This window comes from Antennarius striatus, chromosome 11 (assembly GCF_040054535.1).
Source record: "Antennarius striatus isolate MH-2024 chromosome 11, ASM4005453v1, whole genome shotgun sequence".
Taxonomy (NCBI): Eukaryota; Metazoa; Chordata; class Actinopteri; order Lophiiformes; family Antennariidae; genus Antennarius; species Antennarius striatus.
Window position 1 is genome coordinate 20108779 of NC_090786.1, and position 51924 is coordinate 20160702.

Here is a 51924-nt window from a genome sequence, read left to right on the forward strand (position 1 = left end):
CAGCTACAAAAATACAAAGAATAGAGAAGATGAGGTCTCCATGTAAATAAGACTAAATCATAATTTGATTTGAGTAAACTTGTCAGTGTAAAACAGATCCCACTCTAACATTACAAAGTTTGATGATGACTAAGGAAATCATGATTCATTCTGCAAGACGCCGGTTCTACATTTACTCACAATTGAGAGGTTCTTCCACTAAAAGAATGCATGAACTTAAAAGTTAATTTTGCTCATGTGGGAAAGGGAATGGAAATAATTTTCAGACAGACACAAACATCTTCATAGGCGGGAATATAAACATGAAAATATGAAGATAAACATGAACATAAAGTTAGATTAGATGAGAAACTCCAGGACAGTCATGAGATTTTAGTGTGGGTGGAACTCTTTTACTGTTTACTAGTTTCAAGATTAATATTTAATTTTCTTTTTTTTTAAACCACGTGGTCCCGCTGCGTGTTTCCATTGGCTATCCCCCACACCTGTCAGCTCCTATTGGTCGGATCGTCTGCCCCTCACCTGCCGGGGGTCACCTCAGGCCAGTTGACAGCTGCGGGTCTGTCTGTCTGTCTGTCTGTCTGTCTGTCTGTCTGTCTGTCTGCCGGACGCGGACCGGGAGTCGCGGGAATGGCGGGACGCGTGTTTCTGCGGACTTGCGCAGCTTTGCGGCTGAGAGGCGGCGCGGCTGTCAGACCCCTGGCCACAGGAGGTAAGGGGCCCCCACCGACACCACAGAGCCGCAGTACTGACACGACCAACCACCGACGGCTGTGAATGTTGGGCGCTGGAATAAAAATGTTAGAACTCCATCTGGAGCGACGCCTGTTGCGTGACGTCATCTGACCTCGGCTTTATTTGGTGTAAAGATGGTAAATAGGAATGTTTTCTTCTTAGTAATAAAACTACATTTATGCTCTTGTTTTAAATGCTACATTGTCATGTGACAGAAAATGGTTGTATGTAAAAAAAAACCATTTGATTCCCAACTGAAGGTCATTTGGACTTTAATTCTAAGCAGGCCTTTGACAGAGACACCCCCCCCCCCCAGGCTGTCTGGTCTGCTGGCCTGAAGCCCGGGTGCTCATAGGGGACACACAGGGTGTTTCAGGCTGCTGAAGCTGTGAGCGTCTCCTACTAAACCATATGCGTCAAACTCAAGGCCCGGGGGCCAAATGTGGCCCGCCACATAATTTTTTGTGGCCCGCGAGACCATAAAAGGCCAGAGTGTCTAAAAATAAATAGGTCAAAAGTGTGCTTTGATCAAAAACTACATTTCCCACAATGCATTTTGAAAGAAGCTACTGTCCTAACTTGTGTTTGATTTTATTTTTCTTTATTCATTGATAGTTTGATCCTTGATTGATGGAGTTCTGTGGGTTTAATAACCTGACAAATAAAAAGATTTATGTTAGAACAGAGAAACATTTTTTTCTGAGCAACTGTAATGTTTGTAACTTGAATAAGTTATAAATTCAGTTATTTAACATTAAACAGTAGTTACCTTAATTTTAAACAACATTGAGTTACATTTATTGGTTACATCTGACCTTTTGAGGACAGACGTTATGCTGATGTGACCCCCGGTGAAAATGAGTTTGACCCCCCTGCTCTAAACGCTGCTGTTCTTCTCAGGAATTCCGACAGACGAGGATCAGGCCACCGGACTGGAGAGACGAGCCCTGCAGGCGCTGAAGCAGGGACAGGTAGTCCAGTCAACACCTGGGGATAACCCAGCTGAACCCTCACACCTTCTCACTCACTTCACACCCCCCCCCCCTTTAGGACCCCTACAACATGCTGAAGCCCAAGCAGTACGCCGGCACCAAGGAGGAGCCTCACATTGTTCCCTGCGTGGGAACCAAGAGGATGGTGGGCTGTGTGTGTAAGTGGCAGCAGAATCCAGCTGTGTGTGTGTGTGTGTGTGTGTGTGTGTGTGTGTTCGTGACAAACCGAGTGACCCATCAGGTGGTTTCCTGCAGGTGAGGAAGACAACACCGCTGTGGTGTGGTTCTGGCTCCACGAGGGAGAAGCCCAGCGCTGTCCCTCCTGTGGATCCCACTATAAGCTGGTCCACTATGAGCTGACCCACTAGAGGATCAACAGTTCTGATCTGTCTTTGCCCCCCCCCCTCTTCAGGGCCATATTACTCCACTGTGTGCATATCGTGTAATATGAGGTTATCATTAAAATGTAGAAATGGTAAGTCTTTTTAGTCTTGTGATTTAATATGCTGTCAGAGTGACCCTTTGCCTACCACCTGAACACATCACATGAACAGGGACATTTTTTAACATCTACAATTGTTTTCCGTCAAAATTACTTTAAGCTGCAGTTCCAAAAAAAGGCAATAACACTGCAATGACCACCAAACGACAAATAATTAAGGTGACCATCCGTACAAATACATGAAACAAACCATTTATGTGGCTGTGCTGATTTTATTTCTACAGCCAAAGAAAATCCACACAGAATGTGAGCAAACGTTTAACTCTTCCCTCAATCAGATGTCACAACGGATTATGAAGAGTTGATCTACAGCGTATGGAGTGAAGCTAATCATCCTGGGGTGGGGGACGGGGGGGTCGGACACGACACCATGAACTTAGTCCAGCAGCGTTTAGCAGCTCAGTGGAGATGAAGGTGTTCATGTCGCTGTGTGTTTCTGGTCCAGTAGTTTTCATTATGCTCATCATATTCAAACATAAATAAGAGCGAATTAACAAGAACTAATTGAGTCCAATACTTTTATGGCATGGGAAAAATGAATAATGGAACTTAAGATTTACATGAGTCTAAAAATGCAACTCTCAGTCTTATGTAGTGGTGAGTGTCTGCAGCTTCTTCAAACAGTTCAATTTCCAGAACCAATTCCAAAGCGTTTGGCCATGTGGCCGTCAGCGCTAGTCTGGGCAGAGATTACCACCGCTGTGTGTTTTTAGGCCAGATTAAAGCCCTGATTGTGATCTATAGCCTGTAGCAGCTTCTCCTGGAGCGTTTCCAGACTCGTGTACTTGGGCAGGTCCAGTAGATTGAAGCAGGTGTGGGCAACAGGTAAGTAGTGTTCCCCCCCACAGGTGGGCTGGATCACGAGCTTCAGGCTTTTCATGCCCAGGATGGGAATGCGGTCACTTCCTGTGAGAAACACTAAAGACAAGAGACAAAAAACCCTTCTGGAGAAATTGTTGGATGTGGAACATCTGACAATGAGCTGCAATGTTGGGCTGGAGAAAAAAATATCAAAGACATGTGAAGACTTTAGGTTTGTTGAAAAGCTGTTGCTGAATTAAAGTTTTTAATTTGAAATTTAGATCAATTGTGAAGAATTTAAATGATTGCAAATCAATGTGAGAATCACAGAAAAATTCTATATTCAGTAAATTATCTAGGGGTGTACTGAAGGCCTTTTATCTTGAACGCTGGGTAAAATACTGACGCATTTGTTATCATTTAAAAGGGGAGGCGTCCACAGACGACCGGGTCAAATATTTTTCAGAAATGTTTTGAGAAATATGACAATTAAAAACACCCCATTTCTAATTGAGCTGAATATTTCCAATCCCCAGTGAGCCCCACCTTGGGATGTAGGCCTTGGTAGAGTGTCAGAGGTCAGAGGTCAAATGTGAACCAAACGCGGTCCCTGATAGTTTTAGTTTTAAGTCAAACAGGTGGGCAAGCACTTACACAAAAACTGTTTCTTCTTCTCTAGAGGGAGATTGTGGAAAACCTCCCAGAAGAGCTTGATAGTGGGGTGGTCCGTCCAGTACTCCCCTTTGTATTCAGTAGTCTGAAGGGTGGAGACAACACAGTTACTTCAGGCTCTGACAAAATTTGAGATGATTAATATTTACTTTTATTCATTTGCTTGTAAAGCATAATTTCTAGATTCAGGGTTAACAACAAACCTGAAATTATTTTAGGACAGAATTATTTCTTTTCACAGAAACAGTGATATTTTGTGACACCTACAGTTGTACCTTGAGATACGAGTTTAATCCGTTCTGTGACTGAGTTCATAAATCAAATGATCCCAATTTAAAATAACTAAAATCATTTAAATCTGTTGAAGCCTTGTAGCAGCAGCTCTACTTTACATCATTCAGTCCTGCTTTGAAGACAACCCATGAAAATGCTCTTTTAAGGTTGTATTACAAATCTTTTTGTGGAGTGACGTGTCTCCAATGAATGAAACAAGACCTTTTGGAGCTCCATCCAGTCGTAGTTGTTGTTGCCAATCACCATGGCCTGTAGTTCATTTGGCTGGAACAGCTCCAGAACCTTTCCACCACACACTTTGTGAAAGCCGGCATAGAAGCACTCAAACAGCGGGGCCACGGAGGTGTTGAAAATGTAGTCGACGTAAGCGCAGACAAATTCCTGCCTAGAGGAAGAAAGAGGGAGTTAACGTAAAGTCAAATGATTTTTTTTTACATTTCACATTTAAAGTAATATACAATAACAATAAAATGTTGATATTTACAAAATTACAAGAGTGAAGAAGGACCTGTGGAAGTTTTCCTCTAGCGTAGAAATAAGCAATTTAAAACAAACTATGAGATGCACGCAGTTAACAAATCAGGAGACTTTGAGATGTGGACAGATTATTCCCACTGACTGATAGAGGGAACATTTTCAAAGTCTCAGACTCATACTATGATATTTACTAACAGTAAATCAAACCCTTTTTAGAAGTTAACATGAAGTTATGCCAAAAATTAACTTTTAACACGTTTTTAGGATGAAGAAATTCTATCACTTTAAATTATGGATGTGCAATTTGGAAGTAAAAAAAACTGCCATTGCAACATTTTTAATTTATGCAATATAGGTAATGACAAAATTCCAGATTTTCACCACATGATTTGAATAAATTAATTTGAAAATAATATTTTTTTGTGTGGATCTGGCATTTAAAATGAAGAAGATTGGTAATAACTATAAAACAATTCCATTAAACTAATTATTAAATTATTGTAATGTCTAATTCTTATTTAGAATTTCCTTGTCTGACTTTTACAATTGTTAATTTATTCACATTCTGAAATTATTTTAATGTTTTATAACGGTATGAGTATTGTTTTTACAGGGATATACAATTTCTTTGCTTTCACACACACACAAAAAATCAATCAAATGATTAGACACAAAGTGCATCTGCGTTTTGACTGGTAAACATCCCATATTTTATTCAGTACAGCAGCAGCTCTGTATAATCTACGCCTCCACATATTAAAATAGACACACGATTTTCTTGTCGTTGCTTTGTAGGAAAGTAAACACGCTCAAACGTACCTGTTTGATTTATTGACAGTGATATCTTTGCCGTTAGGTACTAGTTCCAAAACCTCTGTCGCGCCATAGTTGTCCTCTGTGATCTGGATTAAATACAAACTATAATAGTTATATGTTACTACAATGACAAACAGCTGTCACAACTGTTTATTACACAATAACTATAGGACACTTGTTGAAAATAATTTTACCGTGAAATTCAAGCAGAATGTTTCCTCAAAATCATCTTCTGTGTAATCCAGTAACATCTGCAGACTCCTGGTTGAGATGGAGACAGGAATACACACTTTTAAGATTACGATTAAAGATCAAATCAATTTTGTTAATCACCGACGGGAAATTATTAGGATTAGGATATGTTCAACATTTATCCTCCTGTTACTATTTGTCCTCTGTGGTGACTGATCCTTGGTCTGACCTTCCCACATCAGGCGTGAGCTCCTTCAGGTCATCCAGCGCCGGCTTCCTCTTCAGGAGCTTCTTGTAAAGGGCCACAGGAAAGTGGAGCTCCACTATGGTGAGATTGTAGATGGCCAAACCGCAGATGACCCCAATGAGGTTGAACAAGTCATGATCCTCAAAAGTCTGCAAGACACCACCAATGATGATCATTAAACATTTAATACACGTGTCAAAATCAAGGCCCGGGGGACAAATATTTCCGGCCACACATTTTTTCTGTGCAACTGTAATGTTTGTAAGTTAAATAATGAATTCAGAGTAATTTAACATTAAAGATTAGTTACATTTATTTTACATTACATTTATTAGTTACATCTGGCCCTTTGAGGACACCCGTTATGCTGATGTGGTCCTGGGTGAGTGAGTTTGACACCCATGATTTAATAGAAGACAGGCCTGATGTTTCTTTGCTTTGATTTACTCACAGCAGAACCTCGAAATAAGAGTTTAATCCGTTCCATGACTGGACTCACAAGTCAAACAGGTTGAAGGTTGAATTTGAATGAAGCTTCTTGGATAAAAGATGAAACATCTTTGAATCCTAAACAGAAGTCCAGCTTCACACCCAACCTTCAACGACTGAAGCGAGTAACTCGAGTACCTTGTTTGAGAACCAGATGAGCCGGGACTCTTCGTAGTAGCGAAACATTCCGTATTTAGGATCCAGTAGTTCTTTCATGATCAGCAGGAAGAACTCCTTTCTCACGCCTCCTGCGTCGACGGCTTCTTCTCCAACAAAAATCACCTGCCATCAACGTGGCACACGTTTACAACAGCACACGGTCACACATCTCAACAAAAATGGCACCAAAATTCTTTTAGTATAACCTGCATGCAGGAAACGTATCGCTACGAAAGTGATAAATCTATCATCTATCAATCAAATGATTCACAATTTAAAAAGGCCTGGGGGGCCAAAATGTGGCCCGCCACATCATTTTATGTGGCCCACCAGACCATAAAAGGTCAGAGTGTCTAAAAAGTGTGCTTTAACCAAAACTACATTTCCCACAATGCAGTAATTCAGCCCATTTAACATTGACAAAACCATTTTGGAACAATGTTAATGTCCCAACTTATGATTGATGTTATTTATTTATTTTATTATTTATTTTATTCACTTGGATAGTTTGATCCTTGATTGATGGAGTTCTGCGAGTTATTTTCATTACCCGACAAATTAAAAGGATTTATGTTATAACAGAGAAACAAGCAAAAAAAATTTATGAACAACTGTAATGTTTACAACTTGAATACGTAATAAATTCAGATTATTTATGATTAAAAGTACAGCTTTTTCCACACTAGAAGGCCCACATGATGATAAGGCCCACCTTCAATGAATGGCCTTTTTAAAAAAAATAAAAAATTCATACATGAAGTGCACTGGATTATAAAGCGCACTAGATTATACTGATTACTGACAAACTTGCGTATCCGGTTTAATAAAAAAGGAGCCGGAGGCTGAACCAGTCTGGATGAGCGATAATCACACAGGAAACAGCTGGCGGGCTGAATCACAGTGATCGATTTGTTCGATCGGCAGAAGTTGAAACCAAGTTGTGTGAACGCAGCACATTTGAACATTTTATGGGATGTATGGTCAGCACATCCAATGCTGACTCCTGTTTAAGCCACTTAAACAGGAGTCCTGTCTTTTTAAGCAGATAAAATGCTTCTCTGCTGAGCTTTTGGCAGCTTCTTCAGAACGCTTTGTCACCACAGGGAGAGTCACGTTCGTTAAAAAAGCTTCTGAATCCTGGGTTTGGCTACGAGGACGAGTTCAAACATGAACCTAACTGTATCGTCTGTCAGCACTACCAGGTGAAACAGCAGCTTTTACCTTGAGTGGTTTCTTGTAGTCGACATTCTTGGACTTCCTGAGGACTTCCATGGTGTCTCCCACAATGTTGTCCCTCCTAACGATGACGATGAGGCACGGGTTGACCGACTCCACCGCTGGCATGAACATCGAACTGAAGTTTTGCATCTGCGCCTGGTCCACTGCCATCTACCAGTAAGACGAGGGAACAATGAATGAACGATTCTTCTGCTCATCTGTCTCACTTCAAAATGTGAGTTCTGTTCATCGGTGGTGGTTCTGCTTCGTCACAGTTTGACAGATCAGAACATTCTGTTCAGTTTAATGCTCGTCTTCATGTGAACGAATGGTTTCAACTGTTACTCTGGTCCCCAAATCATTTTCTTTATCCCACGTCTGTCACTCATTATTTTGGACATGAACTCTGACCTGCATCTTTTACCTGCATCTGTATGACCGCATCGGTTTGAAGCAGGGTGGTCTTTGCTTGGGCGTCAAATACGAAGGGATACCTGCACAGAGTCACCACACTATCATGACCCTGAGGATGAGGAGGGATAAACAAATGATTCATACAAAAACGCCTGAACAGACTAATAGAATAAAGTGATCTGTGCGAATGGAATGAACAGCAGACCCACCGACGGATACATCTGCCTCTGAATCCAGGTGACGTAGTCGTTTCTGATGTCGATCAGGTCGTCCAGCTCGTGGATGTAGAATTTATCGTACTGAATGATGTGTCCTGATCTCTCACTGACCTGATGAAGCAGCAGAAACCGTCATCAACGTCTCTTAAAGATGTTCTACACGGCTGGTTCATTTCTTACCGTGTGCAGGACCTCCAGGAGGCGCAGAGACGTGTCGAGGAAACAGCTAAAAATCCTCTGCTCCACTGAAGGAATCCCCACTTTACGCATCTGAAGCAGATACACAACCACCTCCTTGTACAACTCAACCAGCCGCTGGAAAACACTGGGCTCAAATCCAGACCACCAGTACCCTGAAGCAAAAAAAAAAAAAAAATCATGTTACACTAAACTATGAAAAGTTTAAAGCTGTTGTAAAACTGTTGTATCATGTGTGTTATAGAGGATTACAGTATTTTTCGCACTATAAAGTGCACTGGATTATAAAGTGCACTGGATTATAAAGTGCACTGGATTATAAAGCGCACTGGATTATAAGGCGCACTGTGGGCTTTTGAGAAAATTACTGGATTTTAGGTGCGCCTTATAGTGCGGACAATACTGTAAATGAATAAAACAAAACGTGGTCATCCTACCGAGCACCTTCAGCGGAGGCTCTTTCAAGCTGATGAGTGATTTGGCAAACGGGATGGAGATGGTCACATAATTATTTTGGTCGCTGAATAGCGGGCACTCCGGCAGAGTGAGGTACAACCTCAGAGCCTCGATGTCTGGAGGGGAGTTACTCAACCTAGGGAGAAGGTTCTTCTCCAGACTGGCAGCAATCTGAGGGAAACGATGAAATCAAGGTTAAAGCCCCTCGCCCAATTAATAATATCACATCACTGCCTGCATTTGAACAGCTTCTAAATCATATGCTACCTAATTCTAGATTATAATTCTTTATTATTCTACATGAAATATCATTTGTTTGATTATTGACAATTATATCTGACAGCTCATCAAATCAAAAATTTCTCAAAATGTCAGAATATTCCATGAGATCGATCTAAAAACAAGTTAAACTCCTGAGCAGTATGTTCATTCATGCCCCTCAGTCCGCGGTCGGGGCTTCTTTGTATGAATTACTGCATCAGCGTCACGGAGGTGATCGTCCTGTGTTCTGCTGAGGAGTTCTGGAGGGCTGCAGCCACCAGTGCTGCTTGTGAACTTTTCCCTGCCCTTCCAGTCGCCTCTCCATGAATATTTTTTGGTAAAACACTCACAGCACCTCAGAATCTCGAGTCGTGAAACCAGCCGTCACTTCGACACTTTTCAACTGAATCCAGAACAAACAGGGAAGTGGAGGAACCAGCCGTACTTTCTAGGTTAACCAGCTGGACTTTTTGGCGACCACTGACCTGCTGAGCGATCTCCGGGCGATCTTGCTGAACAACTCTGTGAAACAGGAGACGTGCCATGTTCATGTCTACCCCTGAACACTTGACGCTGGTACTGTAGTGATCTGGATGACTGTAAAAGAAGCAGACAGTTCATATGAGCACGTGTTCTATACAACGCTTTAGAGTCAAGCTGCACACTCAAACGATGACTAGGAAGACATAAACATATAATCAATTCTGGGAGGACGCCTGATAAAATTTATTTATGACATCTAAAATATTTTTGTTATTACGATATTTTTTGTCCCTGTTGTTTTTGTTTAAAAATAAATTAAAAATAAATAAATCTAATGAAATAATCCCAACAAAAACACAAAAAAAATTTTTTTTACATTTTTTTAAATAAAAAAAAAGGCTTTTAATTCCCATAAATGTGCTTCATGTGATTACCTTGTTGACAGGAAAGATCCATTGAGGCAGCTTGCTGAGGAGAACACGAGGTCAATCTCACTAAAGGAATCATAAGAGAGAGATCAACAACTGTGATCACAATTCACACCAACCTCCAGAAAAAACTTTAAAGCAACATCTCGAGTTAACCACATTATAACTCATTAATCACTCCATGCTTCTTCTTAAACTTTTTTTGAAACTGAGTTGTACACAGTCCTTCATTAATGAGAATAAAGTTTTAAATCACTGTGGTGTTAAATGGACGTCATGTCCACCCACCCCATCAGAACTGAACTCAAACACAAATAACAATAAAGAACACGAGTTCAGCGAAGGTTCTTGTGAAAACAGGACTTTACTTGAAGATTTCTTGTGGAAGTCTTCCAGGTGAATGATTCAACCACTTTTGTATGAGGTTCTCATTAACGGTGCAAATCCTGTACAGATCTTGTATCCTCACGTCATCTATTCTCTGAACATTCTACAAAAAAAATAAAAAATTATAGTTAAGAATGTGCAGTAAAAATCTCTCCATGAAAATATAACCTTATGTAAACTAAAGTTAGAGAGCACAAAGCAGAGAATTGTCCTTGAACAGCAGCATTAAACTTCCTTCCTGACCAGTTTCAGAGGACAATTCATTTATTTCAGTTTGATTCAAACGTCGCTTCTCGGGTTTGAACTTTAGAGAGTACAGCTGATGCACAGCTGAAATCAAACACCACCTTTACAAGTGAATTCTGTGCTTTGTACTGGATACAACAATAATGTGGGGGGGGGGGTGATCTGTGATGCTCCTTCTTTTGTGTGGATGTAACCCGATATCAACTCGACATGATGTTAAAGCTCCTGTGGTCTGAGTGCGGATAAAGAAACCTCAGTGACACGGTTCGATGTGCAGAAGAACCCCCCCCCCCATTCATGAACACTCACACTGGCAGTGAGGCAATAGTGAGCAAAGCTCTGGTCTCCCCCAGCATAGATCCTCTTGACACAATACCCCTGCTCTGAGTCTGCAATGTCAAACAACAACAGTCAGAAAGGAACGGGGGGGGGGGGTCATTAAACAACGGGACAGTCGAGCTCCATGGAAACGAGGTTGAGCGTGTCCTACCTGTGTCCATCATATCGGAGGTGACTATGAAGGGGCCTTTGATGGGGGTGGGGCTTTTCCTGTTGCACGTGGAACGAGTCCCCAGCTGCCCGTTCCCACCGAGCCCAAAAGAGTACATCTTTCCAGAGGAGGGGGTGAACGCCAGCGTGTGCTGCCTGATGTGGGACAGAAACCAGATGGTTGGAGGTCACTGAGGATTCAGTACAAATGAACAATGAAGGTTACCATCTAATGTGTCAGAGACTGCAGCATCCTGCCACACCCCCGGATTCAACATGTGATGTGTTTTTTTCATTCATCTTTCTATCTGCAACCGTTGTGAAGACATGTGGTGGACGAACACACGAACACGGACGATTACGATGCATCACCGCTTTGCTGGATGTAATGAACAAAAACAGTTCCCACAAATGTCGGAGCCAGAGAGAGTGACAGGACGCCTCACCTTCCACACGCGATCTGCGTGACGACGCTCCCCATCAGCTCAAACACTTTCCTCGGGTTGATTTCGTGGTTTGTACAGTTGTGTCCGAGCTGCCCGTACCCCCCCGCTCCGAATGTAAAAACACCTCCTTCCTATAAAATCAGCGACACCACTTGTTATGACGTCCCCAAGGACAAGAGAAGGGGGGCAGGGCTGAAACACTGACGCACACGGGAGAGCCTGTCCAGACCGGGGGCTGAATCCAAAAGACAGCTGGGACCTAAACGTCCCCCGATTGACCTACACACACGTTAAATTCTACTATGATCACAAAAAACAGATTCAAATCAGCCACAAACTAGAGAACTTAACTTGGTTAACGCAGCGGTGTGATCTTCTCCACAGGAGATGTGAATCACCCTCTGTGATCGGAGGGACTTCAGCAGGGTGGGGGCAGCGCGATCTAAAAGAACCAAACACAACCTCGTGACGGTTCGTCCGATCGCACATCGGCGCAGGTTCGCACCACCCACCATTGCTGTCGTTGAGACCCAGCTGCCCGAACTTGTTGCGCCCCCAGCCGAACACCGCCCCTGAGAGAGTGAGGGCGAAACTGTGAGCGCCTCCCGCTGAGAGCTGGGCAAACGGAATGCCGTGCAGCGACTGGACCATCTGAGGCGTGGGAATGTTGTGTCTGGTTATCCCCAGCCCCAGTTGTCCGTATTTATTCTGGCCCCAAGAGAAGACTTGGCCTCCTGGGAGAAAAAGACGGAACACAAGAATGTCGACACACCTGAGGAGACGAACGAAGGGACGGACGTGACGGATCCGACAACACTCACCTCTTGAAAGTGCGTGAGAATGCCAATAACCACAGGCTACCTGAGCGATCGGTACATCGGACAAACCCTTGATATTCCTGCCGTTTAACAGGGAGACGTTAGATCGTGTCATCGTGTGGACGTCAACACGTTTCACATTTACACGCTGACACTTTTTTTTTACACGTTTCACTCTCATACTGGTGCAGAACAAAAATGAAAATCAGTGTGAAGACATTACCGAGGCACGCGAACACATTCTTCAACGTTATTGAGACCCAGCTGTCCGTCTGAGCCGAGACCCCAGGAGAAGACCTGACCTTTGTCGTTCAGAGCCAGGGTGTGGGACGCTCCGCACGACACCCCAACTATGACCTGCGCGTCCAAGGCGGCGACATGTTCTGACACAAAACGAGACACGACAGAGCGATCACTCATTTCACAGACAAATAAATAAACACACACAAAAAGAAAAACCCCCCCAATCACCTGGTTTCTTCCTGGACTTCTCGTGGCCCAGCTGTCCCAGGTCGTTGCATCCACAGGTGTAGACCGTCCCATCCTCCAGCAGGAAGGCTGCGTGTCTGTGTCCACACCCCAGCTCACACACCGTCTTCCCGTGGAAGAATTCACATTTCCTCGGCTCCACCACTATCTCCTCATCAATCCCCCCCAAGCCTAACTGTCCGTAGGAAGCGTTTCCCCAGCACAACATGGTCACACCTCCGTGGGGCGACACACGCCAGCAGGATCCCCGCCCCTGTGAGGACACACCTGGAATCATGAAACCTTTCAAAAAGCCATAGTTGTGTTTTAAAGGGGGACTCCAGCCGGTGTCACCTAGCAAGGTAGCCCCACCAGGCGTGGACTACCCCACGTGATTACCGCCGGGGTAAAAACATGGAGGTGCAGACAGATTAAATACTGCATGAGGGATTGAAAGCGATGCAGCTGCAGAGACAAACAAACGCTATTTTAAATACAGGTAACATGGGAACAAATTAGCCAAGTGGGCTACAGTTAAAATAAAGGCTGGCAGATGAGACAAGTTAGCGGAAATCACCAGCGCTCCACTTCCGGTTCTTTGGAATTTCAAATTAAAAGCGAATTGACATTTATTGTTCCAAATAAATGTATCGCCGCTAATATTTGTATTGAATGGGATTTATCCTACATAAGCGAGCTGGATAAAATGGTCGCCAACGTAGAATTTATTAATGAGTGTGGTGTTTGTTTTTTGTTTTCTTTAATTTAAACGACTTATTCAAACAGGAAGTTGGACCGAATGGAGGCGGATACTGACAGCCGGCCCCGTCGCTTGACTGGACTCCACCATACTGGTCAGGACTGATGCAACTGAACCATGATTGTTTGACATCACCTACCAAAAATGTGTTAATCTAGCGTTACAAACGTAAAATAATGACTTAAGGAAACAATTATAAAAAGCGACCGAACGTGGTTATTATGAACCCACTATTGTAGACAGCGCTATGATGCGAACAAGCCGAAATTAGTCACAACATTAAGTATTGAACTGGGGTTGAGTTCCTGTGAAGATAATAAACGCAGAGGAAGAACGAGTAAACATTTCAGATTGTCCACACGACTTCACGTTAACTTGTTTAGAGGCTAAATCTTACCAAACCCCGGAGTAACAGTTTTGACGTCGCTGTCTTCCAGGGTTTCACCTGCTAACAGGTCCGAGTCTCATGGCCACACATCGCAGTTCATAATAGGATTTAAATCACAGCAGTTGGGTCAGGTTCTTAATGTTCTTACTTGCACTGACTCCACAGCAGTCTGTGAACAACTGCTCTACGGCACCGAGGCTCCCGCTAGACAAGTTACCTGTGATACACCTGTACATCCGGTCTGAATAAGCGCTTCAACTCGTCCGGTATAACTACAGAGACCAGGGGGGAAAAAACAAGAGTAACTATAATTTCTTTTTTAACCACTTACCAAAATTACCTCCATTTAAAAATTTAATTCATTTAAAAGTTATGGCGACGATAACCCGTTTCACAAATACTTTTAATTTGAAGGCAGAACCGATAAACAGGAAGTATTTTTTGTATTCATAATTTCACTTGATGGAGGCGGAGAAATGTCGCGACTCTTCCACAGTTTTCTCGACGGGGCGCTCAGGCGCATGCGCTCTCTGTAGACGTGTGGATGTGTAGGATGTGCTGTATGTGCGTTACTTCACCCCAACATGTCACGATGCATAGAAACATTGCTCTGTACTGTATACAGCATAGCCAGCTACATAAAAATGTAATTAGAGGTGTTTTAATCCCTTGAGGCGATGCAGAAGTGATAAATATAATTTCCACTAAGCAGTTAAATTATTTTTGTTTGTTGAATATGGAACTATTGATCGAAGATCAGAGCATGGACCAAAAGAGAAAGCCATTAGATTTGGGTAGTGAGATCAGAATTTGGATTCTATTTATTTATTTTTTCTAAAGGATTATTCCCTCAAGTCGAACAAGGGTACCTGCCAGACTGTTGATTCTAATTTCATGGGTAATGCATTAAAATCCTCTGAGTTTTTCAACGAAATCATCATAAGATCTACCAACCAAACCAAATCCAGATTGGATCCAAATAACATTGTGGATCAGGCGATCCAGACTCATAAGGTCCACAGTAAATGCACTAATTTCAGAAAACCTAACGCTACTGACCGACAGAGAAGAATAAACTGTCTGAAGAAAGACCACCTTGTAAGGAGCCTTTTTGGCAAACAGTGCCCTACAAGTCATGTCATGCTTCATCAGACTTTACGCATGAACTAATCATGATATGGTTCATGATATATTTCATATATTTACAGGCCTTTAAATCTTTTTTTGTTTGTTTTCCACAGGAAAGTGGATTTATATGGTGAACCTCTCCACAGCATATATCCAAATCGATGTCCACCACTCTGGACTGAAGAGAAGAACGAGAACAGGTCATATATATGTGGATTTGTCTTCATTTGTGATTTTCAGATTGGACAATCTTTACATTGTGTGAAACAGGGTGTTGTGATTGATTGAACAATTTTTTTTTTCCCTGTGGTGGAATTTATACAAAAGTAAATCACTAATTTTTAATGTTCACGTTCATTTTTTCGCCTATGCTACTTATTCATCGTGTTCATGAACATGTTATAGATTATAAATCGGGGTCAGAGTTCAGATAATTTCTTAGAGAACATATTTACTTGTTAATGAATGTGAACTGTAATGGACATGAGAATAAGGTTGATTAAAATCTCTTTACATAGTTCTGACAACATTCTGGTACAGAAATTGTTATTTCATTTCTTCATCTTCATCATTCATGTAGCACTGAAAATGAGTGAGGCCTCCAGCCAGACGACATTTCACATTCACTGTTAGTAACTCAAGTGTTTTTTAATGATCTGCTGTGAGTGCGAAGATGGGGCGTCACAATGGCTCTATGTCGCCCCCTGGAGTTCTACAGATAAACTGTCCCAGTTAGTGGTAGTAGTAAGTAACTTTATTAAACCCTTTAGGAGGATTTTTTAACTTAATTAATCCCTTTAGAATTTCCACCAGGGAAATTGCGATCTCTGTTACGCTACACACAGCACAGTAAGCACACAAAAAGCACACAGAATATGTATTTAACTTCAATCAGGTCCATGTAGGGGACTGGCATCTCCATGACCACAATCAGCTCATCATGGAGGTTGTACCGGTCTAATACGGGCACGACTCAACGACCCTCTGACCTGGTCAACAGTGAGGAGTTCAGAGACATGGCAGAAGACTTCAACATTGAGACAAGAACGACAGCAGGATGCAGCCCTTGGAGCAACGGGGACCAGTCTGTTGTTCACAACAGATCAGTTGAGAACAGAGGGTGACCCACCTGACGCGAAACGTGTCTGTCATCATCTGACACCACACCTGTTGAACTGTTCAGATTACTGAAATCACCCAAATGTTTTAAGAGGAGTGATGAGATGAAGAGGAGGAGGAACCTGTTCCCAGAACAGACCCAGGAGAGAGAACCTTGAAGTAAAGGCCGGAAAACCTGGTCCTGGAGGACGGCTGACCTCGAGGCCTTTCGGCGTATTCGTTGATCTTGAACTAGGACAATTTCTTTTCGAAGTTGAATAAACAGGACAAAACCAAGTAAAGTTGCAAAAACATAAAGTACTTTATTTGCAGAAATTTCTGGGCACAGAGACCCAACAGGAAAGAAACTCCAAGCTGTGTGCAAAGAGCCATAATACACATACAATATTTATACCCTTTCTAGTAGGTGTTCACATGGGATGACCTAACTCTCATCCTATCAGAAGATGCCACCACAAGGTTTTCTCCACATCACAAGATTAATACAAGAACAACAATAACAGGCATTAGGAACTTTAACAAAATATGCCACCTGGAACCAGAAGTCAACCATTCCCATGAAAAGGGGTTAGACATACCATCTCGAGCAGCAGCATCACGCAAGTTTTCCAATCCTTTCAGTCGGGGCTCAATGGATTCATGAACTTCATCAGGAATATAAGTACAACAGGTTTGATTGATAAGGACACATACTCCACCTTGAGATACGGTTAAAAGATCAAGGACAATACGATGCTGTAGCAACATTACTCTCATGGCATCTATTTCCCGGTTGTACCCTTGGATTACACCAAGTCACGTTTACAAATGAATTGAATCTATAGTCAATGGTCTCAATTCTCAAGGCTAATTTACCAATCCCAGTTGCAGGAAATAAAGAGTGGACAATATGATCTCCTACATTCCAGTATCTGTATTCTGCAGGGACATTACTACCCCACGTCAGATCATAGAGAGCAAATGTAGGTGGTATAAATGTTAGAACATCCCAGCGATAACGCCCATGATGTTGATAAGCCACAGAGGGTTGATGGACAATTACAGTATGATCTGACACCCATATGGGTCCACTGTGAGGGCAGAGTGTTATAGGCTTGTCTCCCACACAACCACATGATGTCCGGTAAAGGTGGTAGGACACATCGCACATCCCATGGTAGCAAGGAGAAAACCTGGTTACAATATCGGTGATCAAGTCTACCAACAGGTGTATGACCCGTCGTGCTGTTCAAACACACTGAATGATTCGTCCTCTGAAGATGCACACGATAACCATTGGACGTGCCTGTTACGTTATATGCCAGGGGACGGATCGAACAGGTATTAAAAGACTGCAGAACATCATCTAATCTTTCTAAGATGTCAGTAGCAGCAGCACAGGGTCCCATAAGAGACTGCTGCACTGCACACCTGGCTGCCTCAGGAGTCATACGGACTCCATGTAAAGGGGCTGGCTGGAGGAATGTGGCATAAAAGAACAAACATAACAATTCGATCGGTTTAATGATTTTGCTGCGCCATATGCATAATGGTACCAAATGTTGTGATCAAGGCAATGTCTGTCAAGTTGTGATGACCAAAGGTTAATATCAGACATCTTATTATGTAAATAGCGATTTTTGGGCAATGCCTTAAATGGTTCAGAGAAAAAACCTACAATCCAATACAAGGATGATACTACCACAATACATCCAACAGTTGTTTTAATTATTGTTCCCATCTTACTGACGATATGAGAGGGAGGTCTTGCACCTTTTCCTCTGGGTTGGACTGGTCCGGAACGCTGATTGAGGGCGTTGCTCTTGATCGCTGCTCCGTGACCGCTGGGGTCTCTTCAGGAACTTGGGTCAGTCACCTGGGTGACTGCCTGAACCCGGGATGGAGACACAGGAATGGATTATAGCCTGTGCTACCTCCAACCCACCACACGCTGTCCTCAGTTGGAGCCGATGCTCGACGTCCTCACTTGGGACCCATGTTCGGTGGTCGTCACCACCTTTAGCAGCATTCTGGTTGTGAAGAAGGGAGAGCGACTCCCTTTGAGGTCTTTGCAGGCCTGGTGGACGTCAGATGAAACCAGGTGTCCCCCATTACCTAGCAAACTGACTGCAGTTCCCGTTCGCTCAGTGACTTGATAGGGACCTGTCCACCTAGGTTCAGACCAATTCCTTTTGAATACCCTCAGCCATACACATTCACACACATTCACACATTTCGGGGGCTACTCATGCTGACCTGTCAAGTGAGAAAAATTGATGGTTAGTTCTTGGAGACCTTTTGGGCCTTGGATCGTTGGGTCAGGTTCCAGTGGAGCTGTTGGAGCCAGAAAAGGTCTGTTAGTGTGAGCCTCAAATGGAGTCCAGCCTGTGGAGGAATTCAATGAAATGCGGACATTCATTAGGGCTACTGGTAGGGCTTGTAGCCAATTCATCGAGGTGGAGGCCAAAGCCTTGGCCATCTTTTCCTTGATGTTTTTGTTCGTTCTCTCAACCTTTCCCTGAGACTGTGGATGGTACACGGAACCAAAAGTGTGTTTCAAACCCAACATTTGTTCAACCTGTTGAAGATGTTTGTTTTTGAAATTAGTTCCATTATCAGATCAAATTTTCCTCGGAAACCCATAAGTCGGAATATAATGATTCACAAGATGTTTCACAACAGAAGCAGCTGTTTCTGCTTTGCAGGGATAAGCTTCTGGCCACCCTGAAAATGAGTCCACTATCACCAACAGATAGCGGTAACCTGACACCGACTTAATCATGTCAGTAAAATCCATTGAAATCACCTGACCAGGCACTGTTACTTCCTGATCCTGCACCCCTGGAGGTGGTTTGGTCATTGGCAGACAGTTATGTCTGTTGCAAACACTGCAGTCCTGCAGTTCACTTTTAACTATTGTTCTCATGAACGGATGCCACCAGTCACGGAGTCGTCTCAGTGTTTCATCCGTGCCTACGTGGCATGGTCCATGGGCTTCTTGAATTAAAGTTTTCAATTGTTTTTGAGGCGGAACTGGCTTACCTTCTTTTCTCTAAATTCATCTTTTATCTTTCTCACCCCCTTTGGACCTCCACACACTCCTTTCTTCTGGACTTGCTTTTACCTGCCACTGTCGGATCATTTCATTCGTTATGTGACTTTCAAGTTCTGCATTACTCACCGAGAGTTGAAGTGCTGGCCGATATCCTGCCACCTTTTTAGCTGCTGCATCTGCAGCATCATTTCCTTGTGCCCCAAAATCCTTTTTCTTTGAATGTCCTTGACATTTGATTACTGCTACTTCTTTCGGTAGCATTAACATTTCCTGGAGATACATTACGTCATCCAGGTGCTTGATTGGACTACCGGAAGAAGAAGAAGAGAGTATACTTTATTTATCCCGCAAGGGAAATTACATTGTCACTTAGGTTAGTATAGCATACAGCCCCCCTGAACACAACACACAAGGGGGCCTATAGGCATGCAGTTAGTACATACAGGTACACATCCAACTACACACATCAGGAGGCAGAGTGACGGGCAGCGGCTTCTGTAACGCGCCCCAAATTGAGCAGCTTGTAGGGGGGACGGCGCCTCGCTCAAAGGCGCCTCGCTCAAGGGCGCCTCGGCAGTGGCTAGGAGGTGAGCCGACACCTCCCACCGTCGACTCACACTCAGTTGGATGTTCTGGCGGGAGCACCTGATTGCGGGGCATACCTGTCTTCAAGACGATTGCTCTACCGCTGAGCCACTGCCGCCCCGTGCTGTCTGGAAATCATTTCTTTGCCATTCTCTTAGAGCGGTATGTACAACAAGATGACCATAAGCTGAATCAGTGAAGATATTTACAGCTCATCCAGCAGCATGCTTTAACGCTTCTGCTACTGCGACTATTTCAGCTCTTTGTGCTGGCTGTGGTCCGTCAAGTCTTTCTGCTTTGAATTCTGTGAAATTGTCATCTTGGTATTAGACAACAGCATAGCCTGATTGCAGGCCGTCAATACCTTTGAAACAACATCCATCTGTGAACAGTGTCAAGTCAGGGTCTGTCAGTGGTTGCTCGTACAAGTCTTCTCTTGGTTTTCTGTCTTTCTGAATTCTTTCTGTACAGTGATGTGGTTCTCCTTCAATCAGTCCTTCTGCCATGTTGATTCCACTGTGGACAAAGTGTGGTGATGTGTGGTTGAGTGAGGACTGCTTCAATTTTCCTTTGTCGTCCACCTGTCATGGTGAAGAGTTGACTTGTGATGTACTGAACAGTGTCATGTCGAGTTCTGATTGTCAATGGATGATGTAGCACCATATGTGCAGTTTTCTGAACTATTCTAGCGAGGGCTGATGCCAAAGACGAACATAGAATTTGACGTTTTTCATAGTTGTCCAATGGAGTTGAAACATACATGCAAACAATCCGTTCTCCACTATCCCCCTTCTGAAAAAGCACAGCAGAAAGGCTGGATGCTTTTTCAGCAACATCCAGAAACAACATCCGATCATATCTGGGGATAGCGAGTGAGGCTGCAGACGAAAGGCAGAATTTGAGGTGTGAGAAGGCTGCTTCAGCAGCAGGTGTCCAGTCCAATGTGGCAGTAAGGTTTCGCATGCCAACAAGGTTGACCATAGCACAAAGAGGTTGTGTGCAGTCAGAGAAATCAGGAATGTGATGACGAGAGTAATTGCAAAGACCAAGGAATGCCAGCATCTGCTTGACATTGAGTGGTTGGGAGAGTGCAGAATGTCTTCTTTGTGAGAAGGCGAGAGGCCTGTTCCCAGCCGGGAAACACAACGGCCTAAGTTTAGCCTTAGAAACTTTCAGTCAACCTCATGCAGCCGCAGGAGGAGGGAATGTGTGGCAGTCAGACAGGCTTGTTCCGAGGGAGCAGCCAGAAGGAGGTCATCAACATATTGAACCAAAAGAACACCAGGGGGAAGAGACAATGGAGTAAGGAGGTCTCTCAAACAGGCATTGAAAAGTTCAGGTGACAGGACAAAGCCTTGAGGCAATCGATCATAAGAGTATCTCTTGTTGTTCCAGGTGAAAGCAAAACAAGGTCTCATCGACGGATGGAGCGGAATGCTGAAGAAAGCATTTGCAAGATCAATCACCGTGAAATAAGTGTGAGAAGGAGACGATTGAGACAGTGCAGCATGTGGATTTGGAACCGGAAGAGTGGGAGTGGTGACAGCAGCATTAATAGCTCTCAAATCATGAACCATCCTAAATTTTCCCGTGTCCTTCTTGTCAACAGGCAGGATGGGAGTATTAAAAGGAGAATGTGGTATTTCGACAATGACACCAGCCTTTATCAGCCCGTCAAGGGTGTCCGTGATTCCCAATCGACCTTGTTCCTTGGTCGGATACTGTGGTATCCAAATAGGACCTGGGGTCATGTCAAATGTTACAGGGGCAACATTGCAAAGGCCCACATCTGTAGAACCTTGGGTCCAAAGTCCGGGAGGAAGTGATGCCAAAAGATCAATAGCAGCATCACTATCGGTGGTTTCTCTGCCATGGTGTCTGTCCAAAAGTCGGTGTTCAAGAATAGAGGGAATCAAAAGGTCCGGAGAGCTGTTGCGATATGCATCAAGCGATGGTGAAAACCACAAATCAGAATGAAGAGTCGAGATCCAATCAGAGGCCTCCACGCAAGCTTTGACGAAAAGGCCCAAGTCTTTCTGTGTATGTTTGGGAGAGACAGCCAAAGAGATATGGGGAATGCAAGGAGGCACGGATGGATCAGGAGGATCTGCCAACTGATACCATTCCAGCTGTTCCGGCGTCAAAGAGACGGGCAACACCCTGGCCACCGACAAAAAGATCATGAACCTTTAGTTCCCAAAGAGAGCCATCCACCTCTCAGAAGGCTTCCTGGAATACAGAGTCATCATGTCTGTCATAGTACAAGGTGCAATGCAACAAGTCAGAAACCATGTCATAGGGGCGGAGGTTACGAACCCAGGGTGACCAAAGCGACCATAACTTCTCAACATCAGTCCATGGTTTGAAGTCAATATCCACCAGTGCCGAGTAGATGTCAGCAGAGGCACACAAAATGGCCTCAGGCAGGAAAACTGGTAATATTGAGGCAGAGTCAGTAGCAATGATCCAATGAGTGGTAGAGCCGTCAGGAAATGTGACCAAAAGCCCATCCGCAGAACACTTGACGAGCGGACACAATTTCATCAGCAGATCTTGGCCCAGCAAGTTAGCTGGACTAGTAGGAGCCAAAATAAACGAATGTGAAAGTCTTTGGTTGTTAACATCAACAACAATTGACGAAGTCATATGCAGGGAAATTTCTTCACCCTTGAACCCAACAAGTGGTATCACGTTGTCAGTGACATAGGCGCCAGGAGGAAGCTGTTGGAGAGTTGAGAAATGAGCTCCAGTATCAACCATAAAGGGAATGGACACTCCTCCTACCGTCATGGTGATCATAGGCTCCTGCATGCCTATGTCTCTGGGTTCAGGGCATCTTCATTGCGGATACTGTCCACTAGGGGGCAGGCACTGCTGGTTTGGTACCTGCTGTCCACTGTGGCGGAGGGCTTGTCGAGGGTGGGGACCTCTGGGCTGCCATCTTGATTGTTGTTGGTTGGCAGGTCCACCACGAGGGGGAATGCTTCGTCCACGACCATGCCCTTGGTTGAAAAATCCGCCTCTGTGGGGGCAATCACATGCCCAATGACCTGAATTGCCACAGAAAAAACAGACTCCATATTGGTCGATCACCCCACCCCAAGACTGGCCATGGACATCACCATGTCCGGATTGGCAGACAGAGGACTTGCTGCAGGGCAGGAGGAATGCTCCTCTTGTGCTTTGATACCCTGCAACTGCATGTTAGTCAATTGTGAGACTGCGGTTTTTTGTTTTTCTACCTTTGACTCTTTGTCTTTAGCATGTCTCCTCAGGTGATGTTTGAGGTGAGCAAGTCATCTGTCAATGTCGGCCTCGCCCATGTCAGGATTCGCTTCCATGGCAGACACGACTGTTTTGGGAACACCCTTCAAAATGGCTGAGCGGAAGACCTGTGAGTGAAATGGACTCGCATGTGAGGGAAAACCTGTTTTGAGGTTATATTCAGTTTTGGCCTGATTAACAAAATCAGCTGCTTCTTCCTCAGCTTTAGGAATGAACACCAAGTCAAAGACAATGCACCCTGGCAGAGGAAAATGCATGGTCAAACCTCTCTCAATGAGGCCGAAGTCTTCTCCTTCCAGAGGATGCTCTTTCGGAAGGTCATTCAATCTGGTGTCCCGCAATATTTGAGCTAACATAGCCTGTGGACAAGTTTTAGTCAAAATTATCTGCATGTCACCACTGCACAAATCATGACCAATCGCATCACGCTGCACTGCTGCAAGCCAGTTCTGTCCTCCAGCGGAAATTGCTGGAAGACCTGAAATGAGAAAATTAAGATCTCCAGGAGGGAAAGGTCTATAGACTCGACCTATAGAGCAACCTGAAACGGGGTCGATTTTCTGGACCCACAGAGCCTGGATGTTGGTTTGAGAACGGGTGGTTGGTCTAGCCATCACCGGTGCAGGAGGTGAAGCTGGGGCTGGTTCTGTAGAACAAGAGGGTAGAGCATTCAGGGCAAGCGTACTCACTTGGAGGCGGAGTTCGGCCAGTTCCTGTCTCATTTGTTGTGATTCTAATTGTTGAGCTTGATCGTGACGTCTGCAGGACTCGTCGAGTTGATATTGGAAGTGACATTTGGCTTCACGCTGCACTTCTTCAACTTTCTGCCTCAGCTCCTCTCTGAGCTTTGGGGAGGCGTCACCGCGACGTCTGAGTTCCAGCTTGAACTTGTCCAATTTCATGATCAATTCATCAAGAGGACCACAGGAGGCGTCCGAGGCCAGGATCTCATCGAATTCATCCTTTAGGGCTTTGTTAGCCCGTTCTGTTCCTGCAGCAGGAAGTCTGACAGTTTCTGAATATTCTGGTTTACCTGCAGGTGGTGCTGTCGGCAGTGAGTTCAGGTTTGTCTGATCCATGTGGAGAGGTGGCCTCCAGAGTTCTGCATAAGGACTCGGCACAAAAGGATTAGTTTTAGAAAACAGAGAAGTTGTTTTTTCCTCCGGGTACGGAGGCAGGTCAGGACGTTTGGCTACAGCACACTGTTCTGATTCCTTCTTTCGACTGCCTTTCACCGCTCCTCCCATAGCCAGTAATCTGGCATGTGATTTAACAGTTTCAACCTTCTCGTGCGACTCTCTAGCTTTCCTGCCTGGAATGCTAAATTTGTAGGTTGTTGAGGTTTTTGTTGCCAGCTCCGCCAGGTTTTTAATACATGATTTTTCAGTCTCTTTCATAAGAAAGACGAGGGATTTTTTCGAAGTGTGGGAAGGAAACCATCCTTTTCGGCAGCATTCGTTCACCCATTCATTCACATCAGTCTCCGTCTTACTGCGGACTTTTGTGGGCAGTCCTTGGGATGCCACTATGAGTGCCATTTTAACTTGGTCTTCAAGAGGTATACCATTTGGATCGTCTGGAATATCATTCCAATTAAAACATTCATTCTCTCAATCGAATTCACCTTCCATTGTGAACTCTTAAGGCCGTTTATTTAATTTGAATTCTCACGAAGAGGTTTGGAATTTAGCGTCAGAAGTACGACCACTCCTGGTATCTGTGTTCAGTAGTTTTAAATAGAGAAAATTATATCATCGGGTAGCACGCCCACTCCCGGTATTCACTATCACAGCGCGCAGGTTAGCTTTTACCGCTTAACCTCTCAGTCACCTCCGTAATGGAAGAATTTCCAACGTTTTGCCTGTAGATGGCTTTAATACTGGGATCTACGTGTCAATAGACCAGTGCAACCCGCACCAACTCTTAGAGTGACCGTTAATTTAAAACAGTGGGTATAAACGTCTCAACCCCACTGAGTACCACGACCTGCCAGAAAAAATGTACTTGTAGTGGCCAGCATGGACGCCGCCGTGATGTAAAATATTACTGTCCGAAAACGCTGTCACTGCGTATAATCTTTAACACGACACAATTCAACACATCTGTTTTAAGGAGTTTAAGAACTTCACTTGTTGTCTGAATGTTAAACGATTTAAACGGGATCAAATTGAAGTTGGTGGATCTTAACCGTACTTCAACAGACAGAGACAAATCAGTGTGAGGACAAAATTCCTCTTACCTTATTTGGGTACCCTTGGATGTTGTCTCCGTCGGTCAAAAGTCCAGTCAAGATCACGTCGGGGTCACCAACTGAAGGAAAGGCCGGAAAACCTGGTCCTGGAGGACGGCTGACCTCGAGGCCTTTCGGCGTATTCGTTGATCTTGAACTAGGACAATTTCTTTTCAAAGTTAAATAAACAGGACAAAACCAAGTAAAGTTGCAAAAACATAAAGTGCTTTATTTGCAGAAATTACTGGGCACAGAGACCAACAGGAAAGAAACTCCAAGCTGTGTGCAAAGAGCCATAATACACATACAATATTTATACCCTTTCTAGTAGGTGTTCACATGGGATGACCTAACTCTTATCCTATCAGAAGATGCCACCACAAGGTTTTCTCCATTTTCCACATTGTGGCAAATAGTTCATGTTCTAGGGAGACTCGCTTGACTGTCTCCCATCTACAGAATCCACTCAAGGTCATAATGGGTGCTTCACATAATTCTTCAGTCAGAGGTCATATTTAGATAAGTTGTAAGTCTTAGTGTTGTCTGCAAAGTAAAGATGGTTTATTGGGCATACTAAATAAGGTGGTGTTTTTACGATAGTAAATTATAAGTTGTAACTCAAAGTAGTGAAATTGGTTTGTTAACATATACAGGTGTATGTATATCATCAACCTCCCTGTCTCATTTCAGACCTGAAAGCTCCTCCTCAGGGATTACAACTCCCACAACAACAGAGGTCAGATCAGAGAGAAGACTGGATCTGGTTCTTCAGGAGTGTGGGGGATGGAGGTACAGCGGGGACATGTCAACTCATCTGTTCTATCTCAGTCTCTGTAATATGTAGAACTGTAGTAGATCACACACACACGCCCACATGCACACACACACACACACACACACACACACACACACACACACACACACACACACACACACACACACACACACACACACACACACACAGTAGCCTAATAACCCATAGTTTGTAACTGTAGATATGTGTGGTGTTGTGTGAGGTATTGATTAGATCAACACAGCAGCTATTGGTAGGTGGTACTGATGTCATCTGTGAAACCTACATTTATCGTAGTATATTTAAACTAACGGGAAACCGTGGAAATTCCACGATAAGACAATAATATCAGACTTCATACCAAACATATGAAAAGAATAAATACTACCTTGTTCTATGGAGCTAAAGCTACACTGCTAACATGGAGATCTCCAGCTAAACAATAGCCAACTGATGCTTGCCGAGCTTTTGCTGCAACACAACGTGAGACACGGTGATGTCATGTATGCTAGCGCATATTCCTACTAGATTACTTTACTACCTGAACAGTGATTTCTACATTTTATAAGAACAATAAAATGTAGAAATTATTACATCATCAAGTTTTTGATAATGTAACTTTCCAGAGTTGGAAACATCCTGTTGCGAGCGTTGGACACCAGGAACCAAAACCAGCAGGACGTCCGTTACGGTGCCAACACCATCCTGACCTCCATTGAGTCTGTAACCTGGTGGAGAGACTTTTCAAAATCATCTGTACAGAATGTGATGACAGTATGGGATTCAGCTCGTCTTCATCAGAGGAGCATTAACAAACTCAACAGAGTCTGCAGCAGAAACACAACTGGATGGTCTGATGATGTTTCCTTGTTGTTTTGGCCATAAATTGGTTGTTGATTACGTACATGAGCAAGGCTGGAAGGAAACTTAATAAACATGCAAAGCAAAGCTTTGATTTCATCCTTTTTGTTTAGTTTTGACTATTTTTTTGGACGACGGTATGACATTATTTAGAAACATTGTCACCCCCTGCTGTTCGCAAATGGACGAAGCAGTCACTGTGTAAAAGGCCATGCTTGGTGTATACCCCACATTCATTGGCTCTGGCTCAGTAGTACCTTACTATTTGTGATGCAGTCCTTTCCTCTCTTTCAGTTGGAGTTTCACTCAGAAATCATTGTTTTCTGTGTCGTTTCTGCTGTTTGGACTCTGCTCAAAATTTTTTTTTTTTTAATTTTTTAAATTTTATATACTGTTTTGATCCCCGAAGGGAAATTAAAACATGAACATTGTTGGAACAGTTATGACATTCTAAAATTATGTTAACTGGGAAGTCCATGTATAGTTATTTCTTCTCCTAACATAGCCATATTGTTCACGTGATTCCATCTGGCAGATGCGCCGTGGTTGGGCGCCGTGATTGACAGGTAGTGGGTGGAGTTCGTGACAGTGTGACAGCGTGAAACTTTTTAAGTGAGTTAATTCATATATATAGGTGGGGATGAATGTAATAGCCCGTATTCATCACTTTGAAACCAGATATTGTGCTTAATCTGGGTTTTCTGCACCTCTTTGTCTAATGTAGGACTTGATGTAGGATCAGGAAAAATACTCTATAGACATCTTTGCAGATAGACCGGATTGATCATTGATAGAGATGAAAACAGAATATATACAGGGTGTAATGGAGGAGTCTTACTCATAATATCAAGTGAAACTATATTTCCATACAGACTTTCCTATTACGTATGTTTGATATGGGTAGCTGGAGAGGTAAGGATTAAATTTATGGGTAACAACACTTATAATTACAAAACAAAAACTAAACAATTAACAAAAAATTACCTCAGGGACTGAGCTAATTCAGATCTTGAGACACAAAAGTGATTTAAAGTCTATCAGAGTGTGGGTAAAGGTAATACAGATAGAAGGTGGTTTAATATCAGTATGGGGAGGGTTCATAAACATTTAAATTACCGTAAATAGTCAGATATAGTTTGTTGCTCTATCGCAGGATTTGTTAGTCGTGTGTGGTTCCTGGAACGCGTTAGCGGCAAGGAACGAGGGATCACTGTACCTGAATGCCCATTTCTTTGTTGGTTTGGTATCAGCATTCGGCACAAATTACTGAATGGATTTCTGTGATACCTGTTTGAGTAAAGACGACTCTCATTGAACAATAGAAACTGTTAAATTTAGATCAGATTCAAATAAAAAGTTTATACCTATTTAATATTGAAGGACCAGACTTCTTTCATTTTCAAATTCTAAGGAAATAATAAATGGACCTAGATGAAAAATAAGGTCAATATTTTGGGTGATGGTAACCATGGATCTGTAGTTTGGTGCATTAAAAAATACCCTATAGTTTCTGGACTTGATATAAATCAAGGAACAGGACTGTTTGATTTTGAACTGTCGGGTCTTGATGGAGGAATACACTCAACAGAGTCCCATTCTAGTTTCAAAAACTGAGTTTCATTGAGGAAACAACTTGTTTAGTGTGTCTGTATGATTATGCATGTTAGGTTGCTGAATAAAGATAAGCCTTTAATCTTTATCACCTTGTCTACAGCTGCTTATCAAACTCATGGGTCACAGGTCTGCTGGAGTCAATCCCAGTGGCCCAGGAGGTTTTCTCCAGGAGTGCTTAAATGAATCATTCATTTAGACCAAAGCAAAAGCTTTTTCCCCTGTACGGGTTAGAATGTATTCAAAGGTAAACTCTGAACATGCTATTCTATGTTTGACAAAATAAATATTCTGCAGAACTTCAAGGATATATAGTTCATTTAACATCAGAGTGAATTAAACACAAACAACTTCGAGACTGAGCAACTTTATTTAGTGGAACAGAAATTTTATCCATAACACACTTTTTCTAAGTGTTGCAAAAGGAAACTCCTTACTGTACTTTCTTACTGGAAGAGACGTAAACCTCAACACATTTCAGAGTTGTGTTAATGTTTACGTGTCTGTTCTGAGGTCATAGATGGCCTCTAGTCCACCATGAAAGCAGTCAGTGCTCCAGAGTGCTGTGGGTGTGCATATCTTCTACATTGGGTTTGGAGTCGCAAAACAAACAGCCTAATATTCCTCCCCCTCCTCTTCTCCTTCATCCTCAATGCTGTCCAGCCCCACCTCCTCATAATCCTTCTCCAGCGCTGCCATGTCCTCCCTGGCCTCAGAGAACTCTCCCTCCTCCATCCCCTCACCCACATACCAGTGGACGAACGCACGCTTGGCGTACATCAGGTCAAACTTGTGGTCGAGACGAGCCCAGGCCTCGGCGATGGCCGTGGTGTTGCTCAGCATGCACACCGCCCTCTGGACTTTAGCCAGGTCTCCACCGGGAACCACAGTGGGGGGCTGGTAGTTGATGCCCACCTTGAAACCAGTGGGACACCAGTCCACAAACTGGATGGTGCGTTTGGTCTTGATGGCGGCGATGGCAGCGTTGACATCTTTAGGAACTACATCGCCACGATATAACAGGCAGCACGCCATGTATTTACCGTGGCGGGGGTCACATTTCACCATCTGATTGGCCGGCTCGAAGCAGGCGTTGGTGATCTCGGCCACTGACAGCTGCTCATGGTAGGCCTTCTCGGCGGAGATGACGGGGGCGTAGGTGGCCAGAGGGAAGTGGATACGGGGATAGGGCACCAGGTTGGTCTGGAACTCAGTCAGATCGACATTGAGGGCGCCATCGAAACGGAGGGAGGCGGTGATGGAGGACACGATCTGACTGATCAGCCGGTTCAAGTTGGTGTAACTGGGACGCTCAATGTCCAGGTTCCTGCGGCAGATGTCGTAGATGGCCTCATTGTCCACCATGAAGGCGCAGTCGGAGTGCTCCAGGGTGGTGTGGGTGGTCAGGATGGAGTTGTAGGGCTCCACCACAGCGGTGGAAACCTGGGGGGCTGGGTAGATGGAGAACTCCAGCTTGGACTTTTTGCCGTAATCTACCGACAGACGTTCCATCAGCAGGGAGGTGAAACCGGAGCCGGTGCCCCCACCAAAGCTGTGGAAAACCAGGAAGCCCTGAAGGCCGGTGCACTGGTCTGTCTGAGGACAGAAGGGGACACTGACGTAAGATACGGTTATTCCACAAAACTTTTTTTTCTACTATAAATTTACCCACCAATTTCCGAATCCTGTCCAACACCACATCAATGAGCTCCTTGCCGATGGTGTAATGCCCACGTGCGTAATTATTGGCAGCATCTTCTTTTCCCGTGATCAACTGCTCGGGATGGAACAGCTGGCGGTAGGTCCCTGTGCGCACCTCATCTACAAGAGGGGGGCCACAGTTAATGTTAAAGCTAACAGAAACCCTCGATTTAATTTCTGAAAAGAACTTTCTGCTTCTAGAAATTCTGCTTACCGATTACGGTGGGTTCCAGGTCCACGAAAACTGCTCTGGGGACATGCTTCCCAGATCCGGTCTCACTGAAAAAGGTATTAAAGGAATCATCTCCACCTCCGATGGTCTTATCGCTGGGCATCTGTCCATCCGGCTGGATCCCATGTTCCAGACAATACAGCTCCCAGCAGGCATTTCCAATCTGGACACCAGCCTGACCAACGTGGATGGAGATACACTCACGCTGTGGAAGGAAAAAGAGGGAGGATGTTTATCTGTTTGATTGCATTTACAATGAGTAATTGAGATTACATAAGTATACAAAGTTTTTAAAATGTAAACTTAATCCAACTTAATCCCAATTTCTCTTCAGCCATGTCCCCCCTCTATATATTTGAATAAGCTCACTTAAAAACCCTCATGCTGTCATGCTTTTTAACTACACCCACTACCTGTCAATCAAGCGCCCAACCAATCACGACGCATATGCCAGAAGAAATCACGTGAAAAATATGGCGTAAGGCATCTGCTATGTTAAGAGAACTATAAATGGACTTCCCAGTTAACATAATTTTAGTGTCATAACCAGGGCTTTGGACTGTAATTTTTTGTCAATCGGTTCATTCCGAACAGAAACGGAATTATGTTTCCGGTTTTACGTTCCACCCAAGAATTACCGTGCCTGCTGCGGTTACAAAATAACTGGAAGCCAAAGAGTTAATGTCTAAATCAAACATTTTTTCAGATTGACAGACTGCAGTGTTTACGTGTTATCAATATAATCGAATAGTCTTTTTCCTTGACTGCTGCTGATATGCCTCAACTTCTCTGTGCTATCATCACATTGAGTGAATGACAGGAAGGGAAACGATGTCAGATACTTTTTTCAAGAACAACCCCCCCCCCCCCGGTATTAACCGTTTACAATTATTTTCGGTTCGATTCTGTTCCGGAACATAAAAAAATATAAAGTTTTTGGTTTGATTACCTGTAAAATAAGCATTTTACCATTTTTATTTACCATCTACTCGCTCTATAGAAAAAGGTAGCCATTTATTCTTTTCATATGTTTGTTATGAAGTCTGATATTGTTTTATCGTGAAATTTCAATGGGTTCCCGCTAGAGATTTGAATTTAGCACGCCATTCAACATGTTTCATGTCAGCATCTACGATCCTGAATAACTCCACAAGTAAAAAGTTTTCCCATCAGAGTTGTGTGTCAACTGGTTATTCTGGGAATAGACGTAGCAAACCACAACACACGCAAAGACTACAAGTGTTAACGCTTCTGAACTACAAACATGTCGGACAGGCGGTGCCTGCTTCGGCCTAGAGTTCATGTGCAGCTACGCGTCCCATCAGCCGGCGCGGGGGGGGGGGAGAGGCTGTCGCCATCTTGGCAGAGTTAAAGTGGAAGAGTATCAAGTTAACTGGGTGTGGCACAGCGCAGGATGGCTGAGATTATTATCGTGTCTTCATTGAGATAACGGTTTCGGGTGCCGCGGTCCTGAGGAGCGATGGCGATAGTTTGATATCATGACAAGGAAAAATGCTAATCCAGTTTAGATTAGCATTAATCCGTTCAAACATTGAGAAGGCCCTTTGTTCGCTTTTCCCGCCACGCAACAACATCACCCACCACGACCACAATCTCCAACAAAATCAGGTATATTATATTAAATCAGATATTACGTTTAAAGTTGACTAAATTAAGATCTAAGAGGCTTTAAAATCTTTCTGCTTCGTTGGAAATGCTGCCTTTCCTCCGAAAAATCCCTTTAAATCACATTGATAAAAAGCTGAAATGACACACATACCTCATTTATGAAACTATATTCAAAGTTTACAAACTTTTCTTACCATTTTAGCTTGATGAAGTCTTGTTAAATGATAATAAACGCTAGCAAATCAGAAAAAGCCGTCCTCCGACACGTCTACAATGCGATCAGCGTAAGGCTAAAAGACACCGTCACCGATGGACGGTTGTATTTATGCCAACGCAGGACTCGCGCGTTCTTTCTGTCCGACTGTTATTGGTCCATTTTACGTCAGTCCCTGAATCAGAAGCATCCCTAACTTTCTATTGGTTAAAATCCTCTGCCTCAAGGGACCGCCTCTGGCCCCACCCAGAATCCCATCATCCTTCCGTTATGCGGCAAACAAGGCGTCCGTCGCATGAACTACGGTGGCCCGGACGCGAATTTTTTTCTCCAGAACATTCGGCCAAGTGACCCTTACCTCAGCCAATCACAGCTGAGTTGTGACATCATAATTTGCAAAGCGCCTTCAAAGATCTTTTGTGCGTCAACGATGCTCTAGCATTGCGCAGGATTAGTTGGACTGAATCAAGGAACATCGTTCACGATTAAACGTCCGTTTTCTAAATGAATGAATGAATGAATGAACGAATGAATGAAATGAAATGCATTCCACGTAACGAATATTCTGGAGGAAAAAATTGGCCAGGATGGCTGTGGTGAAATGAAATGATAAAGCAATTTCCGAATAAAATTAAGGCGACAATTTTTCACCAAAGTAAGAAATTATCTAATTTTATCAATCTAGGAAGACGGCCCCTTCAAATAAAAATTAAACTTGCAGCCAAACTTGAAATAATCTTTTTACCCATTAATCCTTAGCAAACAAGGCTAACTTTAGTCAATCAAAGAAACCTTTAGCACTGATTAATCAGAAAGTGTCAGAATGACCTCGTCCTGTTTCTGTCTGTGAATGAACTGACTGACCGGACGTAAATACATAAATATCATTGATTGGGCCAATCAAATCAAAACAAAAGGTGACATGTGATCTTGTTTCATGGTGCGTTGAACATTAACATGACACCAATGACATTATGATATGTAAACATGTTTGGGGCCAACTCATGAACTTTCTACCAATATACAGGTATAATGTCCACATGGTTAGAGCCAGTGAACCAGATCCACGGAGCTGCTGTAAAGGAGCCCGATGCAGGAGATAATTATGGCCGCCAGGGGGCGATCGAGAGCATCGGTTCTCGAAGAGAGACTGATTTTAATCCTGACGGAGTTTGAAGGGGGGTTGGTACATAAAACACTTTTCATTTCACCGTTTCATCATCTTCATCATTTATGTAGCACCGAAAACGTTACATAAATCTAGGATCCCCCTATGGATTCATACCAGAGGTTATAAGTAAACTAAGGTGACAGAGAACACAGACTGATGGATGGAAATGATCTTCTGGTGTTTTTATAGAACTAGGATGGAAAGAGACACAATATAAATATAAATGAAGACACGACAACATTAAACACTTAATAAATCTACTCACCCTGTGTTATGAACAACCTCAATTAATCCTGATTAATCCTTTCATATGTATAGAAAAAAGAAATTGAGTTTCTCTTTTAATTGGTTTATATTTCTCATGATTAATTTATACTAATACATTAAGTCCATTTATAACAAATGGTCTTTTTAGCAGTTATAATTGATCAATTTTAAAAACATATAATCCGGACTGGATTACCCACGTGTTTAGCCGTGTCTCACAGTAAATCTGTTTACCCTCTTCCAGACAGATGTGTGGTTGACCAATCAGCAGCGGGGATTTCTGCTCAGGCTTCTGCGGGGGCAGCCACGCAGGGCTTGTGACTCATGTGTGGAATTCGCCCCAGTTTCCCCTGAGAGGGTTTACCTCCGTGCTGCAGAGAGCTGGACCCGAACCCCTTCCCACGGACATGGTGAGTACCCCAGCTGCCCCTGGGGGGGGGAGGTGCGTGTCTCACCCCCCAGTCGTGCGTGTCTCACACCCACCTGATGATCGGCTGCAGGAGTTTAGGTGGGGGCAAAGTCTCCTGCGCGACAACGGGGGTCTGTCGTGAAATAAATAAAATATTTAATAAATAATAATAAATAATATAATCAATCCGTTATAATTATTGCGTTAATTCTTAGTCTGAGATGAATAGATGACGTTTTTTCCTTGGTCGCCTCGTCCACTCCGCGAGCAACAGGTTGCTATGGTACCTGATGACGTCATCGATCTGCTTCAGTTTGTTTTAGGAGCAACGCGTGGACAAAGTCCTGCTGCCGTGGAGACCTGACACAATCACGTTCACGAATGCCGAATGAATTTACCGTCTTTAAAACCACGTGACTTTGCGTCACCGTGTCAAGATTATGAAGTGAATGACCCACGTGACCCCTCGTGTGTGTGTTTTTAACGGGAACACAGCCTTATTGTTTCCAGGTGGGATTTTGTGCAGCCAATCACAGCGTGGGGCTGGGATGCTGCCCCCACCACACACACACACACACACACACACACACACACACACACACACACACACACACACACACACACACACACACACACGCTGCTGTTAACCTCTTCTCTGTCCCTCAAGGCTGGAAAAATTCAGACTCTGACGGAGGAGGAGAGGACCCACCTCCTCCCGTTGCTTAGCAACGCCCAGTGGGTGGAGGTTGTGGGACGTGACGCCATTTACAAAGAGTTCATCTTCAAAGACTTCAATCAGGTTCCTGTTTGTCATGTTTGACCCTTAAAGGTCATACGTGTTGTGTCCGCCTCCCCCTGACCTGACAGCGTCACATTCTGTCCCCCCAGGCTTTTGGGTTCATGTCCAGAGTGGCACTACAAGCGGAGAAAATGGACCACCACCCCGAGTGGTTCAACGTCTACAACAAGGTGTGGTCACTCTCTCACACACACACACACACACACACACACACACACACACACACACACACACACACACACACACACACACACACACACACACACGTAACACAACCGCTCCTCCACGCTGGGGGGTCCTGGTGTGGGTAGAAGATGGCGCTGCTTTCAGTTTGCACTCGGAGCTGAAGGTCAAGGTTCAGCAGGTGGTCTGTAAGTCTGCATGAGCGGGTGGAGATAGGAGGTTTCCTAGAGCAGTGGTCTCCGACCCCCGGGTCATGGACCGGTACCAGTCCGTGGGTCAAGCGGTAACAGGTCACACAGATAATGAATGGAAATAACTTACATTATTTCCGTTTATTATCTGATTCTGAATGATATTTTGTTTTTAATGAGTGGATTCTCTCCTCCACGTTTATTAATAATTTTGAAAAGACAGTTTTTATGTTGTTCGTATCATTTTATTTTGTTGTATTTTTATCTACACACCTTCTTAATCTTAAAGATGATGCCTTCGTGCAGAAGGGAAATTTCCCATTCTTACGTGTGTGCCTGAAGGCAACAGAGTGGACAACATGTGGAGGCTGTTATCTGCCATTCAGTGAGCTGAAGCACGTCTGCTTCATGCAACGTAACAAAATGTAATGTAAAATAAATGTAACTTCTCCTTAATCTTAAATAACTCTACATTTATTACTTTTTCAAGTTAGAAACATTACAGTTGCACAGAAAAAATGTTTGTTACTGTGTTATAACATAAATCCTTTTAATATATCAGGTTATTAAACCCACAGAACTCCATCAATCAAGGATCAAACTATCCAAGAGAATAAAGAAAAATAACATCAAGCACAAGTTAGAACATTAACTTTGTTCAAAACTTTTTTATCATTGTTAAAATGGGCTTAATTGTGGGAAATGTAGTTTTTGGTCAAAGTACTCTTTTGACCTATTTATTTTTAGACACTCTGGCGTTTTATGCTCTCACTTAAACTGATGTTGAGGGCCACATTTGGCCCCTGGGCCTTGAATTTGACACGTGTCCTTGAGGGTCCCTGAAAGGCTAAACAGGAAATAAATTGCTCTTACTATAATTCCATTCACCAGCAACACAATAGAAGAAGGTATGACGGTTAAGTTAATACAGATACACCTTGGTTTACGTCGTTCATTGGTTCCAGCAGACGTGATCTGGGTCAAAATACAACATAAGACTAATGAAGTGTTCTGGACATCAGCCCCGACAACAGGGTTACCTGTAGTCTGTTTGTGGGTGTCAGAGGAGGGATCTGTGGACAGCTGCTACCAAATAAGGGTTTGTATCTAATTTGTCAATTTGAACCTTGACTCTAAAGAGTTTGGATCCACTGATGTTTTCTACTGAATAATTTAATATATTGGTTGGAAGTCATGTGATCCACATCTAAACCATTAAAAACACGATTGACTAGATTTCTCCTTGCAAAACCACCCGTTTAATAATTAGTAATTAGCTGACTAATTCATCATTCATCCATTTGCCATCATTAAAATAACTTTGTTTGCTCTTGTTGATTTATGGTGCATTCAGGCGCTGCTGGGACAGTCACATTTCCCGAGTAATGAAGGTGTTTGTCCAACTTTTGTGTTGAACTGTAGCACCTGTACGCTATCAAGGACATGTTTTGTATCCTGTTGTTCAGAATATTTAAACAGCACCTTGATAGCTGGTCAAATCGTTAAGCTTGATATTTATATATTAAGCTAGTTTTTCCAAATACTCCATTTGTGTATTTGATAATCTAATTTATTTACATTTGATATTTGGTTCCAAAAAATAAGTTCAACAACTTTAGGAGGTAATGGCAGGTACCAACGTGTTAAACTGTTCTGATCAGTAACATAGAGCACGTTATAATCCAGACCACTGACATCATGAGGGATTCTGATGTGCACTGACGGTTTAGACCTCTCACCTAAAACCAACATGCTCACATGGACACCCTGTCGTCACATGACGCATGTCGTAACTACCCCCCCCCCCCTCTCCGGACCGCTGTCCTTTGCGCTTGCAGGTCCAGATCACTCTCAGCACACACGACTGTGGGGGGCTGTCCCAGCGTGACATCACGTTGGCCACCTTCATCGACCAGGCGTCGCTGATGTGAAGCTGAACGGCTGAAGCTGCGGCTCCGCATTCCTTCAGTGTGACCAAAGAATGAAGCAGTTCCTTCAGCGTACGGGGGGGAGCAGAGCTGCTGGGGGGTCCAGTATGCAGAGGGTCCAGGACATGTGGAAAAACTGTTTGTTGGTTGTGTGTTTAGTGAATAAAATAGACAATTGACCAAAGACAAATGGTAGAATCTTGTTTTCACATCTAGGTCATTCATTGAACAAATAACAATCGTACACACATCCTTCTGTCACCACTGGGGTCCTGTTTCATGAAGCAGGCTCAACAAGTTCATCAGGCGTATTCTGCTCCGCTTGGCTTTCTGGACTTCAAGTCTGAATAGGAAGTTGAAAAGTTCAGGCTCAGTTACCATGGAAACACTAGGAAACTAGTTGGCTAACTAGTCAGGCTAACTCAGACATGCTGGTTTGTACAGTGTGTTTACTTGTATGCTTTATGAAAATTTCAGGCTCATTACGACATGAAGATTCAATCAGATTTGTACCAATATATAATATATGGATAGTTAAGAGTTCAACTGCAAAAAATGAGTATCTAGTTATTCTGTTAGATGCGCAATCCAGTCAAAGAAATAAGGGAATAAAAATATTGTGGAAGCCGTTGTACTTTTTACGTCCCGCTTCACAGCGGTGATGTCATTGTCAGTGTTTGTGTGTTTGTCTGTTCGTCCGTTAGTCCACCAAATATCTTCACAACCGTTGCAGATAGAAAAATGAAACAAAAAGCTCATTAGTCGGGCAGCAAAGGGGATGAAAATGAGATGAAGACCTTGAGAAAAGTAGGTCAAGGTCACATTTCAACTTTTGTACACTCAGGAACCGGATAAGATAGAAAGACGAGGGAGAAGGCCAGTGTGAGTAAGACCATAGATCAAAGCTAGTGCTTTGATCTACCTATGCACTAGCTTTGATCTATGGTCTCACACTGGCCTTCTCCATATGCACTAGTCTATGCACTATTCAGGCACTACTTTCAGGGTACCCTGACCTACCCTGAAAGAAGGTCAGGGTACCCTGACCTACCCTGAAAGAAGGTCAGGGTAAGTCGCGGGATGTTTCAGTCTGACTGCCTTGGTTCTAGTTACTTTATGTTTTTGCATCTCTGTTAAGTGGAATGAACAGCTGGTGCGATCTGATCCGTTTCACTCACACCTACAGACATTTTGTTCTGATTAATGCACCTCAGCTGCATGTTTTTGGAGGTGGGAGGAAGCTGGAGGACCCAGAGAAATGCCACGCAGACACGGGGAGAACATGCAAACCGTGCAGGAAGGACTCCAACCTGGAACCGTCTTGCCCTGAAGCGACAGCGCCACCCATTGTACCGCCGAGTACTCACAATTATCTGAACTAATCCTGGCTTGAATTAACCAGGCTAGTTGAGCTCAAACTGAGCTTCATGCAGCCACTGAAGTCTTGATTTGTTCGGATTGTTCAAGCCAGCTACTGAACGCTGTTTTTCTTCATATCCTTGTGACAAATGTTCATATATTGGTATGCGTGCATGTTCACTGTTGATAAACAGCATTTTTCGTGTCACATACTCTTGTGGAAAATATAAAAATGACCAGAAAGAGTCAGACTGAATACATTTTATTGACAACAGAACATTGCAGACACCTGCTGAATCCAGCTACATTTGTCAGTGAGCTAATGTAGAGCATCGACCACAGGAAACAGCAGGAGCAACCCAATGTAAGTTAGTCCGAGGACACACTCTGGCCAACAGTTTGACGAAATTCTTAGACAACCTGAAACATTCAGAATCTGGGAAGTATACAGTAAACCCAAATATTGTCAGACTGATGTAAGGATGTATTTGACTGCATTACATATTAAGCCATTTCTTCGTCTGACAGACCTTCATGATGGTGCCGCTATGAAACCAAATCCCTGAGGATGCAAGAGGAATTCAAACCTATGAAGGCACAGGGGTGACAGCTCATTATTGCTAGTGCTATAATTGACAATTAAATCAGATTAACAGCAACAACAAACACCAGAACACAATCAGGATGTTCTCTGCAAACAGCGTAGTCATATTTAGTTAAGGCTCAGAGCAGGTGGTGTAAGCGTTAGGACAGATTTTTGGTCATTAAACATTTTGCAGGCATTTTTCAGATGAGTCGCTGATGGGAAAGTCATTTATTTGGCATGAGGGTCCACCCCCTGTCACAGGGTAAAGGGTTAAGATGGGTCTACGGAGCACACAACTAACAGGTGGGAAAATCCCTGCACTAGTAAGAACCTAAATACATTCATGGCTCATCGTTCTTCAGCCTGCTCAATATGCAAAAACACACAAACCATAAAAAGCTTGCAAATGAAGTGATCAATAAGGGCCCAGTGGTCACACAGATGTTTAACCTATAGCAAGTAATTTATACAATAACAGAGTAGAATCCCCCTCAGTTTCAGTTCATTAAAAGGTTAATTATATATTGCACAAACATGGAAATAAACATTTTCATCGTGGAACAATCGGAAAGAACACAAGAGAAAAATATGGAAAAGGTCATTTTGGTGTTCTAGTGTGCATTTGCTAAGCTGTCTACCTGTTAGAACACATGTCCACCTGCTGCTCAGAGGGTATTAACCTTTAAACCAGGACGGGAACGAGATTCTCCCAAAGTAAAAGGAATCAAATCAGACAGTGTGTGCATCGAAAAGCCTTCATCACAGTGAATGTTTTCCTCTTCAGTATCAGAATGTACGTACAGTAATGTCCAAACGCGGGCTGTTTCAATGGATGTCATTTGCATTGAATCGATACTGAGGTAGATTGAATGAAACACACGATTAAAACAACATGCAGAGTTGACTCGCTGCAGAGGGGGTACGCTGGGTTTGGATTCTGTCCCCTGAAAGACGTTTACATTTCATTAACTCGCTTTAAAAGCTACGACGACGATGAAGCCCTTTTATTCTTTAAACATTCACAAGCAGCAAATAATCACTGATTCCACAAAATTCAAATCATTGAGTGTGTGTCCTGGTTATAATATCCTCCATCTAGAATCTAAGGACAATCACAAACGAATGTGTTCATGACAAAAGCTCCCAATAACCAAATAATTCTCTGTCTTGACTATAAACACAGAGAATCGCTCACATTTGCAGACGTATCATAGAAATAAAGTCATCCTACTCAGTGCTAACAAATAAAGGACATGCATCTTCATGCTTACTCACAAACTTCAACAACTGTGCTGTGTCATGTCAGAGCGCTTCTGATGAGCTTTCAGTGGTCTGTGTTTGAGCTGAGTCATCACAAACGGTTCAGCAGCAGCAGCAGCAGCGGCGGCAGCAGCGAGCTGAAATGTTACGGCGTTAGAATGAAATAATGTTTGTGGTTTAGATCACGGTGGACATTATTCATTTCACAAAAAAAGCTGAAATTGAAATTAACTTTCAAAAACGAGTACAATAAAACACACACTGATAAAAATTAAAATACTAAATCAACTTGCAAAAACAAAAAAGATTCATTTCTTCTCTGTGCCCGAAGTCATTTCCATACTACGCTGATTAAGACGACGGTCACTTGTGCTTCAAAGACCGCTGCAGACGTTTATCATCTAGTGTCGCTTTGCTGGATAAGGCAACCGCTGAGTGACAACTCAGAACTGTGGAGAGAGACTGATTCCCTGCATACGGTGGAGCAGCATCAGGAGGCCCTGGTCCTCCTTCAGTGGGCCTTCCCGTTGCTGTTCATGTGGCTGTTGTTTGACGTGGGCGTCTCAGTGCTGTAGAGACAGTCCAGGAAGCCTCTGGAGATCTCCGTCACCATGGATCTGTCTGGGATGGACTGGGCCATGCCGTAGATGGCTCCCTGTAGCATCGCCAGAAACACACATCGAGAGAAAAAGTGACTACTCACTTCCTTACAATTCAAGGATTATCACTAGACGCCAGTGCTAGTCAATTAACTCCAGAGAGAATATATCTGAATACAGTATTTTCCGCACTACAAGGTGCACCTAAAAGCCTTTAATTTTCTCAAAAACCGACAGTACGCCTTATACTCCGGTAAGCCTCACATATGAAAAGATTTTTCTTTAAACGTACCACTGATTGAAGGTGCGCCTTATAATCAGATGCGCCTTACAGCCCAGTGCGCCTTATACAAGCAAACCTTGGTTTTCGAATGCTTTAGACATCGAACAATATTATACATCATTACTTGATGTACTTGATTACTTGTGTACAGTGCATAAATGCAACATGGACAACTGTGCATGCAGAGCTAGCTCACCAATCCAGTGGTTTTCTCTTTAGGATTCTTTAGGATGATGGCGACCTGCTCTCTGACATCACAGATGAACTGATCAGCCACGCCTTCCTGTGTGTGCAGGACTGTGCAACAAATGTGGATGCTGTGAAGAGAAATCAGAAGCTTGTTTCACCACAAACTATAAATCGTAATCATTACATTCTTGTTGTTAACGTGTGTGGATTCGTATGCACCTGGATGGGTACTGCAGCGTGTTCAGATTCCAGCCTTTCGATGTCAGCGCATTAGACAGACGGAAAATATCAAACACGTCGGAGCCTATTGCCACCACTGACACCTCTGGATTCCCAAACACAAACACACCGTTCATCTTGCTGACTCTGTCAACAAAAGGGAGCAAAAGTGGAGACGCGATAAGATAAATGGAAAGTTCAAAAACTCGAACTTTGCTATCCGAGGTGTCTTACGCGTTTCTTATCTTTCGTGCTGTGCCGATGATCTTTTTGGTGGCATTTATGTATCCGTTCTCTCCCATGTGCATCATGGTTGCCCAGCACGCAGCTATAATTCCCCCCGGCCTGGAGCCTGCAATAGAGGGCGAGGCGTAGATCCCCCCCTGCCAGTCTGGAGCTACAAAGTACTGGTACTGACGGTACTTCTTATCACTGTAGAGGATAACCGAGGAACCTTTGGGGGCGTAACCATACTGGAAGAGACACGTACAGACACACAGATACAGAACGCTGCATTAAGTACACATCACAAGGAAACTCCAACTCCTTTATTGTACAAGTCATAGCCAGATAAGATCTCAGAGGATTAAAGGACAATTTAAAGAGGGGGTATCCACTGAGAAGCTGCCACCTGCATGGAGGCTCATGTCCTTGACAGGGTGGGGTTACAGAATTCTCCAGTTTGAGATAATGTCACCCCAAAAGTATTTATGGAAATTGTATAATTAAGAAACACGTACTATATAAAGTATGCTGTTACAGAAGAGGGGGTTATCTGGAGCGTAGCGGTAAAATCGTGATCCTTGTTGAAGCCGGCGTCCTCAGCAGCCTGTAATTTACCGATTTCAAAGGCTTCCTATTGGTTTTGATTCCTTGCCTGTCAGCACTTCACATGGAAGATAGGATGTCAGGAGAGCTAAAGGCTGATAATGTGGCCGGGTTACTGTAATGTTTAACCGCTGTTTTGACATGTAACAGACTGCCTGCTGAAAAATATTTTAATTATTTAACAAAGAAACATTGGAGTTTCATGTGTGCATGTGTTCCTATCCAAAGGGCGCTGCGATAAACTTGACTTGTCAAAGAAGTGCTCTTATCTTATTTTTGTAGCCATTCAAAATTTATGACTCATCATCCACTCCTTACCTTGTGGGTGTCTGCAGAGATGCTGGTGACGCCTTTTAATCTGAAGTCAAACGGAGCCAGTGGGTACCCAGCTTTGTTCATGAAGACGATCAGAAAACCTCCCAGACAAGCATCAACATGCAGGGGAAGTTTGTAGCGAACAGCCAGCTGAAACACACCACGAAAAAGCAGCAAAGATGAGGCTTCGCTATTCCTGCTCTCCTATCCCAGAACCTATTGAAGAGACACGTTTCACTTCAGACCTTGGACACTTCCTCGATGGGATCTATGATTCCGTGAGGAAACTGGGGCGCCGAGCACACCAGCATGGCTGTGTTCTTGCTGATGGCTCTCTTCATAGCCTTGAGAAAGCAGACGTATGATGGAATAATGTTGAGTACTAATTGCTGTCGGTTAAAACGTATCATCTGCGTGATCTGCTCTCACCTTCACGTCAACTTTCATTGTATTCTTGTCGAGAGGAATGTGAACAAGCTTCATGCCAAAGTAATGTGCTGCTTTATCGAAGGCAGCGTGGACGCTCACCGGCGCAAGACTGAAGCAAGAAGAGAAGCAGAAGAATTATATGATGAACTGTCAAGGGTTCTTGTATGTTATTCAAGCTTGGATTAACCTAACTTTACATGTTTAGTCATTCATGAAGAAAATAAGAAATTACATAGACAACGAAGTGGGCAGAGTGGGACGGAAATTTCAAAGTGCTTCTACCCGTCAGCACTTCATTATTCAGATGTTGTTGATGTTGTAAATGTGATGAAAGTGTGAAGTCTGTTATATTAACATGTCCAGAAAGTAAATAAACAAAAATAAATAGATAAATAAATAAATAAATTTCGTCATGGAACGAGAAAACAATGCACAAAAGTCAACAAAAGATGGTGAGGTAACGAATTCTGAGGCGAACAGGAGATGGCGTTGCCTTTTAACTTTACTCCAACAGGGGGCGCTGTCTGTGTCGAGAACTAACTTCAGGTCTCAAGTTTACTGTGACCTGATGAGTACACCTCTGTCTTCACACAGTTAGAGCTCTTTACTTATTCAAAGCTCCAAACACAGGATCTGATGTTAAATTATGTTAAGCTCTTCAGTACAGTCAAAGGCTCACACACACAGTCCATAGTAAAACAGTCCACCTCCTGTCAAAGTGGAGGAGCTATGAACGTTACTGAGGGAACTTCACTATGAATCCAACGTGGACTCGGTGTGAAAATGAATTGTTCGGAAACTCGGAAGCGACTCTGAGTCAGGAAGACGATACATCCCAAAATAACTGATCATAAAGCTGAAGTTATTCAACCATTTCTAATAAAGCTCTTACATTTCAGGATGTTTGACTCCGCGTTCGAGTGCCATTTCTCTGTACGCCTTGCAGGCCATCAGAATGCTCTCAGTTCCCCCTGAAGTCACCTAAAGGAAGAGCAGGTCACCATGTCAATGAGGTCGGTGCTCTGACGCCTCCATCCACAGCAGACACAGTGATGACGGTCACTTACTGCGCCACAGGAGTTAGGTCCACCGTGGAACAGGGTGCAAGCCATTCTGACGACCTCGGCCTCCATCTTTCTCACGCCAGGAAAGATGTCTGGGTGAAGTGGGTTGCTCCACGCAAACTCTCCATAGACCTAGGTGCAAATGAAAATCAGTGTTCTTGTGAGCAGAAAGGACTGTTGGACCAGAAGTCTCAACGCTGGTGAGGCTTACATCCCTGTAGCCTTTGTGTTGTAGTTAAATCCTTCAACTCTTCCTCCTGCATCATGAATGTCAAGTCTTTTACTCAGATGTAAGCTAATGGTTTTAGTGTGCAATCTAAACGCTATGACAGTTTTCCTAAACTTGGATTAACCAAGTATGTATATGATAGTATATGTATATGATATATATTTCTATATACAATAATGCTGACATGTTATAATGAAACATGATCTTCATCGTCTGCAGCAAGACACTGCCCCCACAATCACCCCACAATGACCCCACAACCCAGACACAGACCCACTGTCTGTGTTTACACACCTGCAAAAACATGTTTTTCCTTTCATCCAATAGTTGTAATATCTTTATCAGAAGTATTGAACTGTGCACTAAATTTTATAAATATTCCATATTTTGTGTTTCTCCCATTGGAAGAAAAACATAATAAATATATATATAATAAATAAAAAAATATAATAAACTTTATATCTATGGATTGGTCTGAAGTGATGGAAAAGATCTGATGCATTGAAAGAAAAAAAAATTCTGCATTACATTTTTTTTACGCTTTTATGAGACGGCCCTTTTGTGACCCCATTAGGTAATGTGTGTAGCCATTTTAAAAGGTCCCTGAGGATTAAAAGTGTATTTCAATTATAAGAAACTCACTGTTTTTAGCACTAAAATTTATTCAAGTTACGCCTTTATTGCTTAATTAAAATAAAAAATTTTAAAAATTAAAAAATTAAAAATTGAAATGCTTAAGTCCAGAGATGTGAACGAAGCTGCTAACCTTCACCAGGAGGTCGGTCAGCGATTTATCGCCCCAGTACACGGCTCCAGAAACACGGCCCTTCTCCCACTTCACCTCATCTGTAACAAAACATCATCGCTTTAGAAATCAAAACCTCAACAGCTGGTCGTGCGGAGCAAACATGTTTCTACAGAGTGAACCGAGGAACTTATGAGGCCGGGACGACTTACTCAGAGTCTCGTACTCTCTGATCTTCTCCAGCACTTGGCTCTGAGACAGACCTTTGAGAGGCAGCTGTGTGGTGTAGGTCATCCCCTCCTTCAGGGTACACAGACTGGCAGACATGTCATCCAAGGCCTTGTTGAGCTGGCTCTGGATCTGTTACAAGGTGAGGACAAGGTTCTGGATGACTAAAGTGCGGCGAATCGCCCCCTCAGAGGCGTGAGGGTGAGGTAACTCTGTCTCCAACCCAACTCTTCACGGCATTATCACCACGTTTGTTCATTATCAGTGTGAAAATAAGCGTTCTGTTGGAGTCATAATGACCAGAAGTAACCCTTCAGTATCACAAGTGCATGACGTTAAGTGTGGCAAAGGTCTACCTCCCCGCCCCCCCAACCCACCAACCACCAACACATGTCATCTAAGTGTGACTCATGAAAGTCTGAGAGCTGCATTAATTTCACATCTGCTGAGAAAAAAAAGGAACATGTTCACCACAGATACTTACCGCCCCCCCCACAAAGGGTATTTTTCTGATGAGTCGGAAACACTGCTTCTTCAGTCGGGACATGAGACCTATTAGTCAAAGAGACAAGGCAGCAGCTGTGGTGAAAAACTGGCACAGGTTCAACCACCCAACATTAAAAACAGCTGAACAGGACTGGCGATGGCGTGTTGAGACGAGACGTGGAGACAAAGATTTCATTTTAGCTGAAAACTGTTTTCTCCGAGTTGCTTATGAGTTACTGAGGAATAACTGGGCGTATCAGAGAAACTAGCAGGGAAGCTTTCACCAAAAACAATCACTTTCTTTGTCCAGCCCACATTTAGAGATAACTTACTAACTTCATTTGACAAACTCAACCTAGTGATCACAGAATTTAGTCAAAAAACAGGATCAACTAAATCCTCTAGAATTGTAGGAGCAGTTGACTCGTGTGATCTAGTCCTACTTCTACCCGTGTGTTCAGGCAGACAGATTACTTTCTTGCTGGAAGAGAAAGCCTTTGATCCAGACGGCTCCCAGCGTGGCGATGACGGTGGCGCCGATGATCTGCCACGGCTCCAGCCCGGAGCAATGGGAGTTGACCTGTCGCCGGCCCTCCTCCAGGTACACCAGGAGCATCTCTTTGTACACCTCCAAGGCCCTCTGTGCACACAGGCAATGTTGGATGAAATTCACAAAAACACATGTTGGAGTAATAAGAAAATTTACATCACATTCAATTTTACAAGTTTCTTGACACAAGTTGATTCATTTCCCCCCCAAAGTTCTTATGAACCTACCTCAAACAGCCACTTATGTCCTGAAATACTCTGAATGATCTTCATGTGAAGTACTCATTCAGTCAGTCTAACAACATGGTGTCTCTGTAAATGCCACTTTCCACTGAACATTTACAATACAAGGAACATTCAGCTACAAAAAGATTTGCCTTAAGTTACAGAACAGTGACTGCTGTCACACAAAAGTTCATCCAATTACTCCTTTTAAATTAAATATATATTAACATATATTTACAATATGTTTATATACTGAAAGACACTTCAAATATTAAAAATCTACCTATACCTTCATGATTTAATGTCAGCCTTCTATTTCTATAAAGCCCAGTATCACTTTCCTCTACTTACCGGTACATCAGAAGACATGGTCAGACTGACGGAGCTGGATGCCATCACACACACACACACACACACTACAGACAGCAGGTTCTCACACTGAGGCAGTGCTTTGTCTTCCAGGTGTAGACGACGCTCTGAGCTACATGGGCGATTATCACCAGACTCCTCCCTGCACCCACACCCCCAACAAAACCTCCAGCCGGCGCATCAGAATCGGGTTTTGCAATCCATCACGATCAGACAAAACAGGAAGTTCATCTCTGAATGATGCGGCACATTAAGGCTGAAGTCTGAACGCCAATAAATGTTGGAAACGTTTTGGTCTCAATCTGAAAATGATTTTTAAAACCTGAGATCTGCGGCACCGTAAAAACAAGTTTCACAATGTAATTATGACATCTATTTCATAAGCGCTGAAACATTATCTGTCTATTATCTGTGTTCAGTGGTAGTTTTATGACACAATAGTGGACAGATAGGAAGAAGGCTTGTTCTTCCACCCCAGTCACAATCAAATGGAGAAGAGCTTAAAGTTCAAAATGCAATATCTCAAATAAGCCCAGTGCTGTCTGTGCTACTTGAATCCAGTGTAATTTGAGGTATCATCATGAGGCAGTAAACTGGTTTCTTCATATCACGAAGGTTTCCTATCTTTCTCATGACCCAAAAGGCTTCATGTTGTTCCATCAGCCTGATCACAATCACAATCAATCACCTGTCGACATCGACACTTCACACGAGAACAGTCGCTAACAGGTAGAAAACTGTGGCGAGGCCCAACGCCCCCACAGGGGTCAGAATGACTCTAGAGCCCCAGCAAAAAGGCAGAAATAACACTCACTAGGAAACAAAGTGTGACAAAACTGTCAAGTATACATACATTATTACACACGTGTATATACGTGTCTGTGTGCATACTACAGCATATAAATAAATGTACATAATATAAACCTATACACATTATACATGCATTAAACATACGTATACCGATGTACACATACATGCCCATATATGGATATATACGTTTGTGTATGTCTATACATATAACATATGTATAGACATACACACAGTATGTGTGTGCGTATGTCTATATAATATTATATTATATAATTTTATACATCACGTATAGATACTGACAAGGGGGAGGGGGGGTATTGGTATTTCTATTTTTTTTAAATGTTATTGAATTTGCTGTCGGATGAACAGACCTAAAAAATAAGATGACTATTTTGTATTTCCATCGTGCTGAACAAGAGTTTTTTTCTTTTCTGATGGATAATAAAGCCTTTAATGTGATTGTAGTTTCAATGGAGGGCAGTCAGTCGGTGACAGGCGTCCATCTCGCTGCCATGACGACGGCTGTCATTCCAGCCCATCTGGATGATAAGCTCTCATACAGGTTTATCCAGATCAGCGACGCAGCGCAGGCTTGGAAGCAGAAGGGAAAACGGTTTCCTCCTGGGCTGGATAATGTTTGTACGTCGTACGATTCTCAGGCTCACAGGATCACTGCCATGGTTCTGTCACACAGACCAGAACAGCGTTCTGAAGTTCAGTCTGTCCCTCATCAGGCACATTCTCTCTCTTTATTCCCGCTCCAGGTCCTCCCACAGGTTCTCAGACCATTCACTGCTATTTTTGTCTCAGGAAAACTTCACACAAAGCGTCCTGTAGCAGCATCGTCCCCCTCATTGTTCCACAGTGGACACCCATTCTTTTGCTTGTGCTTGTACAACATTTGACTACTCTGTAAGGACAGCCTTTGTTGTCTCAGAGGGGGGGGGGGTCATGTTCTCATGGAAATGTACTGGGTGTGAGGCGGCTGCTCCTAGAAACAAGTGAACACAACATGGCTAGGGCTGCTATCATGAGGCCACGTTACACAAAAGACACACAATAAGGCCTTCCCTCGTCCACAACACCACTGAGTGACTCCACAGTGACGTCTGCAACATCAGCAGACAGCCTGACATGTTAAATATGCATTAAGCAGCACTAAGTAACCAATGTAATAAGGCAAAAGAATTCACCTTGCCCAGGTCGCTACACACACACACACACATCAAATCTGTCAGATGACCTCTTTTGGGGTCTTGGTCAAAGTGTGAGCTCTGCTGTGTTCCCTTCTTTCTCCCAACGTGACCTGACGCCGGATTAAAAAGGAGCATTTGGAGATTCTCATCCATGATGACGATGAATAAATTCCACACTGTGTGATCGGTCCACAATCTAATGTCAACAAAGCTTCATTATTCCAAACGGAGGGAAGACATGAAAAGTAGAAAAAAAAGCTCTCTGGTGACAGATTGAATAATAATAATAATAATAATAATAATAATAATAAGCCGTTTAAACTTCCTGCAGGTCTGTGCTCTCATTTTAGCGGGTCATGACCCCGGGTAACAGTCAGATTTTGACTTAAAGGGTTAACATGATGCCATATATAAGCAGCACCATTGTCTAAACTACTTTCATTCATACTCTTATCATAAGTTTGGAACCAAAATGATTCAGCCCCCACCTGCAGGAAGCTGTGAGGTGAATGGAACAGCAATAAAACAGAACAATGCAAAAGGCTTTCAGACAGAAAACATCTGTGTTCTGCAGGGAAACATGGGAAAAGCTGCACCATGCTAAGTGTAACCTGAGCACAATACAAACAGTAGTGTGTGTGTGTGTGTGTGTGTGTGTGTGTGTGTGTGTGTGTGTGTGTGTGTGTGTGTGTGTGTGTGTGTGTGTGTGTGTGTGTGTGTGTTGTGTTGTCTCTGAGTGTTACTTGTATTTGTTCAGAGTAACGGTGCAAACAGATCCATCCAGTCATATGACAGATATTACAACATGGTCCGCAGCATTAAACTAAAAAGACTTGAGAGACAGGCTTCTCTAATGTTTTTATCCCGACATGAACTTCCTGAACAATCTTAGCCCATTCCATGTGGGACAATACCTCCATTTCTATTATGACCGTGTGTTTATGTCCTGTAAGCAGCTTGTCTAGTCCACGGCCACTCAAGACCGATGCAGGACTTCTTCTGAAGCCACGCCATGATGAGATTAGTCAACATCTAAACTAAACTTGTGTTTTCTTTATTCCTCCCTCCTCCAGACGTATCGCTGATCCACAAGCCAAACGTGGGATGGTTTTGTTTCATGGCTCCAGAATGTGTGTCTTATCTTGAAGGTTTGGAGCACACTGGAACACACTTTCCTTGAGCTTCTGTGTCAGTAATATTGTTTGAACAGCAGCTCTTTGGTAGATTTAGGCCTTAACAAACACTTTGGGACTCAACTGCTTAAGTCTGTGAAGGCTGTATCGTGTGTCTCATTACATCGCGCTTCAAAGCGGTGATGTATTGTAATTGTGGGTGTTCATGTGTTCGTCCGTTCGTCCACCAAATATCTTCACAACCGTTGCAGATAGAAAGATGAAACAAAAAGCACATTACTCAGGCAGCAAAGGGGATGAACATTAGAAGATGACCTTGACTTTGCGCAAACTAGGTCAAGGTCAAATTTCAACTTTTGTACACTCAGGAAGATAGAAAGATGTGGAAGAAGGCCAGTATGAGTTTGATCTTTGACCTATGCAAGTAGGTCAGGGTAACAAAATTTAATTCAGGGGTGTCGCGGGATGTTGCCTGTGACTGCATGGGTTCTTGTTTTAAGATCTGATTCGCAAATGTGTGTTCTTAGAATCACAAGAATTATAACAATAATAATTTGAGACAATTCGATTTGGTGTTACATTTGGGAACAAAGTTTAAATGTTTCCATATTAAAAAAATAACTTTTGACAAGCCAAAACTACAAAAAAGGTTGAATCATTTTGCTGTCAGTTGTGTGAAAAACACGGACTTATCTCATGTAATGAGTTGCTCCGATTGTTTCGACATATTTTGTGTGTAATTAGTCATAAACCGGTGTTGTGTGAAGACTGTAGTCTGGGTGGTGACACCCACGACACCCACGACACCCACGACACCAGCGGCTCAGCGGCTCAGCTCACCGCCGATAAACAACCCCTCGCTCCCGCATCTCGTAGCAGCACAGACGGTCCCGAGTGTCGTCGGTGTATAACGGGTTCAAACCGGCCGGAGCCGAGCGCTACCTACCCAGTAAGACATGTCGGCGGAGGAAAGTGTCCCCAAGAGCCCTCTGAGTCGTCTGCTCCTCGGGAAAGTCGCCTCCAACGGACCGCCTGCACTCCTCGGCTCTCGTCTACATGCTACTACCAACCACACAGTAGAAAGCTAACTGTTACCGGAAGTAACCAACGGGCTGTGCTGACTGCGCATGCGCACAACTCGCGTTGTTGAGACGAGGCTCAGGTGAACGGCGGTCAGTCCCTGCGCCGCGCCTGTTTTGTAGATCTGCTCCTTAGAGAAGCAGGTAAGCGAATGACAAATGAGGCGTTCAAATGCAATCCGTCAACTCATGGCCATGTCAAGTGCATTTAATACAAACAAGAACCAATGCAATCACAGACTGCAATATCCCGCGACACCCCTGAATCCAAAATTTTACCCTGACCTACTTGCATAGGTCAAAGATCAAAGCTAGTGTTC

At 43.4% G+C, this 51924-nt stretch overlaps 5 protein-coding genes across 10 annotated transcripts; 2 read left to right on the forward strand and 3 right to left on the reverse strand.

The window, feature by feature from the left end:
• The first annotated feature begins 506 nt into the window (after window positions 1-506).
• cox5b2 (cytochrome c oxidase subunit 5B2) lies at window positions 507-2215 on the forward strand. The gene is made up of 4 exons (XM_068327074.1): window positions 507-712; window positions 1636-1706; window positions 1786-1885; window positions 1983-2215. The coding sequence occupies exons 1-4, from the start codon at window positions 631-633 to the stop codon at window positions 2093-2095; spliced, it is 366 nt and encodes a 121-aa protein (XP_068183175.1). The 5' UTR covers window positions 507-630; the 3' UTR covers window positions 2096-2215.
• A 518-nt stretch (window positions 2216-2733) lies between these two features.
• herc4 (HECT and RLD domain containing E3 ubiquitin protein ligase 4) lies at window positions 2734-14253 on the reverse strand. 5 transcript variants are annotated; one of them, XM_068327070.1, is made up of 25 exons: window positions 14064-14246; window positions 13898-13971; window positions 12910-13180; window positions 12662-12821; window positions 12442-12518; window positions 12133-12354; window positions 11971-12062; window positions 11621-11751; window positions 11176-11330; window positions 10995-11074; window positions 10421-10542; window positions 10059-10118; window positions 9627-9738; window positions 8862-9051; window positions 8407-8579; window positions 8218-8337; window positions 8019-8117; window positions 7598-7765; window positions 6356-6499; window positions 5711-5877; window positions 5484-5550; window positions 5293-5375; window positions 4198-4381; window positions 3685-3787; window positions 2734-3147 (listed from the first exon to the last, which is right to left on the reverse strand). In XM_068327070.1, the coding sequence occupies exons 3-25, from the start codon at window positions 13133-13135 to the stop codon at window positions 2939-2941; spliced, it is 3144 nt and encodes a 1047-aa protein (XP_068183171.1). In that variant the 5' UTR covers window positions 13136-13180; window positions 13898-13971; window positions 14064-14246; the 3' UTR covers window positions 2734-2938. The 5 variants fall into 5 exon arrangements, with proteins under 5 accessions (XP_068183171.1, XP_068183172.1, XP_068183170.1 ...); XM_068327071.1 differs by lacking the exon at window positions 13898-13971 and having other exon boundaries at window positions 14203-14253; XM_068327069.1 differs by lacking the exon at window positions 13898-13971.
• A 14798-nt stretch (window positions 14254-29051) lies between these two features.
• LOC137603677 (tubulin alpha-1B chain-like) lies at window positions 29052-32608 on the reverse strand. Its single transcript, XM_068327356.1, has 4 exons — window positions 32457-32608; window positions 30616-30838; window positions 30373-30521; window positions 29052-30296 (listed from the first exon to the last, which is right to left on the reverse strand). Exons 1-4 carry the CDS (start codon window positions 32457-32459, stop codon window positions 29316-29318), a joined length of 1356 nt encoding a protein of 451 aa, XP_068183457.1. The 5' UTR covers window positions 32460-32608; the 3' UTR covers window positions 29052-29315.
• A 1567-nt stretch (window positions 32609-34175) lies between these two features.
• pcbd1 (pterin-4 alpha-carbinolamine dehydratase/dimerization cofactor of hepatocyte nuclear factor 1 alpha) lies at window positions 34176-37607 on the forward strand. Its single transcript, XM_068327339.1, has 4 exons — window positions 34176-34324; window positions 34991-35122; window positions 35212-35292; window positions 37335-37607. Exons 1-4 carry the CDS (start codon window positions 34322-34324, stop codon window positions 37425-37427), a joined length of 309 nt encoding a protein of 102 aa, XP_068183440.1. The 5' UTR covers window positions 34176-34321; the 3' UTR covers window positions 37428-37607.
• A 1408-nt stretch (window positions 37608-39015) lies between these two features.
• Window positions 39016-51608, reverse strand: sgpl1 (sphingosine-1-phosphate lyase 1). 2 transcript variants are annotated; one of them, XM_068327497.1, is made up of 14 exons: window positions 51472-51608; window positions 46718-46883; window positions 46242-46309; window positions 45742-45889; window positions 45551-45630; window positions 44559-44687; window positions 44384-44472; window positions 43492-43600; window positions 43308-43406; window positions 43066-43212; window positions 42154-42392; window positions 41920-42066; window positions 41708-41828; window positions 39016-41284 (listed from the first exon to the last, which is right to left on the reverse strand). In XM_068327497.1, exons 1-14 carry the CDS (start codon window positions 51481-51483, stop codon window positions 41141-41143), a joined length of 1698 nt encoding a protein of 565 aa, XP_068183598.1. In that variant the 5' UTR covers window positions 51484-51608; the 3' UTR covers window positions 39016-41140. The 2 variants fall into 2 exon arrangements, with proteins under 2 accessions (XP_068183598.1, XP_068183597.1); XM_068327496.1 differs by lacking the exon at window positions 51472-51608 and adding an exon at window positions 47369-48262.
• Window positions 51609-51924: the final 316 nt, after the last annotated feature.

Coding starts and splice junctions, on each gene's coding strand:
- cox5b2 (XM_068327074.1), top strand. CDS start 631: ATGGCGGGACGCGTGTTTCTGCGGACTTGCGCAGCTTTGCGGCTGAGA. Junction 713..1,635: donor CAGACCCCTGGCCACAGGAG/GTAAGGGGCCCC, acceptor TGTTCTTCTCAG/GAATTCCGACAGACGAGGAT. Junction 1,707..1,785: donor AGGCGCTGAAGCAGGGACAG/GTAGTCCAGTCA, acceptor CCCCCCCTTTAG/GACCCCTACAACATGCTGAA.
- herc4 (XM_068327068.1), bottom strand. CDS start 13,204: ATGATTCCAGGTGTGTCCTCACAGGGGCGGGGATCCTGCTGGCGTGTG. Junction 11,752..11,970: donor ACACCGCTGCGTTAACCAAG/TTAAGTTCTCTA, acceptor CTGATTTTATAG/GAAGGAGGTGTTTTTACATT. Junction 11,331..11,620: donor ACGCAGATCGCGTGTGGAAG/GTGAGGCGTCCT, acceptor GTCCCACATCAG/GCAGCACACGCTGGCGTTCA.
- LOC137603677 (XM_068327356.1), bottom strand. Junction 30,522..30,615: donor CCTGGAACCCACCGTAATCG/GTAAGCAGAATT, acceptor CCCCTCTTGTAG/ATGAGGTGCGCACAGGGACC. Junction 30,297..30,372: donor TGGACAGGATTCGGAAATTG/GTGGGTAAATTT, acceptor TTCTGTCCTCAG/ACAGACCAGTGCACCGGCCT.
- pcbd1 (XM_068327339.1), top strand. Junction 35,123..35,211: donor TCTTCAAAGACTTCAATCAG/GTTCCTGTTTGT, acceptor CTGTCCCCCCAG/GCTTTTGGGTTCATGTCCAG. Junction 35,293..37,334: donor GGTTCAACGTCTACAACAAG/GTGTGGTCACTC, acceptor TTGCGCTTGCAG/GTCCAGATCACTCTCAGCAC.
- sgpl1 (XM_068327496.1), bottom strand. CDS start 47,413: ATGGCATCCAGCTCCGTCAGTCTGACCATGTCTTCTGATGTACCG. Junction 44,473..44,558: donor GACCTAACTCCTGTGGCGCA/GTAAGTGACCGT, acceptor CTCTTCCTTTAG/GTGACTTCAGGGGGAACTGA. Junction 41,285..41,707: donor AAGAGAAAACCACTGGATTG/GTGAGCTAGCTC, acceptor GCGATGCTACAG/GGAGCCATCTACGGCATGGC.